The sequence below is a fragment of the Raphanus sativus genome, chromosome 9, assembly GCF_000801105.2.
Source record: "Raphanus sativus cultivar WK10039 chromosome 9, ASM80110v3, whole genome shotgun sequence".
In the NCBI taxonomy this organism is placed as follows: Eukaryota; Viridiplantae; Streptophyta; class Magnoliopsida; order Brassicales; family Brassicaceae; genus Raphanus; species Raphanus sativus.
In genome coordinates this window covers 7,339,187-7,400,134 of record NC_079519.1, presented here as the reverse complement: position 1 = coordinate 7,400,134, position 60,948 = coordinate 7,339,187, and the positions used below count along the sequence as shown (strand labels likewise).

The window sequence follows — 60,948 nt, the reverse complement described above, 5'->3', positions numbered from 1 at the left end:
AGTAGCCGAAATAAAAGTAATGTAGAATATATATTTAGAAAATTATATATTTATGAGGTTCTCGTTTGGTTATTTTATATCATTTTATTATTAGTTTTTAAATCACTGATAAATTTGAAATTTAAATTTTCTGAAATATAAATTGGAAAAATAAAAGACGTTTTCTTATTATTTTTTTATTAGAACGATCTTTATAAACAAAGTTTGCTTTAATGATTCAACTAGTATTTGTTTTGTTTTATTTTTTTAAAAAATAATTTAATTTAGTTTTTGTGTTTTTCATAATCATTTTTAATATTAATTCAATTTAATATATTTTGGTGACTATATTCAATATGTCAAGTTACATAACTATACATTTATGTCATATGTATTTCAGAAACTATTTTAAATTTTTATTCCTAAAATTTGCAACATATTATATTTACTTAGTAGTTACCTAACAATAACTAATATCAAATTTAACCGGCATCTAAAAGCAAACAAAATGTTCTGAAAAATATTTTAAAATTTAATATCTAACATATTCCATTATATATATATTTGTAAATGGGTTAATATGGTCTTCATTAACTTTAAGTAAAATTACATTTAATAAATATTTTTAATCGAATTAATACTATTAAAGTTGGATCATGACAATTGATAAAATGTTAGGTCTAAATTAAAATATAACTGCATCTAAAATATAACGTAAAATATAATTCTATATACAATATTGATAACCGTTCATAACTTTCTTTATTTTCATAGGAAACAACGATATGGGTGGGACGCCTAAAGGTTATATTTATCAACTAAAGGTTGAAACTATTGAATACCACACCAAATCATTTTGGGCTGAATTCAGTTAAAAATTATAATAATTTGGGTTGAATATTGACAAAAGGAGCAAGCCTTACCATTATATAACATAGGTACATACTTATGAAACTTGATTTATTTAATATAATTACATAAAATTATCTATTCCATTAAATTCATATCATACATAAATATGATTATACAAACACACAAATATATAATTAAATTACAATAATGATTAAATATTTTATTTTTCATGTTTCATTAAATACATGTCCTTAAAAAGGTGGATATATTTTTTGTTTTACATATTTCAAAATTTTAATTTTATATTTTAATCATATCTATGTTTTCCTTTGTATAATATTCCTTTTAAATAATTAATAATAAGTTTTAATAATTATATTAAAATAGTTAGACCACATATTTATCAATAGGTTATATTCCTGTTTTAATAGTATCGATATTATATAATTAAAAACATAAATATGACTAAAAACATAAATATAAAATTTAAATTTCTCATAAAATATAAAACAAAAAATATATCCGCCCTTTTAAAGGTGGGTCAGAATCTAGTAACCTATTTAAAACTCTTTAAAGGGTGGGCACATTTTTTTGTTTTATTTTTTTGAGAATTTATATATATTTTTAATATTAATTTAATGTAATATAATTTTTGGTAACTATATTAAGTATTTCAATGGCTGCATACACTTGTGCCATATTTTCTTAATAGTTATCTAACATAATTCGTCAAGAATATTAGTACAAAAAAAACGACTCGAAATCAACCCAAAAATCAAATTCTCATACTCTATAGACCTGGTCCGTATATTTGAATGGTTCTTAAAGTGTTATATCCGAAAACCAATATAAAGTCCAACCGGAACTAAAAACTGAGCAAAATTTTTAAAAACTGTTTAAAAATAATTTTAGTATATTCTGTTAAATATATATATATATATATATATATATATATAAATGGGTTAATATGATGTCATTCAAAAATAAATAATGGTAATATATTTAAATTAATTGATATGAAATATTAATAACCTAGTATAAGTCTATACATTTTTATTTTATATTTAAAAATTATTGACAGTTAGTCATATATAGATAATTTTATCAAGTAAAAAATAATTTACATCGGCAGTATACTCTTGTTTTATCAATTTTTTTGTTGTAGAAGTATTTCATTTGAAAATTATCATATTTTTCAAAAGTGTTGTCAAGATTACATTTATGGTTTGTAACTGAAATTCTTAAATAGTGGGTGCAGTTATAAATGTTCCCTATTTTATCATTTACTAGATACGGACCCGCGCTGTGCGCGGATATTGTTTTGTCAAATCTTTATTAAAATTGTTCGGATTAGTTTTGGATATTTGGTTTTTGGTTTTAGTTTCGGTTTGGTTCCATAGGTGTAGGATCCATTTGGATATATTTTGAAAATTTGGTTCGGCTCCAGTTTAGTTTTAGTTTTTTTGGTTTGGTTAACAAAGATAGAAATTTTCTAATATCCGAGATAATTTAAATCACATTCTCTTTGGTTCGGTTATACTGTTTGTGGTTTAAAATCAAAAAATTTAAGTTTTTTTTATTAAATATCATTTTTTTTGTTTTCGAATCAAAATTTGGATAATTCATATTTTATATTTTTGATAAAAAGGTTCTGGTAGTTAGTTTTATTTTGGTTTATAAATATTATTTCAATATTTATTATTTTAAAACTAAATATAGTTAATATTTAAAAGTATGTAAATTCTATTATAGAAATTTGCATAACCATTTGTTTTTTTGTTTGGTTCCGATTCTGTTTTAGAATTTTAGTTCTAGAGATATATGATCCCGTTTGGTAGGATCCAAACCAAACTCAACCTATTTATTTGGTTCGATTTTTTGGTTCATGATACATGTGCTCATGTCTAGTTCAGATTATTTTATACAATTTTAAAATTTATGGTTTATATTTGTGCTCTATAACATGAGGATATACTATAAATGTTATTGAATACATCTATATAAGATATTTCTTAACATGTATAGAATTTATTTGTATTATAATGTTTTGTGCATGATATGTTAGTTTATAATATATAATATTTTTAGTAGTTTTGACTTGGAGATTAAGTGTGATATTATTTTCTTTTAATTACGGAGGTAATTTTGTCAGCTTATATGTTACTACATTATAAAATAGTTATTTTAAAGTAACTAAAAATAATTATTTTAAATTAATTAAAATAGTTATTTAAAATAAATAAAATTTTATATTAAAATAATAAATCGTTATTTTAAAATAAATAAAATATTTATTTTAAAATAAATAAAATATTTATTTTAAAATAAATAAAATATTTATTTTAAATTAAATAAAATAGTTATTTTAAAATAGTTAAAAATATTTATTTTACAATGATTAAAATAGTTAATAATACTAACCGATTTTTTTGTCTTTATATAGTTTTATTACACTTCTAAACATTGTAATTATTAGAATATATTATTATCAGAAATTTTTATTTAACTTTTTTTATGGTTGGTTTGCAGCAGTTCAATGATGGTCTGTCGTTTGTTGTGTTCCTTGCCTCAGAAAAGGGACTTCAAAATGCTTTTAGCTCTGTTACGTGAATGGAGTGTTGATCACGTCAAACAGGATAGGAACACTATTCTTCATGAGATAGCAAAAACTGTAACATCTGACCAGAGCTACCAGTCTTTCATTGCTACAGGAGGTCCGTCGTGGCTACTAAGCCGTCTGGATATCGAAGCTCAATCTTAATGAGAGTGGTTCTTACCTCTGCAGTTTCTCCACTACCCCTCCTCTCATGGTGTCTACTGGCACTTTCTTATTTATGTTCCTTCTCCTTTCAATAAGTAGTAGCTGCTTATATTTTCGGATTGGGCCGTATCATTGTGTTTCCGTTGTAAACACTTAACTCCTCGGGATCTTTTCTCAAGCAATTAAAACAGTGATAAAAAAATTTATGTTTCTAAGAAGAAACTCAAGCGGGAGAAGCTCAAGAAAGGAGTCCCTGCTCCTGGAGAGAACAAAACCCACATTACATTCACTCCTTGCCTTGTTTATAGCTGGATAAAGGAGTCTCTGAATCATTGCAGCTTACATCTCCAACCAGAAGTCGTCCCTTTCTTATTGAAGAACGTCCTCAGCGAAGTCGACTACGCAAGAGCAATGTTCTTTCTTCGGTGCAATCCCATGTTCACTTTGCATGAATGATCAAACCATCTTCCACCTACCAAACATGACTACAGGCAGTAAGAACACCGACAACGGTTACATGGTTTTGGCTCCATGCCTGAACTTTTCATTTCCTTGATAAAGTGAGAGCTTCTTTTCCAAATCCAAACTGTGCATATCTAACTAACAAAGTGTTCCATGAAACTATATCTTTGTTGTCCAATGAATAAAATATCCTTCTCTCTTTCTCTAATGACCCACACTTAACATATATATCAATGAGTCCTTTTGTCATAAATTGTTTAAGAACCAAGCCAATTTTTAGATTATAGCAATGGACTTGATTTCCTAGTTTCAGAGTTGAAATTTTCACACAAACACGTAACAGAAGATTACACATGGTTATGTGATCTGGATTTCATCATCTTAACAATTGTGAACACTTCTGCTGACTGTTCACGTCGCAAGCCGTCTGAATAACATTCCAAGAAACAGAATCTGCTTTGTTTCTAAGATCTTCAAACATCCTTAAACAACCGTACAGATCAACGACGTACCTGCACATTGTAAACAGTCAATCAGTAGATCTACATGTTTCCAGATTCAAAACCCTAACTCCAGTTTAAATCAAAATAATCTGAATCAGATGAAAGCCTCGTCGGCTGAATTATCAATTAGGTTTTCTGACGTCTCTGGAATTATTAATCTCAAGCCTGAGGAGTTCCTCTTCTTTTTCAGTACTTGAGGAGTTCCTCTTCTAGATAATTTATTGGAAGAATATGTTTAATTTGATAAGAAAGATAAGAAAAAAAAAAGCATAACTTACGATAAATATATAGCATATAGCGTGTCTGTATTTTTAGTCACAACATGTTTAAAAGGTCCAAAATTAAAACAATGCCATGGTAAATTTCAAATAGGACTCTATTTTAATAGAGTAGATATTCGAAAGGTGATGTCGTTTGGATGCAGTTATATTTGTAGCACTTCTTCTTTTAAGATGCAGTTATATTATCATTATGCAGTTATTTTTAGATGTCATTTTTATTTTAAATTGGACCTAACTTATTATCAATTGTACATGTTGAAGAATTAATAGAATACTAGATTTTGATCCGCCCTTAAAAGGGCGGGTATTTTTTTTGATTTAAATTTAATTTTTGATATTTTTTTCTTTCTGATTATGTTTGTATTTTTTTTATAATCATGTCTGTGTATAAATTTTAATCAAAATATATTTTATTAAATAATAGCAATTTAAAAATTGATTCGATATACGTACGGTTAAGGCTGGGTTGCGGGTCAAACTCGTTCCGCTAACCCGCTAACCCGCGGATTTTCAATTTTGTTTTAGTTAAAAAAATATGACTCGCACAATCCGAAAACAAATATTTTTTCACCCGCACCCACTCCGCTTAATTTTGTGGTTATCCGCGGGTTATATATATTTTAAAAATCATTATTTAATTTAATTATTATAAAATATATTTATATTAAAAAATTTATACATGATCTAAATTTTAAATTATTATTTTCAAACTTCTGTATTTGAAAAAAAAATTACTTTTTAAAATATTTTACGGATCGACGGATAGCCGTGATCCAAAATCCACCAACCCACACTCACCCCACATAAAATACTCATAACCTGCACCCGCAAATCGATTTTGTAAATATAATTTCAATAGAAAATACTATCAGAATTTAGTATGATAGATTTGGTTTTGTGAAAATAGGATTTGTTATGTACGTATTGCTTAAAAATATGATATTAGTGGTTGTGAAAATATTTTTGTTATTTATATGCATGTGTATATGAAAGAGTTGTATATTTTTTTTTTAGATTTTACCAAAAAAGTAGGAATGATAGGATGTAGAATCAGTTATAAAAATTGTTAGTTATTGTATCTTACGGTTTGTAACCGTGAACAATTATTTTTTCTTTCCATATAACGTTATATAAACACACATAAGCAGTTATATATAGCAATGATATTTTTTTAAATTAGACCTAACATGTGTTTAAATAAAAAAGGGAGGGTATATATTTTGTTTTAATTTTATGCAAATTTTAATTTTATATTTGTTTAATTATATATTTAATTAAAATTAATTTAATTTAATATAAATTCTGGTAACTATATTAAATATGTCAAGTTGTGTCATATGCATTTCAGAAATTATTTTAAATTTTAATTCTTAAAATTTGCAATATATTATATTTTTAGTAGTTACTTAACATAAATAGTTCAGAATATTCATATACAAAAACCCGACTCGGAACCAACGCAAAAATCAAACTCTCATATTCTATAGACATGGTCTATACTCCAAAAGATTCTTATAATATTATATTCAAAAACTAATATCAAACTCAACCCGCACCAAAAATCGAACAAAGTTTTCGAAAATATAATTTTTAATATCTGATAGGTTAGTTATAAAACCCAAGACATGAAACAAAATAACTAATAATAGATAGAAGTGTTGGTTGTAATGTTCTAGAAAGGATAAATACCTTATGTCTTACGTGTTGATAAAAGATCAATATGTGAGTGGTAAATATTCTTAGAAGAATTAATAAGAGAACTATATTTGAGTGGGTTAATATGATTATTTAGCATCTTACATGTTATTGGTCGACCAGCATTTATTTTCTCATTTAAATTCATTTTTGTAACCGTAGAGGTGGTTTCCGAAAATTGTGGAAATAAAGTAAATGTTACAAAATATATTACGGCAGTTTTTATAATAATGTGGTAGTTAATGTTTAGATAAAATTAGATGCAGTTATATAAAGAAAATAAAATGACATTTTAAATAAAGAAAATAATTAGTTGGACACAACCTTTAATCAATTGGTCATACTGCAAAATTAATAGAATAGATATCATATAATAATCAAGGCAATAATCGATTAATTGGTACATGTAACAATCATATTAATTACAGTTTGTCAAGTGTATACATGTATATAACTAGAACAAATTGGGCGTTTTGTACTTTTGTTGTTTTGGTTTTATTTTCTCGTGATCAACCTAATTCTACACAAAAGTCGCTTCACAATCTTTAGGCTTGGCTACACTTTTTCTTCACTCTTTCTACAATCTTTACGGGTAACGACGAACTCGAACCTATAAAGGAATTACTCATGATCCTAGCTAGCTCTGTTACTGAGGTACGTTGCTTCCTACTTGTTGTTTTTGATAAGACAACGTCACATTGCTTACCAAATCTAATATATTATTATAAAAATATTTAACTGATAGATAAATATTTTTTATCTGAAATAAAAATTCTTATCAAATATTATTATAACCTTTAAATCATAGATAATTCTGAAATATAATTTTTTCATATCTGAAATATAAACTGGAAAAAGGATAGACGTCTTCTTATTTATTTACACGATTATTTACTATTGTAAATAATTTTTTTCTTTAGTGATTCAATAAGATAATAATCAGATTTCTCAAAAAAAAAAGATAATAATCAGGGCAATGTCGGAGAAAAAATCAAGGCAATAATCAATTTATTGACACAGTAAGAGACACAGACAATTATATAACTAGAACAAATTGTGCGTTTTGTTGTTTTGGTTTTATTTTCTCGTGAACGGTTAATTCTAAACAAAGAGCTGCTTCGCTATCATTAGGCTTCGGTCCTAAGGAATTATTCCTTTATAAGTTCGAAGCCTAAGGAATTATTCATCCCTTGAACCTAGATCCGTTACTGAGGTATGTTGCCTCCTACTTGATGTTGATTTGATAGACAACGTCCCATTAGATACCAAATTTTTTTGTTCTGTACTTGTTATTTATAAATCATTAAATCTATCTAGCTTATATGATTGTTATTTAGTTTTATCTTTGGATAAACTTACTAATCTTATTATTGCAGATAGAGATCATGGATACTGAACTTATTGTCATCATGTTAGCCTATTTTGCTTTTGTCTTGGTGATTCTTATAGTAAATCTAGTGAGCTGTTGTGGGGAGATGTATTCTGATGATTTTATATTGACAAATACGAAAGTCATTGGTGGCGGTGATGACGGCAACGGCAACGGCAAAGATGGAGGAGGATGTAATGGTGGTAGCGACAACGGTAGTCGTCGAGAATCTGATGGTGGTGTCGGTGGGTTAGTGGTCGTGGTGGTGGTTGTCGCGGGGGAGAATGTGGTGACGGCGGAGGATTAATTACTCATTCCACTTTCGTGTTGAACTTTAAGTGGTTTTTTGTTTTTTTTTTATGGTTTGTTTTATAATTTTAAATAGTTGATTTTATTAATTTTCGTAGACATTCTGATCCCGTAGATTCTTGGTTATGTTCTAAGTATTCGTTCCACTCTACTCGAGATCATAATCACATCTTCTTCCGATTCTTTTCATTACACTCCTATCAGATTCTCTTCTAACCTTTATGTCCCTCTAGAAGAAATTTAATTGGCATCTTATATATGAATGTGCTGGTACTTTCTTCCCTACACCAAAATTGTGCAAACTTCTCAATCATGTTTTGTTTCTGGTTCCAAGGTGGAATATATTGATCGCAGAACCATTGGTTGGCTTTGGATCGATGGATACAGCCGAGGTGTATTCCTGAATGTTTGTTGTTACATCTCAAACTTTTGAGTGGAGAGAAAGATCGTAGCTATTTGTATTCTGAGGAACGCGAAGCGGTTAGTGACTGCAAGTATCTATCCTGGCTCAGTCAAGTAAGTGAGCGAACGTCAGAAGATGTTTGAGGAATTGGAGATTCCAACCACGAGTTCAAGAAGCAAGTGAGCTTACAATGGGCTGAAGATTAATCTTCCTAAAGCTCTGAAAACTGTGCTATTAACTAAGTTTGAATGTGGATCTCAGGATTTGTAACAGAAGTTGTGATAGCTTGTCGCTTAAGTTATAATTGCTCTGTGTCTTGTGACTGAAGTAAGAAGACAACAATTTGTAATAGTAGATGATGTGATTTTGTGGTTTCTGAGTTTTGTCTGGATCATGTTGCAAAAGCCTAGAGCGTTGTTGGATTTTCTTTTCATTTTTTTTATGGCTCACAAGCTGCTGGGTTTGATCTAGTGATCCACTTTGGTGTTTAACAATGCAAGAATTAAGGTTAATCTCGTTTAGGACAGGTTTCTAACACCATTAATGTGGGGTTTATGAAAACTATTTCTAAAACTTTGGTAAAATTTAAATTCTAAATTAAGTAGAGTAAATGGAAAACTGAATAATTCTTTTTCATTATTTTATAGCTGTAAAAATTGGAATTCTTACGTTCCAGGCTTTTCAGCCCACTTTATAAATAAGCGGAGTGTAATTAGGGTTTAATATCGTCTTCATAAATAGGGTTTTATCTTTGCTCTTTCCAATCTCTAGTCTAGCTTCAGAGTTTTGTTTGGAGGCCATGAAAACTGCAAAACTAAGAACCAAAGATGTTACATTCTCGGATAGGATCAGTCACTTACCTGACGATTTGCTCTTCATAATCCTCTCATTAATCCCAATAAGCGATGCCATGTATACATGCTTACTCTCCAAACGGTGGAAATCTCTATGGAAGATGATGCCAACGCTTGAGTACGACGAAAGTTGTTGTGACAACATTGCTTGGCGTGGATTTAACAGTTTTTGTCAGAGGTCTTTGCGGTTACACGAAGCTCTGTTTCTAAAAACCCTAACTGTCAAACTTGGACAAAACTCGAGGGATCTGAAACTCCCAAGTAGTTTCCCAAACCTAGTCGTCCTGAAACTCCACACGGTTTCTCTTTACTTTGCTGATTCACCACCATCAACTTTTTGTTTCCAGTCCTTGAAAAGTTTGCACCTAACACATGTTAGGTTCCGTGGGGAAGAAGCTTTCTCCAAGCTAACATCGGCTTGTCCTGTTCTTGAAGATCTATTCTTTGATGGTGTTACCACCAATGACTCAACTTCTTTTTTCACCATATCGCTAGTTTCTCTACATAGATTCGAGATAAAAGATAATACTTCTCGGGCTCGCTACGGCCATTCTAGCTACAACTACAAATCTCGATTCAAGATAAACACTCCTTCTTTGAAGTACTTAAACTTATCGATGGAAGATTTCTGTGGCCGTTTAGAGCTTGATGAAGATATGCCTAATTTGGTGGAGGCTCGTCTCGATGTTGATCCTTATAAAACTGACGAGTTACTCAGATTTCTTACCTCAGTCCAGTTTCTTTCCATACATATATATGCTGAAGAGGTAACTCAAGCTGAAACCATTTTTACAAGCCTAATGGGCTGGTTAAAATATTTGTCGTGGTAACCCTTGTTATGTTGTAACGTGCAGGTTCTGCTTCTTGCTGAGAAAATCTCTCATCGGCTTCTTCATCTTGAACTATATATTTATGGCAAATGTACACGTAATCTGCTTCTGCTTTTGCTTAAACATGCCCCTAAACTACAATTTCTCAAGCTTCAAGAGACACAAAGGATGACACGGCCTACTGCTCGTGTCAGAAAGTTCAAGGATCCACCACCTTCAGTCTGTAACCCCAGCTCGGTTCCTGAATGTGTGTCCTTCCATCTTGAAACTTTTCAATTGACTGGCTACGAAGGAAGAGAGGAAGAGATAGAACTCGTATAAGTCTAATGCTCTGTTTTATGAACTCAAATATAAAGAAACTCTTCTTTATTAACTTAAGAAACTTCTCAAAACTTAAGTTCTCCAAATCACAAACCCTTAAACTCTTAAGGTATGCAACACTCTTGCATCTACTTATATAGGAAACACATTATCCTAAACTCTTAGGACTTATCTTTTATAAACCTATTCCTAAAAGGAATTACTTTAACTTGTTAACCAAGTTAACTTCATGATTATCTCCAACATTGTCCCCCTTAATCTTGAAGTTAACTTCTTGAATGTCTTGAATACCCACCAGTGACTTCATTTCCTTGAACTTGATTCTTCCTAATGCTTTAGTGAGAATGTCAGCCTTTTGTTCTGCTCCCGGGATATGCTTGACGTCGACTAACTCCTTCTCGATACACTCACGGATAAAGTGGTATCGCTTGTGTATGTGTTTACTTCGGCCATGAAAGACTGGATTCTTGGTGAGAGCTATGGCTGATTTGTTGTCTAGCCATATCACCACCCGATCACTGTGTTGTCCGGTTGCTTCTTCTAACAGCTCCTGAAGCCATATGGCTTGTTTTGCAGCTTCGGTTGCAGCCATGAACTCAGCCTCACAAGATGACAAAGCTACCGTCTCTTGTTTCTGTGAGCACCAGGTGATTGGACAGTTGTTGAGATAAAACACGTGACCTGTAGTGCTTCTTCCATCATCATCATCGATGTTGTGACTTGAGTCACTGTAACCTTCTAACTTCATCATTCCGGACGCTGTGTACACGAGGCCTAAGCTTGTTGTTCCCTTTAGATACCTTAACACCTGTTTCAAAGCTATTCCATGAGAGGTTTTCGGGTTGTGCATATACCTACTAAGGAGTCCGACACTGAAGGCAAGGTCCGGACGAGTGTGGAGTAGATATCGCAGGCACCCTATCTTCCGTCTGTAGTCTCCTTCATCAATGCTATCTTCGTTTTCTGCATTTGATAGCTTCAACCCGAACTCCATAGGAGTCTGTGTAGCGTTACATTCATCCATACTAGCTTCACTAAGTATTTTCTTTGCATATCTCTCCTGGTTCAAAGTTATTCTCCCCTTTTCTTGTAGTACTTCTATACCGAGGTAGTAGGTTAACAGTCCAAGATCACTCATCTCGAAGTTGCTTGACATCTCTCTCTTGAATCCAACTATCATACCACGGTTAGACCCTGTTATTAGAAGATCATCGACGTATACGGCGACAAGCAACACATCGTTTTTCTCTTCCTTTCGATACAGCGCCGGTTCTTTAGTGCATCTCTTAAACTTTAAAGTCTCTAGAACCTTGTTGAGCTTCTCATTCCAAGCTCTTGGAGCTTGTCTCAGTCCATATAGAGCTTTATTCAATTTGTACACCTTATCTTCTTCTCCTTTGATTTCAAATCCTTCCGGTTGCTTAACATATACGGTTTCTTTTAGGTCTCCGTGTAGAAACGCGGTTTTGACGTCTAAGTGATGGATTTCCCATTCACTTGATGCTGCTAGAGCAATGATGAATCGCACAGTTTCAATGCGCGCAACTGGGGCGAAGACTTCTTCAAAGTCGATGCCATGGCGCTGAATATATCCTTTAGCTACTAGCCTTGACTTGTGCTTATTAATACTTCCATCTGCGTTTCTTTTAATTTTGAAAATCCACTTTAGTCCGATGGCTTTTGCTCCTGGTGGAAGAACAACAAGATCCCAAGTCTTATTTTTCACAATGCTCTTGATTTCCTCTTCACATGCGTCACGCCACACCTTTTCCTCCATTGCTGTTCTGAAATCGCAAGGCTCCTCATTTATTAGTAATAGCAGACGTTCTCCTTCCTCTTCAGCAAGACATATGTAGTCATCAAGATATGCCGGTTTCTTACTGATCCTGTTTGACCTTCGCGGTTCTACCTCCTCTGTTTCTTCTCCCGACTCTGTTTCTTCTTTGATGTCCTCTGTTTCATCTTCAACTGTCTCTTCACCAGTCACTGCATTATCTGTATTCTCTTCTAGACCTTGATTCCCGAACTCGCCAAATATAACCTTAAAACTGCCAGATTTCTCGACTTCCTCCTTTCGTGTCTTATTCCACTCCCATTTTTCCTCTTCTTCGAACACGACATCTCGGCTGACGACGACCTTTTGGTGTGTGGGATCAAATAGCCGATATGCTTTAGATCCTGGCTCAGTTCCAAGGTGTACGAGAGTACGAGACCTGTTATCAAGTTTCCTCAAGTTTACTGGTTCTATCTTGGCGTGTGCGATGCATCCAAATATACGAAGGTGTTTGATGTTTGGTTTTCTTCCTTTGTACGCTTCATATGGTGTTTGAGATTCCAGTGTCTTTGTTGCTATTCTGTTGATGAGATAAGTCGAATGTCTCACTGCCTCTCCCCATAGATAATTTGGTACTTCCATGTGAGACAAGATACTCCTTGTCATCTCCATCAAAGTTCTATTACGCCTCTCTACGACTCCGTTCTGTTGTGGCGTATACGGAGCTGTAAGATGCCTCTGTATTCCTGCTTCATCGCAAAATCTCCGAAACTCTAAGCTTGTGAATTCTCCACCTCGATCTGTTCTTAGAGTTTTGATAGTTGTTCCGGTTTCATGTTCTACTACCTTCTTAAATATCTTGAATTTCTCGAATGCTTCCGACTTCTCCATCAAGAGTATAGACCACATATATCGGGAGTAATCATCAATGAGTACAAATATGTACCTTTTTCTACCCGCCGTCGATGGCGTTATTGGTCCGCAAAGGTCTCCATGTACTAACTCTAGTACTTTGGATGCTCGATATGTTGTAGTCGTTGGGAATGGGTGTCTTATTTGTTTTGCCTTTAAACACGATGAGCATGTTTCCTTCTCTATCTTTAACTCGGGAAGACCTGTAACTAGTTGCAGCTTGATCATCTTCTTCATAGGATCAGTTCCAAGGTGACCAAGGCGTGCGTGCCATCTTGAAGTTTCATCCGTAGTCGTTGCTTTTAAACACTTCTGTTCTTCTATTTCCATCACCACTTTGTACAAGCGATTTCTTGACCTTGGTGCCTTCACAATAAGATTGCCGTCTTTGTCATGTAGGGTAAGGTAATTCTCTTTCATTCTTACATCACAACCAGACTCTGTAGCTTGTCCAAGGCTTATGATATTGCTTTTGAGTTCTGGGATGAAGTAAACGTCCGCAAGTATCTTTCTCTTTCCATCTTGACTTATGAATAGAATAGATCCTTTCCCTTTGATATCTATCCTCGAATCATCTCCGAAACGGACCTTTCCAGTGACTGTATCATCTAACGATTTAAAATACTCAAGGTTCCCAGTCATGTGGTTGCTGGCTCCATTGTCTAAGTACCATACTCTGTTTCCATCGTTGCTTGATTCGAACTCTTTTGGCCTTACATTCTTCTCATTGAGATAAACTAACTCATGTACCATGAGTTTATCAGCCTCGTGCGTTTCATCTCCATCCTTATTCTCTGATATTTCTTGCAATTTAAGCAAACGATCCGGACATGTTGCTGCATAGTGACCCAATTTATCACATCTGAAACACATAACCTTTGATGTGTCTCTACTTTCCCAGTACGTCCTGCTATCTCGACTGTCCCATTGATTTCTTCCTCGTCCTCTTCCTCTGCTGTAGTTACGACCACGACCACGTCCTCCATTATAGTCTCTGTTCTGTGACTCTGTATTAGAGTACATGAGCTTACTCTGATCTTCCTGCACATCTTCTTCATCGTTACTTACTCGTTCTTCGTATGCTTTCAGTCGTCCAATGACATCTTCGAAGCCTGCAGTTTTCAAATCTAGTTGTTGCTCAAGGGAAGCAACCATAAAAATAAACTTCTTGCGCGGTAAGCTTCCCAAGAGCTTCTTGACTAGTTTTGTTTCTTCCATGGTTTCTCCCAGTGCAGCTGCTTTTGAAGATACTTCTGTAAGTTTGCCGACAAAGTCATCCACTTTGTCTGTTTCCTTCATCCTCATCCTATCAAACTCAAGCATCAAAGTATGGAGTCGAGCTTCTCGAACCCTCTCTGCTCCCACATGACGAGTCTTAATCGCGTCCCATACTTTCTTTGCAGAAGTTAGGCTCCCAACTTGTAAGATCATTGCCTCTGGAATCGATTGACAGATAAGAGCGGTTGCCATAAAATTTTTCTTTTTATCTTCAGATTCTGTCTCGATGACCTCCCATACTTCGTGAACGTTGAGTAGAAGCTTCATCCGTATTTCCCATACGGTGTAATTCGTTGCTGTCAACATTGGACACTTAATGGAGGATGATCCTCCTTCCTTCTTTGTTGTAGCAACGGTTAGATCCCCCATCTTTTTGATCTTGCTCTGATACCAAATATAAGTCTAATGCTCTGTTTTATGAACTCAAATATAAAGAAACTCTTCTTTATTAACTTAAGAAACTTCTCAAAACTTAAGTTCTCCAAATCACAAACCCTTAAACTCTTAAGGTATGCAACACTCTTGCATCTACTTATATAGGAAACACATTATCCTAAACTCTTAGGACTTATCTTTTATAAACCTATTCCTAAAAGGAATTACTTTAACTTGTTAACCAAGTTAACTTCATGATTATCTCCAACAACTCGTTCTTTACATCCTGCAGAAAGCTCGTTGTTTAAAAACAGTTGCGATCTCTTTATCTTCATATGGTCCGCGACACGGGGAAGAGCTACTGATGATCAAGGAGTTGGAATCTATGCCTAAGGCTTCAACTTCTTGTCAGCTTGAAGTTCGACATAGGTAATTTGTTAACGTGTCTTTGAAAATTTGTTTTATTTCTCACATCAAAACTACAATTCGATGTGAATCTAAAGAAGCACTGTTCTTATTACGTGAAGCTGAATTTTTACGTAATTCTGAGTTTATCTTCGTTACAGAAATAAAACATAGGAGTTTCTTTGGTTCTAAGATAATCTAGAGTTTTGTCTTGTTCATGGTCCAAACCTCTACTTAGAAAAAGAGAGACTTATAATTTTGTCTGACCAACAAACAAAAAAAAAGACGAAGAAAATAATGTATTTCATGGTGTATATTGATTTATGGGTTAGAACAGCATTGTGGACCACTTTGGTGAACTTAATGTGATTGGTAATCTTCCCAAACTTGTCGAGGTTCAGGAATCTTTTACCTTTACCAAACTTAATGTGATTGGTAAACTTCCGACCATTCCAAGGTTCATGAATCTTTTACCCTTGTCCACAATCTTTTATCTACTCATGGCTCACAATCTGCTGGGTTTGATCCAGTGATTTACTTTATTGTTCAGTGAAGATTAATCTTTTCTTAATACTATTAAAAGTGTCAATTACATAATCATTTAATCTCTAATTTTAAGATATATAGAGATTAACATATGCAATATGATAAAAAGAAATTAACGGATAATGATTTCAGGATTAAACTCTTTAGGTAACATTCAGATAAAAACCTTGACCACTTGGCCACAATTAATCTCATTATTTTGAGAGTTATTCTTATCTAGTGTGAAAATTTAGATTCATCAACCAATATGATTTCACTATTTTATATTTGGTATTTTTTAAATAAGAAAACAAAAATTATTAAATTATAATATGTTTTATAATAAGAAAAGTAAAAATAATAGTAGTTATAAAAAAAATTAGGATATTTTTAATACTATCAACAAAACATTAAACCTAAACCATAAATCTGAAACCCTAAATCTTTAGGTAAACTCTAAACCTTTGGATAAATCCTAAATTCTTAAAATTTTGTTTAAAATATTTTTCACACTGTCAACAAAACATTAAACCCCTAAACCCTAAATCTTAAATCTTAAATCATTGGGTAAATCCTGAACCCTTGGATAAATCATAAATTCTAAGGGTTATGATTTATTCAAGGGTACATGATTTACCCAAGGGTATATAGTTCTTGATTTAGGGTTTAGTGTTTTGTTGACAATATTAAAAATGTTTTAAAGAAAATTTCAAGAACTTAGGATTTATTCAAAGGTGTAGAGTTTATCTAAGAATTTAGGTTTAGATTTAGTGTTTTACTGATGATATTAAAAAAAAAAAATTTGGAACAACTATTATTTTTATTTATTTTTACTCTTTTTATTGTAAAAATATAATATAATTTTTATAATATTTTATTTTCTTATTTAAAAGATATTAAATATGAAATAGCGAAATCCTATTCGTTGGTGAATCAACCCAAGAAAAACTTACAGGTTTCTAACACCTTTAATGTGGGGTTAGTGAAAACTATTTCAAAAACTTTGGTAAACTTTAAACAAATAATGAATGAAAAGTGGAATATTCTTTTTTGCCGTAAAAATACATTCAAGCCTTTCAAGCCCACTTATCAAATAAACACTAAACAAATAATAGGTCTGGGCACGGATCGGATATTCGGGTTTTTGAAAGTATTATATTTGTGATTTGCTTCGTAGGTCACCGATATATATTTTTTCGATTTGTTTTGCTTCAAAAAATACGGATATTCGGAGAAAATGGATATCCAAAAAAATAAATAGATATTTGTGGATATTTACGAATACTTACGGATATCTCATATGTTTTGGTTAATACAAATAATTTTAAAAATTCGATACAAATTTGTTTTGTAAAATATTTCTTTACATGATCTATAAGATAAAAATTAAAATCAGTGAATCTACATATTTTGTAAATTTTTTAAACTTAGTTAACAATTATAATATCACAAAACATAAAAGATTGTAATTTTCATAATTTTTTTTCTCTTATTTTTATCTAAGTAATAATGTGAATAGAATTTGTCAAATCATATGTTATAATAATAATTATATAATTTTATACATTTAAAATTTTAAATATTATCAAGATATACATGACCCTATATATTTCAGGATCGGATCGGATATCCGCTTCCCAAAATTTCAATATTTATGATTTGTTTCAATTTTAACGGATATTAATTTATAGTATTTGCTTTGTTTCGAAACTTTACGGATATCCGGAATTTTTCGGATTGAATAAAAACGAATAACGAATCAAATCAAATTTAACTGATAAAATGTCTAACCCTAAGAGAAAGTAACATAACTAGGGTTTTATCTCTCCTTCATAACTAACGATCTTGCTTTTTGCCAGCATTATTGCAACCAATCAAAAGTTATTATTTTGCAATTACATTAAAAATATTTAATATAATTCAGTTCTTAGTTTTTTTAAAAAAAAATTGTTTCCTAAATGTTTGCACCATATCTTTCCAAAAAATCTTTCACGTTATTAATTATTTGAAGGTCAATTGGTGACAGTTTGTCCTGTGGAAATGCTGTTAAAGGGTGAGGACCTGGGTTCGAGTCTCACCAACAACCTAATTATGGAGATAGTGAGATCTCATAATAGAGGGGTTGGGGTCGGTGCGCTGCAGCGCTGTGAGCCTGGGGTCCATGGGCAGGTGTTCCACGGGACGGGTTGTCACAAAAAAAGTCGATTTTTTTTTGTGACAACCGTCCCGTGGAACACCTGCCCATGGACCCCAGGCTCACAGCGCTGCAGTTCAATTGGTGACAGCTTGTCCTGTGGGAATGCTGTTAAAGGGTGAGGACCTGGGTTCGAGTCTCACCAACAACCTAATTATGGAGATAGTGAGATCTCATAATAGAGGGGTTGGGGTCGGTACGCTGCAGTGCTGTGAGCCTGGGGTCCATGGGCAGGTGTTCCACGGGACGGGTTGTCACAAAAAATGAAACCTCAAAATAAAATCAAGTTGAAATAACTAATGATTAAATCAATAAAATCATAATACGAGTCTGAATTATCTAAACTCCTTAAAAAGTAGTTTCGTTTAAAATAAAAACTAAATCACATAAACTAAATTTAGTAAAATTATAGAAATTGTTTTAATATATAAGATAAGGAATAAATTATTGGTTTTATTATCAAACGCAAATTCAATAGGACAAATATATTCTAAAAGCAATATATGTGATGATTTGAAATAATTAATTAATTTACAATATGAAAAATATAAAATTATTGCATTAAAAGATATACACAATTAAATATATAAATAACCTTAAAATATATACTAATTATATAAAATAAGTACTCGCACGGTTATGCAGGTCCAGATCTATTGGTATATTAGATGAAATATTTTTATGATTTTGGGCTTTGAAGTCTAGAATGGAAAGAAAAAATTAGTATATGGCTATAAATAGCCATTTCTCTTACATTTTAGATCAACAAATAGCAAGACATATCATCAGAGGAAAATAAACAATTTAAATATTTTACAAAACTTAGAACCAGTAATTTTAAACCTGAACCGGATTGAGGGTCGAACCATGTTAAAATGGTGAACTAGAATTCAGGTTGAGTTGTAAAAAATCGGGTTGTGTTTACCAAAAATCAATTTTGTCAATATTTTCCTTTAAGAAAAAGATTATAATAGGATTTCAAAGAAGCAGGACAATTACAAGTAATTACTTTACACGTGTGCATGTTATTGTGCAAAGAATCACTGTAATTCACAACTATAGATTTCTAAAATAAAAGCTTTGATCTCATATTTGATTTCTACTTGGTTTTGGTCTATATAATTAAAATTTATTTCATAATTATTTCTATGAAAACTTTATTGTATGATTATTTTTTTTTTTAATATGCGTCGAGTTTAACTTAATCAAACTCGGTCAAACCATATTATCCGAAAACGTTTTTGGTTTAGTCACCGATCCTGTTTCAAAACAATTACTTAAATCTCAACAAATCCAAACAACAAAATCTTAACTTATACAGTACAACCTTTCAAAATTCCTTGATATTTATCTACTTCTATTTAAGATATTTTTTCCTTTTCATCACGTTGTGCAAAAGAAAAAAATATTAAACAAAGCAGCTCGCTCCTCGTAATAGTCTGCCGTATGTTTTTTTAGGTCCCAAAAAATTGATACAAGGTATGCCATCGATTTCCCCTTTGTTGTCTTGTTCTCAAATCGTCTTTATTTGATATATGTATATGTATCTATTGACATGATTTGAAATTAGTTCTTTGTAAAGAAAGATAGAACTATCTTTTGATCTTGCTCAAAAAAAAACTATCTTTTGATCTAGTATACATGCATGTGTGTGAAGTTATATGAAGAATTAAGAGATGTAGGTCTCTCATGTTTAATGTTCGTATTTGGTTCTTCTTACCTTTTGAGTTCAGATTTGTGTAGGTCTCTCATGTTTAATGTTCGTATTTGGTTCTTCTTACCTTTTGAGTTCAGATTTGTCAGTGCTCGATTTACGGTGTGGAGAAATTTAGGTTATAAGTTTCTTAGACAAAATTGTTCCTTGATTAATCCCTTTTCTTTTTATTTGGGAAATAATTGGATATTTATTTGCTGAAATCTTGTTTGTTCCTTAGTTTGACTGATGAAAATATATAGGAGTATGATTTTTGACTCAGGCTTACTAATTGCATGTTTTTAGTTTAAAACTTATCAGGGCTTTAATTATGACGACGGCTTTTGTTCCACTGTTTGATGGGAGTCATTACGAATGTTGGAGTTTAAAAATGAAAACGTTTTTGAAGACTATGGATCTATGGGACGTCGTGGAGACAGGAACTCAGCAAGAACCGCTGCGTGAGAGTTCATGGTCATCTAATGAATTCAATGGAGAATATTATACATCATCAGCTGATGGTTACTATTCAGCATATTGGAAACAATATATGGAAGCAAAAGACGTGAACGCACTTTATTTAATCCAAACTGCATTAAGCCATGAGATTCTTCCATGGATAGCTTTTGCTACTTCATCAAAGGAAGCATGGGAAATTTTGTTAGTGAAATCATTAGGTGGTCCTATATTTCAAGCTAGAAAGCTATCTGATCTCAAGAAGGAGTACATGGATATTAAAATGATGGATTCGGAAACGATTCATGAATTCACTGGAAAACTAATGGAGCTTGTGTTTCGTATGAAATCGTGTGGGTGGAAGGTTGAAGATAAAGAATTGGTGAAAAAGATTATATCCTCTTTACCTTCAAAATTTGACAAAGTCTTGGTGGATATTGCGGAAACACTTTCGATTAGTGTCCTTATCGATTGTTTGCTTGTTCACGAATACAATATTATGAGACAGGTTCAAGAGTACTCTTTGGAAGAATCAGTTGCTGAAAGTGTTGATGTGGAAGAAAGTTTTCAAGAAGAAGCTGAAATATTATATTCTTTGAATGAGATCACTCAATGCCAAGTGATATCCATGGAGAGACAAGGAGAAGTGTCGTCGGTGGTGCAGCAGAATCAAAAAATGCTTATGCAGCTGCAAAAACAAATGGTGGCCTTAATGCAACATACACTCTGATTTGTTTGGTTTTGGTTTTGGTTTTTTTTCCTTTTTTTAATGTTTTGGCTTTTTTCTTTTTCTTTTTCTTTTTCTGAAAGTAATAACTATGACATGTGACTATCCAAATTAGTGTGGGTTTTATTCTTATTAAGTTGGATATTGTTTTATCTGTTTTTAGAGGTTGCTTTTTGATATAAATATTCTGCTTACGAACAAAATCTATGACCTTCTTCGCTAAACATAAAATAGCCACAGAATCCGTCTCGTAACCGCAGAATATTTTTACCGCAACTCGACAGGTTTTTTTCTTTACGTAGTGATAGGTCATAGAAATACATCCCCTTGTATGATAGCGTAAGCCATAAATGAAACTACATCAATATGTGGGTAGTCCATATTTATGTGGTTTCCTAGATTACTTACGCTTGTTTAGAATCAAATGCTGGTATAGACCACAAGGGGTCAAAAAAATCTCATATGGACCTATGCTTTTTCTTTTTTCTTTTACATTTAATTTTAAATAGAAATCTAGATAAAATAACTAAAAACCCAAAAGATTTAAACATATTTACTAATCCATGCCATTACTATCCTACCCAGAATTCGACCCAGATCCAGACCCGAAAACCCGACCCAATCTAACCCTAACTCTTCTTCTTCTTCTCCCTTTCTTCTCCATTAACAATTGTTTCACTTTATAACAAAATCGAAAATTTTCTTCAACCATAGACCAATTTTGTCTTTCTTATCCCAAATCGATCAACCCATAGTTATATTTAATCAATTATAACTTACCTAAAATCATATTTCATCTTTTAAATATTAAATTCAAGATAAAGAAGAACGCAGAGTATTACTAATACAACTAGTATAACTCGAATTAGTACAACTAGTACAACTAAGATAAGTATAGCTAGTACGAATAAATTAAGTATAACCAATATAACTGGTAGAAGTAAAACGTATATTTTTTCTTCTTTTTTTTGTCGTCAACAACACAGACTCATATAGACTTTTTTTTAGTGCAACTTTGCAATTAATATGTTTATCTTTTTTTGTTTTCAACATATGAAAATGATAGAAAAGAGTATAATGACATAAAATATTTAGAATGATAAAACTAATACAACTATTCGACATTAGTAAAACTAGTACAACTAATCGACATCATCCCTTGATTCGTCAAGACCACCCACAAAGACATCCCATAGCCACAAAACCTGACTTCAAAAGAGAAGGTTTGGCTCTGAAACCCTATCCACAAAATCTATAAATAGTGTTTGTAAATCTCAGCCAACGCAACTATTATTTCACAACTATTATTCGTTGTGTGGTTAAACTTGTAATATGTTGTGATTAGTTAATTTTCTATAATATTATACTTATTTTATCTTTAAAATATAATATTATCTCTCACACTGTAATATGTTATATTATTTGTACTAATTATAAATTCTACTATGAAATTATTTTTCAATAGTTATTAGTTGTATTAGTTGCACTAGTTGTACTATTTTGTTTAAAAAATGCATGTTCATTTTTTTGCTCTCGAAACCAAAATAATGTGGTTAATCAAGTAAACAAACAGTTAAAGTATAAGGTAGATTATGTAAACTTATGTGATGTGTAATAATTGTAAAAGAAAATTACATAAAAGTATTTAGAATGGTAAAACTAGTACAACTACTCGACATTAGTATTCAACCACAATGTTTAAAATATGATACATGTTTAAAATATGATACACAATACAAAATAAAATAGCATAGTTGTACTAGTATTTGAGTTGTACTGGTTTGTACATAGTTGTACTAGTTTTTGAGTTGTATCGGTTTGTACATAGTTGTACTTTGCCAGTGAAATAAAAAAAACTAGTTGTACCACATAAATTTTAAATTTACCTTAGTTGTACGACTTCTTTATGTATACATGCCTTTGCCCCAATAAAATGAGATGATAATTTTTGTTAAAATACATTTCATGTATATATTCCAAAAATTATGTAGACAAACAAGTTAACAACCGTTAAAAGTATAAGGTAAATCATGCAAACTTATGTGATGGTGTTAGATTTGCAAAAAAAACATGAAAATAATAAATAAACATATCTTAACACTTATCAATTTGGCCATTTAATTATTTTTTCATATGGAATACCTAATGAAATATATAACTTTCAAAAACTGAATAGTTATACTAGTTTTACCAGTATCATAATACTTTTGAGTAAATGAATAGTTGTACTAGTTATAGTTACGATAGTAACATCAAATACCTTTTCAAGGTCCACTCAGTATATCATAATATTTTTTAATTAAAAAATATTTGCATAAACAAATAATGACATAATGATATATATGAATGGTATAACTAGTACAACTACTCGATGTTAGTGTTCAACCACAATGTTTAAAACATGATACACATTTAAAACGTGATACACATTTAAAATAATACTAAATAAAATAAAAATTAGTTGTACCAATTTTCTAGTTATAATGATGATACATAGTTGTACTAGTTTTTTAGTTGTACCAGTTTGTGCATAGTTGTACTTTGGCATTGAAATCTAAAAATATTAGTTGTACCACATAATAAATACAATTACCTTAGTTGTACCACTTCTTTATGCTTACATAACATTGCCCGGTTACAATGAAATCATTAATTTCGTAAAAATACATTCCGTTTATGTTTTCCAAAAAATCACATGGACAAATAAGTTAACAAACCTTAAAAGTATAAGGTAGTTCATACAAATTTATGAATTTGTGTAATATTTTTTTTTTCTTTTTTCTCTAAACCTCAAATGAATTAAGAGAAACTTTTTGAATACATACATATTGAGATATTTGATTGTTTTCTCATTTTGGAATACCAAATATTTTTTTATCAATTTCTGAAATGTCAATGTTGTACCAGTTGTATCAGTAATACTTATCTATTATATAATAAAAATTATATCAATTGTTTATATATCTAGTTTTAGAGGTTTTACCAATATTTTCACATCATAACTTTGTAAAAATATGTTTGATGTTTGTTTACACATCATATATTTGTACCAGTTATACCATATATGATTTAATATATATTTGTATTAGTTGTATCAATTTTTTCACATCATAACTTTGTAAAATTATTTTGAATATTTTATTTTCATAATAATATGAATAATTTAGTTAAGAAACCTTAAACTATAAGGTATATAATATAAAATTAATGGTATAATGTAATAATTTAACAAAATATTGAAAACCCTCCAATAAAATAGATGAAATTTTGTCACCATAAATCAATTAAGATATTTTTATTTATTTTACATATAAAACATGATTTATTAGTCATGTTAGTTTCGTCAATTGTATATTACACATGAATTATATAATTTATATACCAATTATTTCATTTATAATAGCTATATCATTTATTAACATGTTTAGTTATACGAGTTATACTAGTTATATATATCTAAATGAGAGAAGAGAAATTGGAGGGCTGTGATTGGAGATGAGAAAAATGATCCTGCGGTTGAAAAAATGAGAAGTGGGTCCCAGCCGAAAGAGAGAAGGAGAGGATAAAAATCGTGTGGCTTAGATTAAAGGAGAAGTGAGATGATCTAGTGGTTGAAAATACATTTTCATTAAGAATAATATTGTCATTTACACTTACTTGGTCCATGTAGATTTTTTTTGGCTGTGGGAGAATTGTTTTTGACCATTTGGTCTATTTTAGATTTTTGTCCGCTTGTTTATAAACAAATTAGTGTCCTAAAATCCAAGTGTGGAAAGATTACATGAGAAAACGTATGCAATAGAACAGATCTATTGTATTTTTTAAACACAGAACAGATCTACAGTATTTATAGATGTGCTCCAATACAGTGAACTGTGAATATATATAACTGAGTCCAATTATGACAATCAAGTCAAAATAATTCTTATAAAAACTAAGTCTTACTACTTTCATGTATTAGAGACAAACTAAGTTCTTCTTTCGTATATTAGCGACAAAGTCTTCATAAATAATATAAGACTGAGTATTTTGTTCGCACTTACGGGATTAACAATCTTACAAAAAAACTTGTAAATAAATATATCATCAACTCAAAAACTTTAGAACAAATTATTTTCAATTAAATATTATTTTTATACACGATAAATTTGTTTATTTGATAAAATATTTTTAATTACATAAAATAAACTTGAAAACATTCATATACATAAAACTATATACATGGATATATATATATATATATATATATATATATATTTTAAAAATATTATGATGTAAAATATTTTGGATAACATAATATAGATACTTTGTAGATAATAATGTTTATCAAACTAATAAAATCCATTTTAATTTATGGATGATTATATATCTTATTATATAAAACCTGGTTCTTCAAAATTACTAACTAACATGATCATGATAATTGGAAGTTTTATATTTAAGATTATGACATGTGTTAATATCCTATAATTTAAAATATATAATAAAATAATAACAAAAGGATGTTTATAAAAATATAATTATGAATATTATTTATAGTAATTTTACATTTTTAAATCCTAAACAAAAGACAATTGCAAAATTCCTTTTAATATTGTGACATGTGTTAAAAAATATAATGATAAAAAATAAATATACTAATATATAAGATATAAAAACGATTTTTTAAAAAAATACTTTAAGATTTATTTAATAGTAAAAGGGAAAATTTGAAAAATATTTCGTAGTAAATTTTGTAGAAATTCTCCTTTTTAAAATATCGTAACAAAAAATATCTGAAGATAGTTTATTTAATATTAATTTTCTTTTCTAAAATCCTAATGAAGATATAATTGTAAAAGATTATATTGAGTTTGGTCCTTCAAAGTTGCTAATTAATATGATTAAATATATATCGTGAGAATTATAAAATTGATGAAAATTTATGATAAATATATATATTGATAACAATTCTTTTTTTCTGAAATTCTAAAGAGAAGATAACTATAATATGTTATATATAACATATTTTCCTTTTCAATTTTTTTTTACAAAAAATGTAAAAGAGTATTTAATATATTTTTAATTGTAAATAAAAAGACATATATAAAATAAAATGTTTCAACATTATCTTACATAAGTACGTGTATAATGTTGTCAATTACTTGATTGGTGTATTTAACTTTCATTTTTTTACTTTTCATTCAATTTATTATTTTTAGTTATGTTGAGTTAAAATATTTAGGTATAGTATATTATTTAATCCTAAATACAAATTTTATAACTTTTATCTATGCACCATGGGATGACGGCCCTGTTTTTTCAACACTCGTGGCACATAATTAAAAAGGAATTATTGGAGTTAGTAAATGATTTCATTACTTCTGCTGAGCTAGACACAAGGTTAAATATGACAAATATTTGTCTCATCCCAAAGACGGAGAGGCCAACAAGGATGAAAGAATTAAGGCCCATCAGCCTGTGTAATGTAGAATACAAGATTATTTCGAAGGTCTTATGTCAGAGGTTAAAAGCGTGTCTCCCATCACTTATCTCGTAAACTCAGTCCGCTTTTGTGGCCGGAAGACTGATTTCTGACAACATACTTATTGCCCAGGAAATGTTCCATGGTTTGAGAACAAACAAGGCTTGCCAAAACAAGTTCAATGGCTATTAAAACAGACATGAGCAAGGCTTATGATAGAATGGAATGGATTTTTATTCAAGAGGTACTAGCAAAAATGGGATTTGATCAACATTGGATTAAACTTATAATGGAATGCATCTCTTCGGTTCAATACAAAGTATTACTAAATGGTCAGCCGAAAGGACACATTGTACCCCAGAGAGGCCTGCGCCAAGGAAATCTTTTGTCGTCTTATCTATTTATACTGTGTACGGAGGCTTTGATAGCAAACATTAAAAAAGCGGAAAGAGAAAAACAGCTGACATGGATTAAGGTGGCCAGGGCATGCCCATCTATCTCACATCTGCTATTCGCAGATGATAGTCTTTTCTTTTGTAAGGCTCAAAAAGAGGAGTGTCAGACAATTTTCAGAATATTGAAGGAATATGAGGCAGTATCAGGACATCAAATAAACTTTGACAAATCATCAATTCAATTCGGACATAAGATTCAGGAGGCGGACAGACAGGAATTGCGGGATATTCTAGGGATACAAAATCAAGGAGGGATAGGCTTCTATTTGGGCATACCCGAAAACCTAAGTGGCTCAAAAGTTCAGGTTTTTGGGTTTGTTCAAGAGAGGCTAAATAATAGAGTCAACGGATGGACCTTCAGATTTTTCTCAAAGGGAAAGAATTGATCATAAAATCAGTGATCACAGCCTTACCAAATCACATCATGGCCAGCTTTCGTATACACAAAACTGTTATAAAAAGCTTACGAGTACAGTAGCTAAATTTTGGTGGAGTCCAGGGGGATCAACTAGAGGTATGCACTGGTAATCATGGGACAAAGTTTTTATACCCAAGGAAGAGGGAGGCTTGGGTTTCAAAGACTTCATGGATTTTAACACAGCCATGCTCGGAAAGCAATTTTGGAGATTAATAGAGAAACCTCAATCTTTATTCTCCCGGGTTTTCAAAGGTCGATATTTCAGGAACGCATCGCCTTTGGAACCCATTCGATCATACTCGGCATCTTATGGATGGCGAAGTATTGTTTCTACTAGATCTCTGGTTAGCAAAGGACTAATCAAAAGGGTGGGATCAAGATCATCCATCTCTGTATGGAATGATCCTTGGCTCCCATCCACCCGTCCGAGACCAGCAAATAAAATAATCACAATCTTTACCCGGACCTGATGGTAGACTCACTCATCAATGAGAATTCAAGGACATGGAATATTCAAGCACTTCAGAATCTGGTTGATCCTGAGGATGTAGATATTATTCTAAGTATCCCGTTAAGCAGAACTCTATTAATGGATCGGGATGGCTGGCACTTTACAAATAATGGGAGATACACAGTTAAAACGGGTTACCAGATTGAAAGAATGTATCCAGATAAGGAACGAGATTTACCACAGCTAGGCCCATCAATCACATCTTTGAAGGCTTTTTGTTGGAAAATAAAATGCCCACCTAAAATGAGACATTTTTATGGCAAATGTTATCTGGATGTCTAGCGGTAATGAAGAATCTCAATGCAAGAGGGATCAAAGGAGATACTATTTGCACAAGATGTGGAAATCATGAAGAGACAATCAATCATGTATTTTTTGAATGTCCACCAGCCGTACAAGTATGGGCCCTCTCGAGGATCCCATCAAATCCACTGAACTTTCTGTGCGACTCATTATTTGCAAATATGGATTATCTATTCTGGCGGGTTCCCTCAGTAATCGATGATCATCATTTTGCATGGATATTATGGTATATTTGGAAGGCAAGGAATAGTAAAGTTTTTAGTAATTTGAATATTGATCCACAAGATACACTTAAGGTGGCCGAAACTGAATCCCGACTCTGGGCAGAAGCACAAGCTTCTATTATTCAGCTGGCAGCCCCATCTCCTGTATTAGTAGCACCACAAGTCCCAACTAATACAGGTAGATGGTGTTTCTCAGATGGATCATGGAAAGACAAGGAAAAGTTCTCGGGTCAGGGGTGGTACAGTACTCTGCCAGGTTTTGAGGGCTTTATGGGAGCAAGAAACACAAGGGCGAGTCTATCTCCACTGCACGCAGAGATTGAAACTCTCATTTGGTCAATTGAATGTATGAGGAATTTAAGGCAGTATAATGTTACTTTTGCAACGAATTGCTCGCAATTGGTGAAGATGGTTTCGGAACCAGATGAATGGGCAGCCTTTGCAACCTATTTAGAAGACATAAGAAGTCTGAGGAGTAGTTTCAATACTACGGAGATCATTCATGTACCAAGTACGAATAACAAAAAGGCGAACAGTCTAGCACGCAGTGCAAGAAAGCAATCATCTTACGTCATCTACATGGATGCGGATCCCCCTGTTTGGTTATCAGAGTCAATATGAGTTTGTAATGTTGCTGACAAAAAAAAAAATACTCCATGATTATAAAATATAAATATTAACTTGATTATGTGTCAAAACGGATTTTTAATTATAAAATAAATCTCACACAATGTAAGCAAAAAAAATCATAAAGCTATTAATAATATTTATTGTTTTATGTTTTCATATTAAACTAAAACACCAAACAAAACTCGTTACAGCGCAACGGACTCATATCTTGTTAACAAATACAATATAGTTATTTATTAACTATATTAAAAAATTTAAACGCTCTAATTTCTAACATGAGAGTAAACAAATATTTTTCCAGTGATATTATAAATATTTTTGAATTCTTATCCAACCTTTTCAGAAATTATCACAATGATTTATTCTAACTTATGATAAAACTATCATCATCATAATAACATATAACATAATATATATATATATATATATATATATATAATATTACTAATCATCATATTAAGACAGTGTTGGTTTAATATTACTAAACCAAATACAATTTAAACTTATATATATATATATAATATTTTAATATTATTTATATATATATATATATATAAGATAGAGTCAGCTTAATATTAGTAAACCAAATACAATATAAAAATATATTTAATATTTTAATATTACTAAAGTAGATATAATATAAATTTAACTATGATATCATCGTTAGATATTATTAGCTAAATCAGTAAATTACTTATATATATATATAATTATGATATTATGATGTTCTAGTTATAATTTTAAATGATTTTAGGATGATGATAAATTATCAGTTAAATCACTAAAAATATTTATTAAAATTAATAATTGAGCATAAAATATAACTAACCTAAATTATGGAGAGCATAACAAATTAGCAAATTCACTTCATAAATAATAATATAGATAGATATATGCTTGCTCAAAAAAATAAGATATATAAATTAATCTGTTTATCGTCAATTGGTTTTAAGTTGAAAAATCATCTAATTTAATATCATGAATTCTTTAATCTCGGTAAAGTCATCTAGTTATTTGCTGGGCACAAAACAAAAACGATGATTTTAAGTTTTGAGTCTCCATCTTTTCTGGTCTCGTTTAAATCAGACCTCTCCTGATCTGATCAACATGAATAGTATTCCTTCTGTTTCTAAAAAATCACATTTTTTAATAAAATATATTAAAACTTAGCTACAAATGAATAGTTTTCTATAATTTTATATTTTCTATATTTTTAAACAAATAAGACTTCATAAAATGCAATTAATGTTTTTGAACTTCACAATTTTTTATTATTAGTTGACAAATATTGCATTGAAAATATGAAAAATATATATATATATATATATATATATATATATATCTTTTTTTTTTTGATTAACCAGGTGTTGGCTCCTTCGGGACCCACCACCTAGGCCCGGCGCCAGCCTGCGTCTGTACCGGTTATGGCCCTGGACACGCCTCCCCGCCCGAGTTTCGAATCCGCGTTCCCTCAACCAAAGCTTCGGGGTACCACTGGACTAACTCGTCCGGGTAAAATATATTTTTTTGAAACAAAAATTTTCTCAAAAACATAGATCTTTTGGAAACAGAGGGAGTATATGATAAATCATGAATCCACAACCTTGTTTCTATATACTCCAATATTAATATATGACACGCAAATCCAAACTGAAAACTAAATCAGATCCGTTCTGAATTGTTGTAACCTACGAAGACAACTTCTTACTAAGATCAATTTCATTGGACTAGAATTTAAGTAACCGTGTGTTTCAAAAAAAAGAATTTAAGTAACCGTATTATATGCTGGCAGAATAAATCAATATAAATGGCATATGATAAATAATGAATCCCCACTATTGTCCCCATATGAATCAACATTAATATTTGACCAAAGAAAATGAATCAGCGTTCATCTATCTTATTAAAACAGAAACATTCTGTTGGACCTAACATTTATTTTGTAAATTTTTAAATTAAATGCACATTTATACTTTATAGTTAAACCTACATTAAATCACTAATGTTTCTTTCTTTATACTACTATCCATGTTTCCAAACAATATACTTATTTCTTTATACTACTATCAATGTTTCCAAACAATATATTTTTTATACTACTATTAATGTTTCCAAACAATATAATAATTAATCTTATTTATTTTATATCTATCATTTTCTCTTTAAAATTTTATAGAAATGTCATAATTTCATAAATTGCAAAATAATGAACTTTAAAATTTGGATTATAAGATTATAAATTATGAAACTATTACAATTTAAATCCAATTAGATTACATATCGGTCATCCATCAGTTCAATCGGTTAGTCTCAGGTTTTACTGATTTTTTTTAATATGAATATTTTAGAAACCTAAATTGAATTGTCTGATCTCCGGATTAACCGGTATAATCACAATCAGGTTGAATTTAAAAACACTGATTTAAATGCAAAAATATTTTAAATACACACTCTTTAAAAATTACCAAAATATTTGTTAAGTTATTAATGAAATTTTTCATCGTAAAATATTCCGCGCTTCCAAAGTGCGGGTCAAATTCTAGTAGATTATTATATTATCAACATGAACCCCCATCATATCATATAATCATATTATATGTCCGTTGGATAAAATCAACACAATAGATTCGTATAGGATCAATATATGAATCCACATCAAGTATATAAACCATATAGAATCGATGTAGGATATAGCGCTATAATTGATCAGTTAATGTATATGTTTTGTCGGGTATATGTTTTGTTTTAATTTTTTTTGCCTCATATAATATGTTTGTGTGGTTGTATAATCATATTTTCGCGTGATATGAATTTAATAGAATATATAATTTTGTAAGTATATTAAATAGATCAAGTTTCATAAGTATGTATTTGTGTCATATACGTTTGTGAAATTATTTTTAATTGTTATTCATTAAGGGAAAAATATGTGATATTTTTTTGTAGTTTCATATATGACAAAAGTTTTAATTTCCCACATTATATTTCTAAACTTAAATAGGTGTGTTAATAAAATATATAACAAATTATATAACTTTTTCTTTAAAGGACGAATATATTTTTTGTTTTAAATTTTTTTAAGAAAATTAATTTTTATATTTGTGTTTTTATAATTTTTGGTATGTATTAAATATGTCAAGCTGCATAACTATACACTTACGCCATATGCATTTTAAAAATTATATTTTAACATTTTTCTAAAAGTTACAACATATTATATTTTTAATAGTTACATGATCAAGAATATTTGTACCCAAAAAAACCTCATCTAGGATCGACCCGAAAATCAAAATCTTACTCTTTTAGACTTGGTTTATATATTTGAACGCTTCTTAAAGTGTTGTATCTGAAAAATTAATACTAAATTCAACCCGCAGCATAAATCGAACAAATTAAAAAAAGGTTTGAAAATTCTTAGTATATTCTATTAAATATTATATATGTAAATGGGTTAATATCGGTTTCACTAACTTTAATTAAAATCACATTAAATAATTATTTTTTAATCAAATAACATATTTAAAACCCGTTAAAGTGAATGAGTTTATATAAATATTTATTTCTATTAAAAGTCTACTTAAACCCCGATAAACACTACTTTTTACATCATCTGTTTTATTAATTATAATTTAACGTCTGTGTAAAATATTTAACATTTGAATAAATTAATGTCTGTTTGAATAAATCCTAGTTTCTTGGATTGAGATGTAAATTATGTTGTTATAGTGTAAATTCTAATAAATAGATTAGTAGGTTATAGTCAAACCAAAAAAAAGAAACAATTATATATCTGAAAATGAGAAGGAGTAATATAACAATTGACACAAATGTTAAACTATTATTTTTATCATAATAGATAAAACCATCGCATTGCCATTTGGTATGAATTAAAATAAAAATAAAAAATAATAATAGTTTGATATTTCTAACTGTGGCTGAATATATTTGTTTCGGAAGTGGGTTCCTAAAAATTTGGAACTAAAAATGGAGGTTGCAAAAGTTATTTTATTGGAAAAGTTAGTTATGGTTACAATTAACGTTGCAAAAAAAAGAAGTTATACAACTTGCTTTATATTTAAATTAAAAAAATAATTGGACATAACCTTGCATCAATAGGTTATACTGCAGAATTAATAGATTATATATAATTTTTTTCATTCGAAAAATATTTTATTAGTTATTATTTTTATGGTTGTAGTACTTATGTTGTAACTAATATTGTTTCACTGTCTTTGCAATATTATTCAGAAATATTAAAGACTCAATTGAATAGAAAGCCACTTAGTACCAAAGGTAAACAACTTTTTCAGAAAACCATATTAGTTTACCCAATTCGTTAATAGTTTTAATAATTTTAGTTGTTTACATATAAAGTATGGAATTTGGTTGTAGGAGGTTATATCATGACAGAAGTATTAAAGGATTGTTCAGTCCAAGTTATTGTTGTTCAGTTCAGCAACAAAAACAACATCTCAAGATAAGTAACTCTCTTTTATTTCAGAGATTATTATTTTACGAATAAAATGTATGAGATATGATCAAGCGAACATAACTTGAGATTTATGAAGATATTACTAATATGATGAAGCCGATATTAAAATAGAATATATTTGTAGCTGTGAAATTAACTTTTATTCCCTGTTTCTAAGATAGAAAAGAGAGTTTCTAATAGGTTGAGACCGAAAACATATTTCTTTTTTGAAATCCTATTTTATAAACTCAAGTTTCTTCCTTTCGTTGCCCCTACCTGGGTACATTAAATAGATTCAGCCTCACCACAATCTAAAACCTGTCCCAGCACATCTAAAAAAAGGTTTAAATAGGTTACTATTGATAACAGTTATATATATATTAAATAATACATCAAGACTTTTATAATTACCAACTAAGAAACTGTCATTGCATGATCCAGTCAAACCAGTTTGAAAGTCGACCAAACTAAGATACAAATCATAACGCATGTGATTAGATCGAGTAATGGCTGTATTTTGAATAAAAATCTGTTGTATGTATGGTATATTGATCAATAAGATCTTGTTGCAGGAGTCAGATTAATTTTTTTAGATGTTTCTCCATACTCCAACCGGAAGAAACCATTTACTCTCAATGTAAATATTTTGCATGAACTTTATGACCCTTTTACATGTTACAAATAGAAACGAAAATAGTTAGAACAAAATAGCAATTCTATACCGGTAACTAAACGATAATAAGTAAAATATAATTAAGATATATAGGTGGACAATTCCGAAGCCTTACATTCTCATTAGCTAAGATGGTTTCCATGGCTTGTCCTGATAAAGAAGTGTATAGTCTTCAAGTGTGTAGCACCTTCACATTCAGTCAACGCTTCGAATTGTTAATCGCAGTAGTCTTCATATTAGAAGCCATAGAGTTTTTTTTTATGGTAGTGGTTTGTTTAAGAAAGCACTTCGCATACATCTTTATATATACAACTTTATATATACAACAGGAAAAACGTTTGAGGTGTTTAGGGTTCCCAGAATAAAAGCCTAGCATATTCGGAATCATATCTGAACAAAATTTGAAGTTACTAAAATACAGTTATTATTCCTATTATTATGGATCTAGTTTAATCATGATGAGTCAAATTCGCTTACCATATTTTCAAAAATCGTATTATCTATATTTATATAATCCGATATTTTTTTAAATGATCATATGATTGTTGCCAAAGTTATTTATTCAATTAATTATAGTGTAAAGGATAACGAACATGTCTTTTTGTGTGTTTCCATAAATTATGCATAGAAAATCGTCTAGTTTGTACTATTGAATGATATTTAATTGGTGACCATGTTTAGGGATTCTGTTATTATCCATATCAAGCAAATTGAGCAAATGTATATATATATATAAATTATGCATAGAAAATCGTCTAGTTTGTACTATTGAATGATATTTAATTGGTGACCATGTTTAGGGATTCTGTTATTATCCATATCAAGCAAATTGAGCAAATATATATATATTTAAATTTTAAATTTTTAATGTTTAACACAATGTAATCAAAATAATAAAGATTATACAAAAGATGCTATTTTTATATCCAAGTCTTAAATTTTTTAATTAATTTTATTAAATAAAGTCACGTTATATATTAAAAACAGATGATATGTAGTTTATAGTTTTGAAATAAGCCATCAGATAATTGACGGATGTCAACTGAACAGATTGAACAATCAATTGTTAGTGTCGAAGCTTGCACAGAACCGAATTCTGGTATCTGTTAGATTATAGCCAAATTAAATAACCTAATCAAAACCAAGGAAACAAACTAAAATACAAAGTTCGTGTATAAAACACACAAAGGTCACCGATTGTTTTTAGTTGCAGTGGTATACACTTACAAATTACCAAAACCGGTTTTAACCAAACGTTTCAGAATATTTGATATATATTAATTCATGTAGCCAGGATGGGAAAGATATATTTAAATTATAATTAGAGATGGTAAATTATCTAAAGATGTGGAACAACATTACACGGATTTAGGAGATGTTATCTGCATTTTACAAAAGAAAAAAGGCATTAATTAAAATCATAGATTAAAAATAATACAATGGCAGAGAATGGTAAATACTGTTGAAACAGAAAGGCACCTCAAAAAAGGGCCTTCTGTTTTAATAGTATTGATTTCTTCATGATTAATAGAATATTCAAGGATGAATATGAATCCCCGTTAAAGTATTCATACTATATATTTGAAATATGGAATCAACATTAAAAGATGATAATAAGATCACATATGAATCATTGTCCTCCATACTAACTACAAACTCGGCATTCCTAACTTAACAATATATAGAATCTCCATATTGCGGACCAATTCTAAGTTCTAACCATAATATAATAGTAAATGCATGTTGGGTAGTAGTGCTTTGTCGACTAACCATTTGGTAAAATAAAATTATATATATTGATGACTATTCCGTGCAACTAATATATTGGAGAAACATAACCTATAAATATATATTACGTGTCTTTTTAAAATAATTAAAGCCTTTTTGTCGTTTCGAATTTACAAAAAACAAAAAAAAAGAGAGGAAATTATTATAGTTTTATGTATTTTATTTTCCTCATTTTATTAGGTTATCCAACTACCCACCTCCCCAAAACTATTGGAGGATCCAAGTCTTCTCCCTCTCAACCACAAAGCTAAATTTCTTTTGCAGAAAGATATGGACCTTTATGATAGTATATAAATACATATAGATTCCATTCTCACAATAGCTTATTTTGTTCACTCCGTTACTGATAACTTATAGCTATACATCGTTCTTCAAATTACAGATTCTATAAACATAAATACGAAAGTTATATATATATACTAAAGATTACTGTGAAGGATAAATTAAGATTTATTTGGTGGGCACAGATCAATTATACAAGAATCTATCTCTTAGTTCATATTAATGATACTTAATAATACCCCACTGATAAAGACATGTTTCCCCTTTTGATTTTTAGTGTAAGCTCGCCTTCTTATTGGCTAAAAATTATAAAACACCAACTTGGACTACATAATCTAAATTATAAAATCCTCCAATAAATAAACTTGGTCTATCCAATCATATTATCTCTCTATGCTCTCCACCATTTTACATAAACCCTCAAATCGCTCTACATCGACATCATCTCTATTTCTCTCTCTCCTTCATTGCAATGGGCAGAAGATGCTCACACTGTGGAAACGTAGGACATAACTCAAGGACATGTTCTTACAAAACAAGAGTCATTCGGCTCTTTGGTGTTCATGTAGACACTAGAGGCTCTTCTCCGCCGCCACCTCTCCCTCCACCGTCGTCACTTTTAGCCGCCGCAATGAAGAAAAGCTTTAGCATGGATTGCCTGCCAGCATGTTCTACCTCTTCCTCTTCCTTCGCCGGTTATCTCTCCGACGGTCTCACCCATAGAGCACACGACCGCAAAAAGGGTTACAACTTTGACATGTTTTTTACATATTTGTTTGGGGTTTCCATTAGATTATGATTGGTTTTGACATATTTTAAAATTTTAGAATATATCATTATATAAAATTAAACGCTTCTCACAAATATATGACAAGTGACCGTATTATAATCAACTATTCCCCTATGTCAATTAATCGATTAGACTATATTTCAAACTTTGCCGAGAGCATGAAATATATGTGTAAATTTCATTGTGAAGCAAAAAATGATGCATCTACAAGTCTACAACCCGATCTTTAGACTCGGCTTCTTTTAGATAGAATTATGAATATTTTTTTAATGAGTAGGGGTTCCATGGACGGAGGAAGAGCACCGTACATTTTTAATTGGATTAGAAAAGCTTGGAAAAGGAGATTGGAGAGGAATCTCTAGAAACTTTGTCGTCACAAAATCTCCGACACAAGTGGCAAGTCATGCTCAAAAATACTTTCTCCGTCAAGCCACCACACTCCATCACAAGAGACGCCGCACCAGCCTCTTTGATATGGCAAGTTTTAATCTTTTATACATGAAAAAAAATAATTTAACTCATTTCTCAAAAAAAAAAATTAACTCTACGCACGGAACTCTGAAAACAAAACTTCAGAAAAAAAATTTCTTTTAAGCAAATTCCTTAGCGGAAAAAGTCACATCTTAAAAGATTTAAAAGAAAATTTATACTGTTTTAGTAAAAGAAATTCCTATTTATTTTCTTTTCTCAAAAAAAAAAGAATTCCTATTTATTTTAAATATTAAATGTCAACAAATTATAAACAAAAAGTCGATAAGAATTCTTAAGCTTTGTGTAAACAATAATAAGTACACATGAACATATAGCTTCTTGATGAGTTATAAAATTATTTGAGTTATAAAATTGTTTGTCAATTTATATGTTCAACAGGTTTTCGCCAGCAACGTTGAAGAAAATAGCACCATTCCATATAATGATCATATTGGGTCGACCACAGATGTTGTTTGGAAACCAGGATCAGTCAATCCTTGTCTTGGATATCAAGATCCGGAAGTATCCGAGTCGGGTAACTCAGGTGGACTTGATCTTGATCTGAAGCTTGCGTCTCTTCAGGCTTCCGAATCAAATATTAGACCCATCAGCGTTACGTGAAAAAACATATAACACGTTTTAAATCGTTTAATTAGTATAATTATAATGTTCACATATACTATATTAATCTTCGATCCTGTCTAGTTCGATGTTGATCCATCTTAGTTACTCTGAAAATTTGGTTGGTATTATTTGAATATTGTGAGATATTTGCCTTGGATCAACACTTTTTTTATAAACTTAATGACCGTTAAGCTTACTTTTTTCTTAAATGCTAAGTTATTTTTTTGGGATAAAAGCTCTATTCAACAGAAAACAGGACTAGAAAAGAACATGCGACACTACTTTTAATTTTAGGATTTGATCATTTGTGTTAACTATAACTTTCTCGGAAGAATTTAATATTGTTTGGTCCAAAAAGAAATTAATGTTGTAGGCCTTTTGTTTAAGAAAACAATAATAACCGATGGAAATTCCACTAAAGCTCAATCTTTTACATTGAATAATTCAGAATTCAGAATCCACTTCAAAACAAAACCGAGGGTAAATTTCAGAAGCAAAATAATTCAGTTGTTGGGGAAAACAAAATAATACACATTTTAATCATTTCTACATATAGTGCAAGGTGTGTTAATAGTGACACTACTATTGGGAAAAAGAAAAAGTGATTGGAGGACAAAATGTCCACCTTTTGATGTCATCAAGGGAAAATACTACTTTTCTTTTCTTGGTTGAGATTTTGGTTTGGAGATTAGGGAAATGAGCATCAAATTTGAAACAAGATCATATTACGACTAGATATTAACGAGACCATTAAATTAGAGGTTTTGCTCTGTCTTAAAGTTTATCAGGTTAAAAATATTTATTATCGTGGATATTGAGCTTAAACAATTTTATTTCATAATATATTGTTAAACAATTTTTTTCATAATATATATATTTTTTTAAATAAAAAGGTACATCTAAAACTTTATTGGTTTTAATTCTGTTTTCTAAGATTAAAGTGTGCCCACAGCATTCTGATCTTCCCCTACCAACATGTCCTGAATAAAAGCACTTTAATATATAGGAACATGAGTCGTAGAAATAGTTTTAGTTTATTTACTAACATTAAAAAATATTAAATTTTAGTTTATTTACTTTAGTAAATTTTAAATAACTTGAAACGGTGCGTTGAATTGTTTTCAATCAAGGTTACAATTATTATCATCTAAATCAAATGATAATTAAAATCATCAAGCTATGGATGGTGTTGTTTGGGTCTTCATAAAAATGATGATAAAAATAGTAAAGGTTTTAAACACGTTTTCACGTATTAACAAGATTTCAGTGGAAATTTTTATAACTGAAACCGGCTTTTCTCAAGTGTAATCAATGTAGATTTTGTTTTGAACCTCTTTTATTTTTATTTTAAATCTTTATAACAAAAATCATGTATGAGACAATTTTTTTATCATAAGTGTAATCTATAATTAAAATCATTTTTTGTAAGTTCTTAGATGATATTAGATGAAATAAGTTTGATTATAGTTTTTATTAAACTACTCTAAAGTTTAGTCTAAAACTATAAAGGTTGAATTTTATAATTTTTACTAAGAAACTCAGCATTGTGTTACAAAAAAAACTAAGAAAATTAGCACAAATATTTTAAAATGTCTACAACGATCCTAAAGTACACAAATTAAAAAATATATATATATTTTTAGAATGTTTTAGAAAAATTTACTTCAAAACGATATATGTTGTACATTTTAACCATTTTATTATATAATAATAGTAAATTGTAAAATTCAAAGACTAATTGTGTTTATTTTAATTTTGATTGGCTAAACTAATAGAAATGATTAATCATAAAATTCAATATGCTTTCTTAATAAAAATTTCAAAACATACAACATTTTAAAAATAATGAATATTTAATAACAAAAGATTTCAAAATAGTTTATCAATATCAAGTTAACTAACACTAAATTTATATATATGTTTAAATAGTAATAAATTTGTTGTTTTTAGTTGCATACACTGTTTTAAAATTTTGGTTTGCTAGCTGTGATAGGTTATCCCCAAATAAATACCCCCTTTGTTTTGTATAAATGTCATTTTAGATTTTTTTATTTTTTCAAAATAAATGTCATTCTACAATTTCAATGTAAATATGTACATAATATCTATTTTTTACCCTTTTGAATAATCAATATATTTTATTTAAATTATTTTATTAAATTAATCATACAATAAATAGAGAAATATTAGTCTATTATACAATTTTTTTAAACTCCGTGAAAAATATCAAGATAACACTTATAATGAAACGAAAAGAGTAATATGTAAATCATAAAATCATCACCTATAAACCACCAAATTTGATGGTCCAATATGAACTCGAATCATATTAATTACTTAGGTTAATATGGTCATGCATTTCAGATTAATTTAAACTAGAGTTTGATCCGCACGTCTGTGCGGGTGCTGGTCTCAATTTTATTTTTTTATTAATTGTTTAACGATACTTTTATTCATTTTCAAGTTCATATACATCAGAACCGAACCCACCGGGACCTAAAAAGCTGACTCCAACTCCACCCTAAAATTTATAATATCCAAACGGAGTCTAATTTCAAAACCCAAAAAAAAAAGTACTCTAAAGAATCAATTCATACATGAATACCTATACATAACTGATTATGTAACTAAATGCAAATACAATAATTGGGTAAAAATTTAACATAAATTAAAGAAAAAATAATTGTCAAATATGTTTTTCATGTATATATTAATATGTTTAATAACTAAATGCAAATACAATAAGATAAATATATAATAAGAATCAACAAATACGTACGACGGTTTAAACAATTGATTTTTTATAACATGCAAACTATACATTATTGTATTTTAAAAATCTTTATAAATATTTAATTATATGATTAAAATTAAAAATGTATACTACTAATGATCTAAATAAATATATATGCATATAAAACTGAAAATAAAATCCGCACGGTTGTGCGGGTCGAAATCTAGTTTTTGATTATATTTCGAAATCTATGTTATTAAAAGTTGTGCATCTAAAAAATATGTATTATTGATATTCATTAAATCATACTAATATTGCTTGCAAGGAGTTGTCTTGTTAAACTTTTCTGTGGACTAAACGTGAGGATAATGGTCTAAAAAGATGTAAATTTTGATCATAATTTCAAATATTTTGTTGATTGATTGGCAAGGTACGAAACTGGATGATTAGTGAAAATCGTTGTTTATCATGATGATTGAGGGGTATAGTGATAGTCAAAATATGAAGGAACTATTTTATATAGCAATTGTTAAGTTGTGTATCCTTAAATTTGAAACATGAATATGTCTTTAAATTTGAAATATGAACATTGACCTTTTGATATATACCGTGATTTTTTTTTATAGAAATAACAGAGATAATCTATTGCTAAGCAACGGAGTAACTGTAAAAGAGAAAATATATACTCACTATGTTTTTAAAAGATATATATTTTAAATTTTTCACACTTACTAGAAAAAACATAAAATTATAGTTACCAATACATTTTTTTTTAATAAATTATTCTCCATAATTTTTAACCAATAAATTTTTAATATATACAACTATTTTTTTGTAATGTACAATTTGTCATTAATCAATGCATTAAAAATATAAAAATGTATCTTTTTGAAACGAAAGTTTTTTTAGAATGTGAATCATATATATAATGAGACACTTTTTTCTCTTCTTAAGGTGTCCACATCAGATTTTAATAAATGTTTGTGGGATCCATCTTTATATTTTTGCTTTAAAATAGTATGTATTCATATGAATATCAGTAAATATCACTTAGTGCAGTGGTTTATGTATCATTAAAGAAGCTCACAATCCGTGTTCGAATAGAGAAAATGTGCGTTTTGCATTTTTTTATGATCAAATTTAATGAAAGGCAATTATGATTTTTACAACTCGTCTTCTTTTTTAGACTTTTTGACTTTCTGCCATATTGACTCCGACAGCTCATAATTTTTTAAGAGTTATACATCAGTTTCTTCGTTATTGCCATTTTCATGAAAACTTCATGAATTTTTAAATATACTACTCGATTATAAGATGAGATGAGTGAAAAATTAAGTTTTTAAGAATTTTGGTTTTTAGACTGAGTCAGTTTAAATCGTCATCGTTGGTGTCCGAATTACGTTTTTCCGGTGATTTTACGGTCCTCGGCAGTTAGTTTTCGAACGTGATTATGTAATGAATTAATGATTGTTGGGTCATTTTAAATTAACTTGCGGCCTATGGCATTCAGTTTCTACATAACCTTTAAAAGGTGAGGCTGATGCGTCAGACATACCCAAAAAGCTTCCTAATCGTCTATTCTTTTGCACTGTCTTTGAATATGGCATAGGGTTCTCCCACTTTGTCGCTTAACTCTCACATCCAATGATAAACCATTACACTCTAAACAGCTCTATTCAATGTCACATTCATTGAAACTCCTTAAATTGATATAATTTCATAGTCCTACTGAAAACTTGATTAGTACAACTTTTCTATGTTCTTTGTTCTACTTTTTGAAGTTGTCCGCTGAGACCTGTACGCCATGAAGGGATTCACTAATTTCTCATACTTCAAATTTGAATTAGAACACACTGGTAGTTTCAAGGAGGAGGCGAACAAAATTGTTTACACAGCTGATAACTACAGGAAAAACCAATGAAAAAAAACACAACTTTTTGGACGGACCGAGAGAGTTCGCATAGATCTGAGAGAGGCTCATGGAGATTCATTTTTTATTTCTGTTAAAAAATCCCGCATTGACTATTTTTCTGAGTATGTATATATTATTGCACTATGTTTAATAAAGGGTTTTACTATTGTGTGGGGTTTCTAAATTGGAATAGATTATTATTTTCTTATATTTATATAGGTTGGAGATTTACTGGATAGCTAATGAGGATGTCAATTAGTCAGCATATCAGATGTTGAATCTGAGTGGATATATGGTCTATGTCTTATATATTCTTAAAAAAAATGTTGCTAAAAGTCGAATTCATGAACACAAATCGAAAATTCTTTTAGACATTCACGACCCCGCGCTTGCGCGGGGCTATATCCCGGGTCTTTTAAAAACGGAGAGAGTATAAAAGAATGTCTTGTTTTTGTTTGGCAAAACATAAATTTAGTTTCGGATAAATTAATTAATAATCCATTAAAGATAAAAAAATTCATAAATATAGATTCAGTTAATATATTAGTGGTATACAAATATAAATATATATTAGAAAATTAAGGAGAGTAATATAATTGTGTATTCTTCTTTTAATAGATTAGATCAGGTATAAAATTTGTTTTTTCATGGGAAACCATTGGTTGATATTGAAAATAGCAATAAGGTGAATTACCATTGGTGCGCGTGAAGGTCCCTTGTTAGGGCATCTCCAACCCAACTCCATTTTTAACTCCAAAATGGAGTAAAAGTGATTATGGATTAATATATGCTCCAACCCAACTCCATATCTCACTCTATTTTAAAGTTTACTTCATAAATGGAGTAATCTATTTTTTGTTTGTTCATTACTCCATTATGGAGTGAAAAATGGAATAGGGTTTGAGCAATTTTACTCTATATTCACTTTTACTCCATTTTAGAGGAAAAAATAGAGTTTTACATTGGAGATTCTCTTATCATGTCAATACACCAAATCGCCACCAATACTTTTAAGTTACAAAGACGTTTCACCCACCCCTTTTTGGGGGTCCTTTGCTTATCAATGACGATACATAAGGCCTCAATCCGTTTAGTCACAAATAAATCCAAAAGTCTGTACATTTATGATACCCTGTCAAAGATTCGAATTATTACCGTTTTAATCCTAAATTTTTGTTTTTACATATGCTTGGTTTATATTAGAACATCTCGAAAAACACTCTCTATTTTGAAATTTTCTAAACTCTATATTTGAAGTTTTCAGATGTTTTTTTCCAAAAGTAAAATTTCAAAATTAACTTCAAAATTATTTATAATTTATATTATGGTCTTTATATTTGTCATAACTAATATAAATTTATAAATAACTATCACATATAAAAAATATTACAAATGTATTAATTAATAAAAACTTACATTAAAATATAAAACTAGAAATATAAATAAATAATTAAATGTTAAACTACAAGCAAAATACCACATTATTCCACAAAATTATTTCCGTAACGCTCTCATATATGATCGACTAGTGCATTTCGAAGTAAGAAATGACTCTCTTTATTTTTAATTTGTAAATTACAAGGTAAAAATTGTGATTATTAGTGTTGTTATAATATTTAAATTTTTATAATAATTCCGTCTTTATGTACCTTTTTAAAAGGTTTTCAATTAAGTTTGTTTTGTAATATTCTTGTTGTCTAATTTTACTTTTAAAAAAAATATAAAACTTGTTTTAAAATTTTTAATTTTATGTGTAAAACTTAAATTTATAGAAGTTAATCTGAGATTTATGAGATATATATAAATTTTTTAAAATATTAAAATTAGAAATGAAAAAATATTTAAGAATCATAAATAAAATGTGTAATTGTAAGACCAAAATGTAAATAAAAAGTTGAAACTTCAAATTTGAAGTTTTAAAGTTTTTTTTAGAACAAAAAATTTTATACTTAAAGTTATAGAGTTTATGCTGACAAAAAACATTTATAGAGTTTACTTAAAGTTATAGAATATATGCAAGCTAACTAATATACCTACATTTTATGTTTATTATGTCTCATTTACTATTCAGGGAAAACAAATTCTAAGCATGCTATGTTTTATCACGAAAATATGTGAAAATTGTAACTTACCGAGCTAGAATTTTATAGATGCGGAGATTATTGTTATATATGTATATTGGCGGACATACATACGTTCATATGGAACGAGGTCACGTTCGACGATTCAACTTTTTTTTTTTTTTTTGAGGAAAGGCATTAAACACAGTTTTCTTTAACTAATCTTATGAAAATTATTTCTAATTGACTAAAAACCTATGATAGTGTCTCCAACTAATTCAAAATTCTATGATAGTGCCCCAACTATAAACTCTCTTAGATCTACCACTATATATATATATATATATATATATATATATATATATATATATATATATAATAAAAAAATTGGTAGGAATGCCGACTGCTTCTTATTCTTCTTCATCAGAAGAATGAGATTCTAACGAGAGAGAGAAAGTTAATTATGGTTCCTGTCTCCTAGGAGAATGTATTTAGCTACCCTATCGGACAAGTAAATTAATGAGTTTATTACAAATTAAGTTTGGTACAAATTCTTATGGAATTTTTATTTATTCTATTTAGTTTTTTTGGAATATCTATTTGGATTTGGAATCAGTCATAATCTGAAATACCTTAAAACATGATTCATCCGATATTTATATCAGATTCAGATCAGTCTATTAAATTTTATTTTTATAGGAATCAGGTTAGATTTTAGTTTTTATTAGGTCCTAGTCCTAGCAGCAAGTACTCATTTGGTACCTTTCTTAAAACTTAACTAGATTTTGATTCTCATGCCTGCGCTAAGATATATTGCTATTTGTTTTTCATATTAATATTAGGGCTGGGCAAAAAAATCTGGATCAAAAAAATTAACCGATCCCAATCAAAAAGTAGTATCAAATCCGAACCAAAATTGATTAAATATCCAAATTATTCATTTTTATAGAAAACTGAAACCGAATCCGATGTATATGTAACAGACTTGTATACTGATATAAATTAACCATTTTTAGATTTAATGTACATAAAAATCTAAAATATATGTATGGTACTTTTAAGTTGGTTTAAATACTTGAATATATATATATATATATATATATATATAAATAATCAAAAGTAAATATATAAAATAGTTAAAGTATATCCAAAACACCAAAAATACTTAAAATAATTATTGATTATCCATCCAAATATTTAAATCAAAACAATTTATATGTTAAGTTTAGGTATTTTGATATATGTTATTCAAATTTATATGTAATATATTATTTTGTTTATAGATTTTGAGAAAATTAAAGTATAAAATGAATTTAAATTTTTCTTAAAATAATTTAAATGGGTTATCCCAACCCTAACCAAACCCACAAAGATCTGAGTTGAATCTGAAGCAAAATTTAGAAATATTCGAATGAGACTGAAATCCTTGATTCCGAAAACCTCAAACCCAAATAGACCCGAACTGAACCAGAATGGGTATCCGAACGTCCATCCCTACTCAAAACCTTAGTAACATAAACACTCACAATTAATTAATTATATTTTATATGTACCATCATATAAGTAATCATATAATTAATGATATTTTATACATACTATCATATAAATATCACATATATTATATTTTAAAATTCAATGTAAAATCTAATAACCATAAGTTAAATTGGTTTATAAAATTGGACTTTATATTGTCTTTTTCTTACATATATTAAAAAAATTAATAATGGTTATTGGAAATATTTTAGTAAAAATAAAATTTTAAATATATGTATATTTTTGAATCAATTTTGATATACATCAAATTTAAATTATTATTTTGATTTGAAATCAATACTATTAATTTTGGATCATGTCCCATTGATATAGGTTGTGTCCAACTAATTGTTTTCAATTATCTATACTTAAAAAATACTAACTGCATATAATTATATTACGGATATAACTACCACTCAGCATAATAATCGGGCTGGACCAATCGAATTATGTTTACTTCAGCGTAATAATCGCATCACTGCATCAAATTAATTATAAACATTATAAAAATGGATGTAGCCACCATTTTTTCTGCAATCTATTCTATTAATTTTCCAGCATGACCGATTAATATTTGTTGGATCCACTAAAAAAATAGCATCTAAATATAACCGCTTAAGATATATTGTAATTGCATAAGTAATAATAAGTAATAATGTAACTGCATAAAGGAAAAGAAAACAGTAAAAAAGAAAAGAAAAAGTCGACCAAAAAAAACAAAACAATGTAACTGCATAACGTGTGAAATACAGTTACTTTATTAACTATTATTTCTATTTTTAAGGGCTACGAATATTGCAATCAAAATTTGAAAAATATATTTTTGTTTTCCTTTTTCTTACTCTTTTCTGTTACCTAATAATAAAATAGCCTATATATATAATTCCAAATCACAGTATTTATTTAACAAAAAAAAAATATTCCAGTAACAAAATATATTATTCTCATTTCAATTTCGAATTTTGTATATTTTACGTAACCATCTTCCATCTATTCTATTAGATTAAGGACATGATCAATACGATAAATATTATATCCAACTATTTATTTTAGAAACACATCTAAAATAACCATAATCATCTTCTAAATATTGATATATGTTATATCTAATTATTTATTTATTCTATTAATAATAACTAATTGGCCAAATAAACAGTTACACAATCTTTTTCAAAAGAATCTGAACTGACATGTGACAGTTTGTTGTTTGTTACTGGTTACAGCTTTGATTTTATAAAAATTATATTTCTTAAAATATAAAACAAAAATATATTCATCATTTTAAGGAGGAATCATAAGTGGGTTGGGTAGATTTTGGATCGCGGCTACCCGTTGACCCGCAAAGTATTTAAAAGGTAAAAAGTAAAATTAAAAATTAAAAAAGTAAATATTTTTAAAAATAAAAAAATTTAAAAGTAATAATTTAAAATTTAAATAATGTATAAATTTCCTATTATAAATATATTTTTATAATAAATAAATTAAATATTGATTTTTAAAATATATATAACCAATAGATAACCACAAAATTAAGCGGAGTGGGTGCGGGTACCAAATTATTTGTTCGCGAGTTGTGCCGGTCATATTTTTCTAACCAAAACAACATTGAAAATACGCGGGTTGGCGGGTCAGCGGGCGAGTTCGACCCGCAACTCAGCCTTAACCGTACATATACCGGATCAATTTTAAATTGCTATTATTTAATAAAATATATTTTGATTAAAATTTATACGCAAATATAATTAAAAAAAAATACAAATACAATCAGAAAGAAAAAAACAAATATCAAAAATAAATTTCAAACAAAAAATATACCCGCCCTTTTAGGGGCGGGTCAAAATCTAGTATTATTTAAGGTTTCTGTCATCTTCTACTTGATATCCAATTACATGGCCAATATCTAATTTAAATTATGAGTATATTTTTAATATTGATTTGATATTTTTATTATGGAAGTATTTTATACAAATATATTTTACGGGTTTTAGTTTAATGGATTTTAAATAGGTTATTCAATTAAAAATATTTATTAAATGTGATTTTACGTAAAATTAGTGAAGACCATATTAACCCATTTACATATATATAAATAAATAAATATATATATATATATATTACAAATTATTATTTTCAAACATTTTTCAACAATTTTGTTTGGTTTTCGGTGCACGTTAGATTTAATATTGATTTTCGGATATAACACTTTAAGAACTATTTCAAATATATTTTGAGTATTTATGTCAAATCTAATAGAGTATGAGACTTTGATTTTTGGGATGATTGCAAGTTGGTTTTTTGGTACAACTATTATTAACTAATTATGTTAGATAACTACTAAAAAAATAATATGTAGACTTTAGGAATAAAAATTTAAAACTAATTTCTGGAATACATATAACTTAAGTGTATAATTATGTAATTTGACATATTTAATACAGTTACCAAAAATTATATTAAGTTATATTAATATTAAACACAAGTATGATTACAAAAATAACACAAATATAAAAATTAAATTTCTCGAAAAAATAAAAACAAAAAATATACCCGCTTTTTCAAGAGAGGGTCAGAATCTAGTATGTATATAAAGTTTGAATTTTATTTTATGATTATTTTAGATAAAAATGTTTTTAGATAATTATATTAGCTGATTTCGTATATTTTAAAGTTTGTCCAAATAGATAGTTTCTCATAATATAATGGATTTCCAAATTTTCTTAATAACATAAATCAATTTTTTTATATATTGTTATCCATATTTCCAAACAACATTATATTTTTTGATATTGTTATTCAAGTTTCCAAAAAAAACCTCTTTTTTAAATTGTTATTCATGTTTCCAAACAAACCTCTTTTTTAAAAAAATTGATATCCATGTTTCCAAACAAACCTTTTCTAAACTACTATCTATATTTACAAACAAACTTTTTTATTCTTTTTAAAACTGTTATTCATGTTTCCAAATATTTTTTTTAATTTTTTTATGTCATCTACTTTTACAGACTTAATCGGACTCTGTAAATCAAATTGGTAGCTCTACATCCATGTGCACAACAAATGACGATGTTTCCTAGCACTACGTGCTAAGCCATCGGTCTTTAGAATTTTTTTTTTTAATTTACTATCCATATTTCTAAACAATTTTTTTAAAAAATATTACTATCTAGGTTTTCAAACAAACCTAATTTGTACTTCAGTTTTAATAATATAGATGAGGCTTATTGAATTAGGGATTTCATGAAATTTTAGGGTTTTGCCAAATCCTCTCTTATTTATAAAAAGTTTTACAAATCCTCTCTTGTTGGATGTATCATTTATAAAACCCAATCAACTCACCAAGTTATTTTGCATTATTAAAAACTATTATTTATCTTTTAAGTTCAATAGAAAACCCTAGCTAGAAGAGCAGCCGTCGATTTTCTTTCTCTTGCTCCGGTGGGTGGTGGTTCTCACCACCACAGGGAGCGGTTAAGACTCCGGGGAAAGAGGCTCTCAAAGCTCTTTACCGCCGGTTTTTTGTCTCCGGGAGGGGATGATTCCTCTAACATCTCTATCGCCGGCTTTGTGTCTCTAGGAAGGATGGTTTTTTAGCATCTCGATCACCGGAACTTATGTTCATGTGTGGTGAATTAGTATTAGTTTGAAGTCGTGGGAATACTGCTTTTGTTTGGTTCTTGTTGTTTCAGTCAATTCGTCGCATTCTAAGTTGGCTTTTTGGATTCGTTTTTTTTTATTTATGTTCGCTGTGGAGGTATCTATTAGACTTTATCCTGGTCCTTTGTGGTTTTGGGAGATAGTTTCTAGACGAAGCAGTTAACTTGACCTTCAGTTCTTCTCTTGCGAGGAGGTGGGTAGTCTTTGTTCTGTAGGTCACTTGGCTGCCTTACGAGTGTCTGTGTGTAAGAGCTGGTGGTCTTCTTTGACGTTTTTCCAAGTAGCGTTTCAAGGTCTTTTGTCCTTGTATCTTAGTTTAATGGTGGTTTCTGGTCATGCAAGTTTCACATGGATAGCAGCTACTGGAGTTGGTGTAGATTTGACTTCTCGATTGTTTCTGATGTTTCTGGTTCTAGTATGGCTTGGTGATATTCCCTTTAGGGTTGGGACTGCTTAAGATATTTGTTCCTTAGGTCAGCTCTACTGATATCGAATTCTTTTGGAAAGATGGAAGGAATAGACTTGTGGATATATACGGGTTTTAGGCTCTGTTTATGTCTTCGTTTTATTTTGTTTGGTTTATGTTTTGTCTTTGATTTCTTATCGACACCATGTATCTCAACTTTTTTCGAGTTAAAAAAAAAAAGAAAAAATACCACCTAAAGAGATGGAATTTAAGAAAAACCAATTTTTTTATATTTACGACAAGAAAATATATCAAAAGTTGGAAGAAAATCAACTCAAACTTTTTTCTCCATCATCGATCTGAAAGATGGTTCTCTTGATGAGCTAAGAGTGAAGGTTTCAACGAGAAGAAGATGTTCGACGTATCACCTTTTAATCCTCAACGAGAAAGGTGTTTCACCGGTGTCGTGTGTTGCAGGGATGAACGGTTTAATTTTGATTGCTTCGGCTAACCGCGGCGACCCGACCATTAAACGAAGTGGTGTTAGCACATTCAACGAGAAAAGCTACATATGAAATCCTCTTCTTAGTGTAAATAGCAGGTCACCATATCTGTTGCAATGGTGCCAAGAAGAGATGGACTACTGTCTGTTAAGGGTCATCTGAAGAAGTGAGCTCCAATGCGTTCGATTTGTTGATGGTTCGTTTATCTCTAGTTGCATTCGATTTGGTAAAAAGCTAGGCATCAACAAAATCACTGATCAACAGAATGAAGAACTCACAATCGATGAGAATGAGAGAGATTCCAGTATAAACGACTTGTAAAATGTGTGGCACTACCAGGGAAACTATTTTCCACACTCTGTTCTCGTGCCATCTGGCACATGAAGTCTGGAGGGCTGCTCTTCTTCCTCTTCCTCCTGCGGGTTTCTCACCGAATTATGTTTTCTTGAACATTCACTATTTGGTTGTGTGTACATGAAGGAAGGAGTTCTTGGTCTCTCTTAAACGGACCAACCCTTGGTTACTATGGCATATTTGGAAGGCCATGAACTCTCTAGTATTTGAAAAACTCAGACTTCCTCCACAATCGATCTTCGCTATAACAGAAAAGGACAGTTTCGAAATCAACTTTCTACCCAATGTACCTCCACAGATTTTAGCCGAGTCAACCTTATGATCTCTTCCTGGAATACACTTCCATCTTAGATCAATTTATCGGTTAACTGTGGTGCCTCTTGGATCATACGAGATTGCAAAGAAAAAGACACTCTACACAGCAAGCATGCCTTCCTTTCTGCTATTCAAACCAGAGAAGAGGCTGAATTTCACGCTTTGTTGTGGGCGGTTGACAGTGCCCTCATTGAAACTTGACAATATCATCTTCGAATCATCCTTTCCAATGGCTAGAGCAAGTTTACAACGCCGGCCTTCTCAAATCTTACTCGACATCATCTCGAAGCAACAACAAATGGGAACATGGAGCCTTGACTACGTCTTACCTGCAACAAACTCTATAGTAAGGGACGGTCCTCACTGGCTACATCAGGAGATCTCCCGTGAAGCTTCAGCAGTCTCTACTCCTTCTATCTAGTAGGATACTCACATCCAACATACCAGTCCTCATCGTGGGTTTCCACATAAGCCGCTTTAGGCTTTTTTTTCCTTTTGGTTTTTTTTTTTTTTACTTTTGTCATCTTTTATGTCATTTACTTTGGGGCTTATTTGTGTAATAGCCATATTTTGAACACAAATTAGGTAAGTAACATTGATTTTGACATAATGCAATGTTTGACATTTAAGCTTCAATCGTCCGGTTTTGTCCTTGCCTTTAACAAGTTTCCAGTCATAAATGAGAGATTAAAATGACGTCGTTCTTTTTTCTGTGGCTCTAAACAATTACATAACAACATAACGTGTGTCCCACCCATATTTAACACGTATGATGTAACGATGAATAAAGTTACAGACATTACTATTCTACGTATCAAATAGTATTTCTATTATATATAGCAAATAGTATTGCTATTATATATAGCAAATAATATAGATCATGATATACATGCTTCACAAATAACAACCCCAAACTTATATAAACAAACTATATCAATTAATCACTAAACCTTATATGGAAATATAAACCTAAATCCAAATATCAGATATGAAAATAAGAATACTAGTATTAATTGGTAAGCTACATTAGGTGATAGTAAACTGTATAATATAGAACTCAAATTACAAGAAATTGCAGTTCTATTCCATGTACGGTAGAATAGAACCAGGAAAAATGTAGTTGCAATCAAAAGAGCAGCTCACTAATTTCTCAACTTTTGAAATGTCTAAGGTTAAGTGATATTAGTTAATGATTTCCCCCATTGTAATCCCAATTTTTCAGAAACTAAACCTAATCCAATAATTACTAAATCTTAAATGAAAATATAAACCCTAATCCAAATATTAAATATTAGTATGAATTCAGAAGTTAAAGTGATATTAAACCGTCTATTGTAAAACATGAATGCAAATAAGATGTATTTCCATTTTATGTGAATCAAATAGAATAGAAACGGTTAAATGTACTTTACGTAGACATGATTATACTATTATTGGCTTCTCGTCTCGCAGGAGTGAATGCTACAGTCTATCCACCTTGCTGACCATCTTGCCTATCCAATTCACAAGGTACATGACCTTCACTTGAGTCTGCCGCCACTTGGGGTCCTTCTTAACCTTAACATCATCTGCTTTAACTCCACCATTCCATGTGTTGTGCTTAAATAGATAATCATCACCAATTAGTGCAACCATGTTTTCGACAGTATCATCTTGCTTGTCTTTCAACCCACTCTATAACACTACAAGAAAACAAGTCTATTGCAAGGGAAATTTGCAAGAGAAAAATTTCCTCGCAAATTTGAGATATATTTGCAACGAAATTGCAAGAAAAGTTATCATCCTCGCAAATCTCTTGCAAATTTGCAAGGAAAACATTTCTCTCGCAATTCCCTCGCAAATTTGCAAGAAATTTGCGAGGAAAATGTCTCCCTCGCAAATTTGCAAGAGATTTGCAAGGGTAGTTACAGCGTCCTCGCAAATCCCTTGCAAATTTGCAAGATTAAAATTCTCTCGCAAATTTGCAAGGGATTTGCAAGAACTTTATATGTCTATCTTGTTTTCTTATAATTCTTGAAACTTGAACTTGATATTACTAAGTACTAAATATCAAAACTTTATAATTTATACAATAAACACACATCAACTAAATTTCCAAAAAAAATAAAACAAAATTTCACGTTAATTATTTTTTCCAAACAAAAAATACACAATTCATAGTAGTTCACCAAAAATATACCAAACCCCAAATGAAACCCTAATATTATTGATTTATGAATTTGCAAGTAAGTTGCAAGGAATTTGCAAAAGATCCCTCGCAAATCCCTTGCTAATTTGCGAGAGAATCTAATTTCCCTTACAAATTTGCAAGGGTTTTGCGATAGACTCGTTGCAATTTCCTTGCAAATCTATGTTTCCAAATTCGAGTTTGCCTTTTTAAATCCTTAAACCCTAAACGAGTTTTAAACCTAAACTCCAAACAAAAAATTTGAACTTCAATATTCTAATATTAAATATTAAATTTAACTTGACATGTTAAATATAAACTCAAAAATTATTTCCTTTTCAAAAATTAATCTCAAATCTCAATACCCTATACTCTAACCTCTATTTTAAATTCAAAACTTTAAATCTAAACTCTAAATAACAACTTTTCAAACGTAAATATAATTATTAAAATAAATTCAGATTTGTTTTCAAATTTTAGCTTAAAATCTTATATCAATACCCTAAACCTTTAACCCTTAAACTCTATATATATCATACTCCAAATTAACCAATACCATAAACTCTAACTAAAATCTTAAAACTGATATTTTCAATTATCTAGCTTCAAATCTTGTAGTGTTAGTGTATAGAAAACATAATAAAATCCTAAAACAAATTAACTATAAATTTGCAAGGAAATTGCAATGATTCTCTCGCAAATCTATTGCAAATTTGCAAGGGAATAATTTCCATCGCAATTTGCAAGGAACTTGCGAGGGTTCCGTTGCAATTCCCTTGCAAATCCATGTTTCCAAACTCTAGTTTGTCTTTTTAAATCCCTAAACCCTAAACGAGTTTTTAAACTCTAAACTCCAAACAAAAAATTTAAACTTTAATATTCTAACATTAAATCTTAAATTAACCTAACATATTAAATATAAAACCAAAAATTATTTTTTTTTTCAAAAACTAATCTCAAATTTCAATACCCTATACTTAACCTCTATTCTAAATTCATAACATTAAATCTAAACTCTAAATAAAAACTTTTCAAACGTAAATATAATTCTTAAAATAAATTCAAATTTATTTTCAAATTTAGCTTAAAATCTTATATCAATACCTAAACCTTTAAACCTAAACCCTATATATATCATACTCCAATTTCACCAATATCATAAACTCTAACTAAAATCTTAAAACATATAATTTTTATTATTTAATTTCAAATTTTGAATTGTTTATAAAGTAAAATTTAAAAAGTAAATATAAAGAAACATATTAATGTATAGTAAACATAACAAAACCCTAAAACAATTTAACTATAAATTTGCAAGGAAATTGCAATGGTTTCCTCGCAAATCAATTGCAAATTTGCAAGGGATTAAGCTCCATCACAATTTGCGAGGGATTTGCGAGGGATCCGTTGCAATTCCCTTGCAAATCTATTTTCCCCAAAATAAAAAAAAAAGAAAAGAGGAGAAGAGTTTCCAGAACTAGGGTTCGTATATAATTACATAAACCTAATGCTCTTCATTTGTTTGAGCCGTCAAGAAAAAAAACCAATTTTTTTTTAATCTTTTCTCTCCTCTTGCTGGACCTCTCTCTCTCGCTCTCCCGTGTTTGCTCTCTCATGCTTACCTCCATGGCTCCTCTCCGACCACACCGCCATATCTCTACTCCTCGCCGGCTCTCCTCTCTTCTCACACCGCCGGATCTCCTTTTTCTTTCTCACGCCGGCTCACCTCTCTCTGTCTTTCACACCAATGAACGTTATTCCACAAAGCTCTTGCTCAGCGTCCCACCACCACCACGGTTCGAACTCTATCTCTCTCTCTCTCTCTCTCTCTCTTTCTCTCTCAGTTTTGAACTGTTTTTTTTCAGGAATGTAGAAGCAAGGCAAGACAAGGCACACCACGGTTAGATTTGATTTCTTTCATTTGGTAAAGGAAGTTGAAGGATGGAGAAGAAGCTTGATGGTTGAGGAGACCAGGGAAGCCGTGGTCGCAGGGTGGTGGTGCGGCTGGTGGTGAGGCGAAGGAGGCCAGAAGCGGAGGAGTCATTGAGGCGGCTCTTTCATTTTAGGGTTTGAGATTCTTTAATCCGGTTTAATCAACTAAACTGGTTTAATTAACTAAACCAGATTGTTGTAAATTAACTTTTGTTTTAAGATTTTTATTCATGTATTTACATTTATCTAAATGTATCAGTTTAATATATATTATATAATTTATTTGTAATTTTATTTTTGTATTTTTTTAATATTTTTAAAAAAATTTGCGAGGGAACATTTCAAATGCAGAGCTCTTGCAAATTTGCAAGAGAATTAAATTCCTCGCAAATTTTGCGAGAGAAGATATTTCCGTTGCAAATTTGCAACGGAAATACGTTCGTTGCAAATTTGCAAGGAAAATTTGTTCGTCGCAGATTTGCGAGTGTTTTGCAAGCGATTTAAATTTGCGACTAAGGATTTGCGAGAGAATCAGTTCGCTTGCAAATATCTTGCAATCGACGATTTGCAACGGAATTGCAATGCAGTTTTCCCTTGCAACAGACAAGTTTTCTTGTAGTGTAAAAACTCTCTCCAAGATCGTCACGAAATGGAACAGAGGAATGAAACAACACGTTATTAGTATCTAGAACTAAGATTTTTCATCCTAAATAACACAGGTTCATATAGTATAGAATTTATCTATATGGAACGGAACAAATGTTGATTTTGGAAAAAAAACAAAACAGAGGAATGGAATGGCGAACTTCGTCCCTACAAAACAGATACGGCAACGAGGCCATAGATTTACCAAAAGATTACCTTAGTTTTGACTATATCGCAAATGAGAAATAAGACAGCATTAGATGAAGAGAATTGAAGGTAAAATTAAAAAACATACCGTAATTAAGAAATCTGAGATGAATCAACGATAGAAATTGGAATAGATACAGATTCACACTATTCTCCGCTGTCACTGTAACGCCGTCGTCTGGCTGACAATTTCAGAAGAGTAGTAAAGCGCTTACTTGCAACCAGTGAGGAAGAAGAAAAATTGATTAATCTAACAGAGGTGATGATGGACCACGTCTTTCTTTTAGAATCATTAGTTATTAGTTTAGATTATAATTGTTTTGTAGGTTTTACCGGTAGGATGAAAGGGTAGAATGGCAATATTATACAAAAGACACATTGTGTATCGTTGTATTAGGTAAATTAGCTATCTCATGAATTATGTTTTTTTCCTTGGCTATACAGTCCAATTTCCCTTTACTTTGTTTCTGAACCTTGTTTTTTCTCCGATCTCGGTTGTCTATTTTGACTCAATGATAATTTAATGTTAAAAAAAACTTAAGTCTTTTATTCGATGGCTAAATGATAAAATAATAATAAAAACTATATTTGATTTCACAGCTTACATATTTGGCATACACCGATAGTAGTCTACCCATTCATGATCAGTCTTGCAAAATACCATACAAGTGAGTCAGTGACCCTATAGACAATAATGTAGCAGGAAAAAAGTAAACGAGAGAGAGAAAAAATAACTACTTTTTTCAATTAGGTCAACCCCATATATGTTTTCAAGAAGCAAGGAAATAAATTAGTAAAGATGATTTCATGAGAAGTAGAAGAAAAAATATGTGGGATTGCAAATTTCTGAATATCTCTTTTAACTTAATACTAGTTTTTTGACCCGTGCGTCCGTACGGATATTGTTTTTAGTTGTTATATCAATATTTATTATTATTATTATTATTTCACATGTTTTTATGTTCTATATGTGTTGCCTTGTAGATATAGTTTTGTATTTTGACAAACAAAGTAATATATTTAGGGCTAGAAAAAAAATCCAAACACGAAGAAGTGAACCAAGTTTGATCCAAAAATTAGTACCGAATTCAGATCGAAATTAATTAAATATCCGAACAGATTAAAAAATTTGGTAGCTAAAAAACCAGAATCGAACCTGTTCCGAACTGAAATATTTTAGATATCCGGATATATCCGAATCAGATTTATATATTTGAATATGATAGCTTTTTTATATTTAATATCCAAAATATTGAAATGTATAAAATATTTTAAAGTTTGGTTCAGTATATATATATATATATATATATATATATATATATAACATATTTAAAGAGGATAAAAATATTTTATGATTGTAGATAAATAAAAAAACATATATATTAACTACAAAATGGTCTTTACCTGTTTGTTGGAAAAAGTCTTAACCTGTATAATTTAAAAAAAATCGAAAGTCCAATTGGCAAGCTAACTACTTTAAAGTTTAAACAAATAGCCAATGAAAAATGAAACACATTTTATTAGTTTGAGATACATATATATTTATTGGGTAAGTAAATCCTAGTGGGTTTGTAATTCATTCTTGTAACATAACGTGATAGCCTAATAACAATTAGTGGAAGTGTAGATTAAATGGCAGTGGCGTTCTTTAGTAATTAATTATTTAGAAAAAAATAGGGTTAATTATAAAATATATTTCAGTTTTAATATTTTATTAGATTTTGACCCACGCTTTTAAATCACGGATTTATTTTCCTTTATTTTTTTTTTAAATTGATAAATATTTAATAAATGTCATATTTTCATATATTTGTTTTTTATAAAAATTTAATATTTTTATCTTTCTTTATCGTATTTCATTTTAAATGAATATAGGCCTGATCACAATATCCGGACCCGAAGAACCAACCCAAAACCGACCCAAAAATCAGGGTCCCGAACCCGATCAGACCCGGGATAAATATCCGAATGAATTCTAAATTGCTATATCCGAAGAACCGATCCGAACCCGATCTGAACCTAGAACCAAATGAGTACCCGAAAATACCCGAAATGTGAATATATATCTAAAAATATATGTTATAGTTATATTTATAATTATTTTAATATTTTAAATTAATATCATAAGTTAACTATAGTAGTCATTTTTAATACTTTTGAATATTTTTGGATAAAATATGATAGTTAGGATAAAAGTTTACCCCAAAAAATTGTATAGAATGGATTTTTTGGTTACTTTTGATTACTTTTGAGTAATTTGGATACAAAAATTTGAACCGAATCGGATACTTTAGTTATTCTGAGTATAAATAACTGAACTCGTTTTAGATATTTTGGTTATTTGGTTATTTTTCAGGTTCTTATGCATGAGAACCGAACCCACCCGGACCCGGAAAGATCCGACTCGAACCCCATCTGAAAAAATAAAAATTGAATCTCACTTGTTAATCGGCCCAAATGACTCAAAAAAAATGATGTAGGCAATGGGCTGGATTTAAAAAATGACTCAATATAGATGTGTTATTAATATTACTTGATTGTCCTTAATGAAATATGCAATGTTATTAAAGAAATGAGTATTTTTAGTAAAAAAGTCAATAGAATCCTGATTTAATAGTATAGGTATTTGTCCTCGCCATTAAATGCAAGACAAACGCATTATCTCCACACATGATATCCTGTCCTGCACACACATTCATATGCTCTCAATCTCATATCAACCATCTTTTCCCTCATCCATTAAGAAATCTTGTGTTCGGAATATTTTGACAAATGATTAAATCCAAGTAATATCCGACTCTAAGGTTGTTTAAGAAAATTGAATGGTTTAGTAGTTATCACAATTCAAAAACGGCCATCTAATTGATCATATAATTGCTGTAACATGTAAAAAGATAATTAAAAAGATAAGAGAAATACTCTTCGTGATTATATTATTTCTCAAATCACGTAACACAAAAAAATATAAAGATGTAAATGAGCAAGAACACTCGCACATTATCGAGTGATTAATGCTCCATCTGGGAAAAACACAACTTAAACCCTAAACCAAAATCTCCCAAAACATCTATAGATATATTAATTATTATATTGAACTCTCGCACACTCTTATTATATAATGTTTTGACTTCTCATATTAGACCAACTGCAGAAACTACATTAATCACTCCAAGATTTAACAATCAATCATGATTTTGCTTACTATGGTATATATATAATTATGAAGTAAACCTCTTTTCCGTAACCAGAAGATATCGTGTAATGATATGATCAGCCATGAACCATTCCATGCGACAGAGCCATGAGCAAAATAGCAGCTTCCTTCTCATCTTGTGGGAACACTTGTTGATAAGCTGCGTTTTTGCTCAACATTATCGTCAAGTCATCGAAGCACAGCTTGTTCGACGACATTGAAGAATCAGAAGAGGTTGTTGATTTGCTTATTTCTGAATCTCCCGCAACCGTGGTAGTGTCCTCATGTTCTTGTTCTTTGATCTTGGACTTTTTTGTTTTGGCCATTACCGGAGGAGAGATATTGAATTTATCTCCTCCATTTGATCGCTTTTTCTTGCTTTGCAACTTTTTTTTCGCAGGTGACTGTTTCGGCTGCAGCGCCACCACCTCTTGGTCGCCTGCAGCGACGGCTGCAGCCATTGCGGCCCTCCTCGCTTTTCTTTGTCTTATGCCACATGCGTTACAAAGAGACTGTAATAAAAGAAGTGAAAGTTAGTATGCGTCAAAATTATTCACATAATATTGGACTCGTATGTCTACCATTAAGGATAAGAGAGTCATTACGACTAAAAGATGCGTTAGACTTGAATAAATCAAATATATATGCGTTATAGACACATAATTATGTGTATTAAAAATTGACTTAAGATCTATGTAACAAGAGATCATTTCAAGAAAATCAATTAATTTACCTTGGGACCTCGAGGCCCACTTCGCCAAAGAGGAGTCTTGGTAGTGTTACAATCGGAACAAACCCTTATCACGCCATTGGTATTACCATAACCATTATCCTTGATTGTACTGTAGCGATTTTCCGTGGTGACGGCCGTGGTCGTCGTGGTCGTGACTTTCTTGAGATCTTCATCGTGATCTTTTTCGAAACTAGTCTTCTCATTTAAAGGGTAGTTATCTTCTTTATGATTACGATTATGGTTGTTATTAGCCTGATCAGTGGGCTGTTTATTGTTGGTGATTGTTTTCTTAATCAACCGCATCTTTGGGGACATCATCCACTTGTCGGAGTCTGAATTGGGTTTTGTCGGGTTTTGATGAAGAAAATCGGTTTGGTCGTCATGATTATCTTTTTTCCTTATCGTTAGTTTCAGTCTTGTCTCCTTCTTTGGCACCATATGATCGTATGAAGATGATGATGATCCACCGTTAAACATGTTGGCCTGATATATAGCAACAATCGAGGTTTAATTAACAAAGAAAAATAATGATTTATAT

At 30.1% G+C, this 60,948-nt stretch overlaps 4 protein-coding genes and 2 long non-coding RNA genes across 7 annotated transcripts in view; 5 read left to right on the top strand and 1 right to left on the bottom strand.

Moving 5' to 3' along the window:
- Nucleotides 1-7,193: 7,193 nt before the first annotated feature.
- On the top strand, nucleotides 7,194-8,321 carry LOC108826695 (uncharacterized). Its single transcript, XR_001945514.2, has 2 exons — nucleotides 7,194-7,746; nucleotides 7,910-8,321. It is a non-coding gene; the product is annotated as an uncharacterized LOC108826695 (long non-coding RNA).
- Nucleotides 8,322-9,346: 1,025 nt separating this feature from the next.
- Nucleotides 9,347-10,793, top strand: LOC108824638 (putative F-box/FBD/LRR-repeat protein At5g56810). The gene is made up of 2 exons (XM_056994030.1): nucleotides 9,347-10,235; nucleotides 10,323-10,793. Exons 1-2 carry the CDS (start codon nucleotides 9,414-9,416, stop codon nucleotides 10,617-10,619), a joined length of 1,119 nt encoding a protein of 372 aa, XP_056850010.1. The 5' UTR covers nucleotides 9,347-9,413; the 3' UTR covers nucleotides 10,620-10,793.
- An 8,614-nt stretch (nucleotides 10,794-19,407) lies between these two features.
- On the top strand, nucleotides 19,408-21,094 carry LOC130499532 (uncharacterized). 2 transcript variants are annotated; one of them, XM_056993675.1, is made up of 2 exons: nucleotides 19,408-19,561; nucleotides 20,082-21,094. In XM_056993675.1, the coding sequence occupies exon 2, from the start codon at nucleotides 20,107-20,109 to the stop codon at nucleotides 20,959-20,961; it is 855 nt and encodes a 284-aa protein (XP_056849655.1). In that variant the 5' UTR covers nucleotides 19,408-19,561; nucleotides 20,082-20,106; the 3' UTR covers nucleotides 20,962-21,094. The 2 variants fall into 2 exon arrangements, with proteins under 2 accessions (XP_056849655.1, XP_056849656.1); XM_056993676.1 differs by having other exon boundaries at nucleotides 19,469-19,561; nucleotides 20,097-21,094.
- A 15,450-nt stretch (nucleotides 21,095-36,544) lies between these two features.
- LOC108824292 (transcription factor MYBS3) lies at nucleotides 36,545-38,271 on the top strand. Its single transcript, XM_018597691.2, has 3 exons — nucleotides 36,545-36,920; nucleotides 37,245-37,444; nucleotides 37,838-38,271. The coding sequence occupies exons 1-3, from the start codon at nucleotides 36,650-36,652 to the stop codon at nucleotides 38,057-38,059; spliced, it is 693 nt and encodes a 230-aa protein (XP_018453193.2). The 5' UTR covers nucleotides 36,545-36,649; the 3' UTR covers nucleotides 38,060-38,271.
- Nucleotides 38,272-53,212: 14,941 nt separating this feature from the next.
- LOC108826083 (uncharacterized) lies at nucleotides 53,213-55,921 on the top strand. The gene is made up of 2 exons (XR_001945349.2): nucleotides 53,213-55,496; nucleotides 55,566-55,921. It is a non-coding gene; the product is annotated as an uncharacterized LOC108826083 (long non-coding RNA).
- Nucleotides 55,922-59,391: 3,470 nt separating this feature from the next.
- Nucleotides 59,392-60,948, bottom strand: part of LOC108824254 (GATA transcription factor 21) — a 2,190-nt gene continuing 633 nt past the window's right edge. The window contains exons 2-3 of the mRNA XM_018597637.2: nucleotides 60,411-60,893; nucleotides 59,392-60,189 (exon numbers count right to left, since the gene is read on the bottom strand). Of these exons, the coding sequence (XP_018453139.2) occupies nucleotides 59,755-60,189; nucleotides 60,411-60,893 (918 nt within the window). The 3' untranslated portion in view covers nucleotides 59,392-59,754. The remainder of the gene's footprint in view (nucleotides 60,190-60,410; nucleotides 60,894-60,948) is intronic.

Bases quoted from the DNA above. Each gene is read 5' to 3' on its own strand.
- LOC108824292 (XM_018597691.2), top strand. From the start codon at position 36,650: ATGGGCAGAAGATGCTCACACTGTGGAAACGTAGGACATAACTCAAGG. The intron at 36,921-37,244 runs GTTACAACTTTG...TTTAATGAGTAG, and splicing joins AGCACACGACCGCAAAAAGG to GGGTTCCATGGACGGAGGAA. The intron at 37,445-37,837 runs GCAAGTTTTAAT...TATGTTCAACAG, and splicing joins GCACCAGCCTCTTTGATATG to GTTTTCGCCAGCAACGTTGA.
- LOC130499532 (XM_056993675.1), top strand. From the start codon at position 20,107: ATGACGACGGCTTTTGTTCCACTGTTTGATGGGAGTCATTACGAATGT.
- LOC108824638 (XM_056994030.1), top strand. From the start codon at position 9,414: ATGAAAACTGCAAAACTAAGAACCAAAGATGTTACATTCTCGGATAGG. The intron at 10,236-10,322 runs GTAACTCAAGCT...TGTAACGTGCAG, and splicing joins TACATATATATGCTGAAGAG to GTTCTGCTTCTTGCTGAGAA.